We start from the raw sequence: 72,089 nt of genomic DNA, 5'->3' as shown, positions 1-72,089 counted from the left end.
AAACAGTCTTCAGGTACAATGGATGATTTTAATGATAGGTTGCAAATTTTAACTTATGTTCTTATGTTCTCCTGTCCTTCCTTCCCGGTCCTTCCTGAATAGATTGAAGCCTGGTAAAACTATAGCCCAGTCATGCTCCAGATCTCCGTGTCAGACACTGTATCTAATTTAGCTTTTCCCATGACTACCTCTAGATCTGGGACTTTATTCCCCATACTAAGAGCATTACTATGCATAGCTTTTCATATTAAACCCACTGATCAGTGCCTGTGAGAGAGAAATCCACTCTTTTAATCTATGGTGCAGGCATCATTAAGTTTGAATAACTTACCCCTCCTCCAGTAGCCCAGCCACCAATCACCTCCAGACATTTGAAATAGTTTGCATAGCTCTCCTGGCTGTAGCAGTTTTCCACCCCCTGGGTAATATTGGTGATATCTCTGCAGAAGTGGAGTATCATGTGATGAAGGAGCTTCTCATTCCCTGTCTGTATGACTGGTTCAAACTGTAATAAGACACAGGAGAGATGGGGGGAAGGGAAGGAAAGAGAGAGAGAGCATATGAGGAGCCAGAAGGAGGAAGAGAGATAACAGATGCACATTAACCAAAAGGAGCAGGAGAAACTGCGTCTAATCCTGGGGGAAAGAGGAGAAACAGCAGCGAGAGCAGCAGAGTCTGTGGGATCCTGCCCCCGGGCCAGAACCCGGGTCTGAGCAGAGAGAATCCGGACCGGCACCAGAACCAGGATCTGAGCAGAGACAATACGGACCAGCACCAGAACCAGGATCTGAACAGAAACAATCCAGACCAGCACCAGAACCCGGGATCTGAGCAGAGACAATACGGACCAGCACCTGAACCTGGGATCTGAGCAGAGACAATCCAGACCAGCACCAGAACTCGGGATCTGAGCAGAGACAATACGGACCAGCACCAGAACCCGGGATCTGAGCAGAGACAATCCGGACCAGCACCAGAACCCGGGATCTGAGTAGAGACAATCCGGACCAGCACCAGGATCCGGGATCTGAGCAGAGACAATACGGACCAGCAATAGGATCCGGGATCTGAGCAGAGACAAACCGGACCCGCACCAGAACCCGGGATCTCCGCAGAGACAATCCGGACCAGCACCAGAACCCGGAATCCGAGCCGAGACAATCCGGACCAGCACAGAACCTGGGATCCGAGCAGAGACAATCCGGATCAGCATCAGAACCTGGAATCTGAGCAGCAGAGCCAGCTCTAGGCTGACTGGGCCCGACCCCCACCTGTGCAGCAGCTAAAATACAACTATGTTGGTGAGTCCATAACAGGATTCCCATTTCTTTTCCTCCCTGTTCCCCCAAACTCTGCCCTGCTCTCGCTTTTCCCCTGCCTACAGTGTCCAACAGCCCACCCCTCCCCTCCCTCCTTATCTGTCCGGTAGCACATCCATCCCCTCCCTCCTTATCTGTCCAACATCACCCCCCTCCCCTCCCTCCTTATCTGTCCGGTAGCACATCCCTCCCCTCCCTCCTTATCTGTCCAGTAGCACACCCCTCCCCTCCCTCCTTATCTGTCCGGTAGCACACCCCTCCCCTCCCTCCTTATCTGTCCCGTAGCACACCCCTCCCCTCCTTCCTTATCTGTCCAACATCACACCCCTCCCCTCCCTCCTTATCTGTCCAGTAGCACATCCCTCCCCTCCCTCCTTATCTGTCCAACATCACACCCCTCCCCTCCCTCCTTATCTGTCCAGTAGCACACCCCTCCCCTCCCTCCTTATCTGTCCAACATCACACCCCTCCCCTCCCTCCTTATCTGTCCAGTAGCACACCCCTCCCCTCCCTCCTTATCTGTCCCGTAGCACACCCCTCCCCTCCCTCCTTATCTGTCCAGTAGCACACTCCTCCCCTCCCTCCTTATCTGTCCAACATCACACCCCTCCCCTCCCTCCTTATCTGTCCAGTAGCACACCCCTCCCCTCCCTCCTTATCTGTCCAACATCACACCCCTCCCCTTCCTCCTTATCTGTCCCGTAGCACACCCCTCCCCTCCCTCCTTATCTGTCCAGTAGCACACCCCTCCCCTCCCTCCTTATCTGTCCAACATCACACCCCTCCCCTCCCTCCTTATCTGTCCAACATCACACCCCTCCCCTCCCTCCTTATCTGTCCAGTAGCACATCCCTCCCCTCCCTCCTTATCTGTCCAACATCACACCCCTCCCCTCCCTCCTTATCTGTCCAGTAGCACACCCCTCCCCTCCCTCCTTATCTGTCCCGTAGCACACCCCTCCCCTCCCTCCTTATCTGTCCAACATCACACCCCTCCCCTCCCTCCTTATCTGTCCGGTAGCACACCCCTCCCCTCCCTCCTTATCTGTCCGGTAGCACACCCCTCCCCTCCCTCCTTATCTGTCCCGTAGCACACCCCTCCCCTCCCTCCTTATCTGTCCAACATCACACCCCTCCCCTCCCTCCTTATCTGTCCAACATCACACCCCTCCCCTCCCTCCTTATCTGTCCTGTAGCACACCCCTCCCCTCCCTCCTTATCTGTCCGGTAGCACACCCCTCCCCTCCCTCCTTATCTGTCCTGTAGCACACCCCTCCCCTCCCTCCTTATCTGTCCCGTAGCACACTCCTCCCCTCCCTCCTTATCTGTCCGGTAGCACACCCCTCCCCTCCCTCCTTATCTGTCCCGTAGCACACCCCTCCCCTCCCTCCTTATCTGTCCAACATCACACCCCTCCCCTCCCTCCTTATCTGTCCTGTAGCACACCCCTCCCCTCCCTCCTTATCTGTCCGGTAGCACACCCCTCCCCTCCTTCCTTATCTGTCCCGTAGCACACCCCTCCCCTCCCTCCTTATCTGTCCAGTAGCACACCCCTCCCCTCCCTCCTTATCTGTCCAGTAGCACACTCCTCCCCTCCCTCCTTATCTGTCCCGTAGCACACTCCTCCCCTCCCTCCTTATCTGTCCAGTAGCACACCCCTCCCCTCCCTCCTTATCTGTCCAGTAGCACACCCCTCCCCTCCCTCCTTATCTGTCCGGTAGCACACCCCTCCCCTCCCTCCTTATCTGTCCGGTAGCACACTCCTCCCCTCCCTCCTTATCTGTCCGGTAGCACACCCCTCCCCTCCCTCCTTATCTGTCCCGTAGCACACCCCTCCCCTCCCTCCTTATCTGTCCCGTAGCCCACCCCTCCCCTCCCTCCTTATCTGTCCAGTAGCACACCCCTCCCCTCCCTCCTTATCTGTCCCGTAGCACACCCCTCCCTCCTTATCTGTCTGGTAGCACACCCCTCCCTCCTTATCTGTCCAGTAGCACACCCCTCCCCTCCCTCCTTATCTGTCCCGTAGCACACCCCTCCCTCCTTATCTGTCTGGTAGCACACCCCTCCCTCCTTATCTGTCCAGTAGCACACTCCTCCCCTCCCTCCTTATCTGTCCTGAAGCACACCCCTCCCCTCCCTCCTTATCTGTCCTGAAGCACACCCCTCCCCTCCTTCCTTATCTGTCCCGTAGCACACCCCTCCCCTCCCTCCTTATCTTTCCCGTAGCACACTCCCCCCCTCCCTCCTTATCTGTCCTGAAGCACACCCCTCCCCTCCCTCCTTATCTGTCCAGTAGCACACTCCTCCCCTCCCTCCTTATCTGTCCCGTAGCACACTCCTCCCCTCCCTCCTTATCTGTCCTGTAGCACACTCCTCCCCTCCCTCCTTATCTGTCCCGTAGCACACTCCTCCCCTCCCTCCTTATCTGTCCTGAAGCACACCCCTCCCCTCCCTCCTTATCTGTCCAGTAGCACACTCCTCCCCTCCCTCCTTATCTGTCCCGTAGCACACTCCTCCCCTCCCTCCTTATCTGTCCCGTAGCACACCCCTCCCCTCCCTCCTTATCTGTCCAGTAGCACACCCCTCCCCTCCCTCCTTATCTGTCCCGTAGCACACTCCTCCCCTCCCTCCTTATCTGTCCCGTAGCACATCCCTCCCCTCCCTCCTTATCTGTCCAGTAGCACACCCCTCCCCTCCCTCCTTATCTGTCCAGTAGCACACTCCTCCCCTCCCTCCTTATCTGTCCAGTAGCACACCCCTCCCCTCCCTCCTTATCTGTCCAGTAGCACACTCCTCCCCTCCCTCCTTATCTGTCCAACATCACACCCCTCCCCTCCCTCCTTATCTGTCCAACATCACACCCCTCCCCTCCCTCCTTATCTGTCCCGTAGCACACCCCTCCCCTCCCTCCTTATCTGTCCAACATCACACCCCTCCCCTCCCTCCTTATCTGTCCAACATCACACCCCTCCCCTCCCTCCTTATCTGTCCCGTAGCACACCCCTCCCCTCCCTCCTTATCTGTCCAGTAGCCCACCCCTCCCCTCCCTCCTTAACTGTCCAGTACCACACTCCTCCCCTCCCTCCTTATCTGTCTGGTAGCACACCCCTCCCCTCCCTCCTTATCTGTCCGGTAGCACAGTCCTCCCCTCCCTCCTTATCTGTCCCGTAGCACACCCCTCCCCTCCCTCCTTATCTGTCCAACATCACAGCCCTCCCCTCCCTCCTTATCTGTCCAGTACCACACTCCTCCCCTCCCTCTTTATCTGTCCAGTAGCCCACCCCTCCCTCCTTATCTGTCTGGTAGCACACCCCTCCCCTCCCTCCTTATCTGTCCGGTAGCACACCCCTCCCTCCTTATCTGTCCGGTAGCACAGTCCTCCCCTCCCTCCTTATCTGTCCGGTAGCATACCCCTCCCCTCCCTCCTTATCTGTCCCGTAGCACACCCCTCCCCTCCCTCCTTATCTGTCCCGTAGCACACCCCTCCCCTCCCTCCTTATCTGTCCCGTAGCACACTCCTCCCATCCCTCCTTATCTGTCCGGTAGCACACCCCTCCCCTCCCTCCTTATCTGTCCCGTAGCACACCCCTCCCCTCCCTCCTTATCTGTCCCGTAGCACACCCCTCCCCTCCCTCCTTATCTGTCCGGTAGCACACCCCTCCCCTCCCTCCTTATCTGTCCGGTAGCACACCCTTCTCCTTCTGTTCTCCCCTCCTCATCCTATCAGGCTAAGCTTTCACCTACCACCACAGAGAAAGGCCCCCTCCCCTCCTCCTCCTCCTCCTGCACCACCACAGAGAGAGACCCCTCTCCTCCTCCTCCTGCTGCACCACCACAGAGAGAGGCCCCTCCCCTCCTCCTCCTCCTCCTGCACCACCACAGAGAGAGGCCCCTCCCCTCCTCCTCCTCCTCCTGCACCAGCACAGAGAGAGGCCCCCTCCCCTCCTCCTCCTCCTGCACCACCACAGAGAGAGGCCCCTCTCCTCCTCCTCCTGCACCACCACAGAGAGAGGCCCTCTCCTCCTCCACCTGCACCACCACAGAGAGAGGCCCCTCCCCTCCTCCTCCTGCACCACCACAGAGAGAGGCCCCTCCCCTCCTCCCCTCCTGCACCACCACAGAGAGAGGCCCCTCCCCTCCTCCTCCTGCACCACCACAGAGAGAGGCCCCTCCCCTCCTCCCCTCCTGCACCACCACAGAGAGAGGCCCCTCCCCTCCTCCTCCTGCACCACCACAGAGAGAGGCCCCTCCCCTCCTCCTCCTGCACCACCTCAGAGAGAGGCCCCCTCCCCTCCCCTCCTCCTCCTGCACCACCACAGAGAGAGGTCCCCTCCCCTCTTCCTCCTTCTCTTGCACCACCTCAGAGAGAAGCCCCTCCCCTCCTCCTCCACCTCAGAGAGAAGCCCCTCCTCTCCTCCTGTACCACCACAGAGAGAGGTCCCCTCCCCTCTTCCTCCTTCTCTTGCACCACCACAGAGAGAGCCCCCTCCCCTTCCTCCTCCTCCTGCACCACCACAGAGAGAGGTCCCCTCCCCTCCTCCTGTACCACCACAGAGAGAGCCCCCCTCCCCTTCCTCCTCCTCCTGCACCACCTCAGAGAGAAGCCCCTCCCCTCCTCCTCCACCTCAGAGAGAAGCCCCTCCCCTCCTCCTACCATTTCTGCCTGCAAACACAGAAGGTGGAAACTCTCTCTGGGCTTTTTTTCCTGCCCTTTAGAAGTTCGGGATAGATGCTCAGGCCTGGAAAGGTGCGTGAATTTGAATCAGACTGTACCTTGACGACGTGAATTTTGTTTTTGAAGGAAAAGGGACCAACGAACTGGCAGGCGTATGTGGTTTCCTGGGCAGGCATTGTGTACTGTGAAAGAGACAGCGGTGCTGAAGTCAGGAAGGAGAAGCCGGAGCTCTCTGTCTATCTCTCTCATGCTCTCACTTTACCTTCCCTGTCTCTCTGCTCCTTAACTCTCCCTCTCTGTTCTCCCCAGTCCCTCTTTCTCTGTCGCTCACTATTGCCCCCCCCCCCCCCCCGGTATCACTTTCTGTAAATTTGTCTCTTCCTGCCTCTTGGTCTTTGCTTTTCTATCTTCCCTTCCTGCCTATCTCTTGGTCTGCATCCATCCATCCATCCATCTCTCTCCTGTACTGTCTTTCTTTTCCTGTGGCTCTTATCTTTCTCTGTCGTTCTCAGGCTCTGATTCCCCCTTATTTACATCCCTCCACTTCTGTTCATTTTACCAGAACCCACCTTGGGCGATTCTCTCCTCACCCCTCCCCATTTCCCCCGTGCTCACATTTTGCATGAGGATCTTGAAGCTGCCTGACAGGACAGGCTCTGGATCGTTGCTACTTGCACCATCATTTAGCAGAATCGTGTTCTTCTGAAAACGATTTTCCCTGTGATACTTTATGTCGTCATCTCGTCCGAATGCTGCAATCACTGTCATAGTATCTTCCTGAATGAGACAGAGAGACAATCACAAGCTGCAGTGCTAAGCCAGGATTCTAGGGCAACACTGCGGGACCAGATGGTTTCAGGCCCAGGAAAGGATTTGCCCCACTGCATGCAGCGACATGTTCCAAGTTTGTAAGAGAAGAAGGAATTACAAGCAGTGGTGTCACTGCAGAGGGAGAGGCGAGGGGTGCTGGGAAATGCTTTCCCTAAAAAGTGGCTTGCATCTTCTCTTATGCTAGCCTAGTTTCAGTCACCCCATTCCCAACTTCCCTCCTCTATAGTCCAGCAGGAGAATGGCACCGGCGGTCCATCTCTTCTAAGCCACTGCTGCTGCTGCCAGTGTCTCTTCCTTCCGTGGGATTTAAATTGCAATCAGCTGTTTGCGCCATGAATTGCTCCCTAGATGCACCAAACAAACTGCTCTGTATGCGAGGAAGAAGCATTGCTGCTGGCAGTGGCAGCAGGAGAGGCTGGTTAGAAGCAGCGGGCGGCTTGCACGTCTCTCCTGCCTGCCATCCTGTGCCAAGCCATGGATGGAGCCACTTGGCGAGAAGGAGGCAGCTCCAGAAGGGTGGTGAGAGCTTGAGAGATTGTGTAAAAGACCTGGAGAGGCAGTGAAACAGAATGGGGGTGAAAAAGGGGGAATGGGATAAGAGAGGAATTAGATGAGAGCTGGGAAGGGGGTGACTACGGAGGCTAGAAACGGGGGACTAGGCAGTTGGTGAAATATAGAGGAGGAACTGGGGAGCTAGGGAAGGAGCAAGGGCTGTTCAAACAAGCCTTCCAAGAGCTGTTAACTTAAAGATTTCAGACTACTGATTATAGACCAAGGTAATGTATATATTTTTTTATTTTATTATCTCTACTCTTACTTTACTGCCTCTCTAACTGTTTAAATGTTATGATTCTTTAGTTTACTATTTTCTTTTATTTATATTTTGAAACTACGTATTTACTTCCTGTTACTCTTTGGAAATACAAATATCTTTAAATGAATATTTGTTAGCTACTGTAAACCGATCTGATATGTTCTCATGAAAAATCGGAATATAAAAATTACTAAATAAAATAAATAAATAAAGAGATCTAACTAGGAGGAGAAAGAGGATCTGAAAGGGAAAGTTGAGTGCTGAGAGCCGGGGGTGATTAGGGAAGCTTTCTGCAGCCACCGCAGATCTAAGCTTCACCTCTTAGGCAGTCTGTGCTGGGAATTATCTCAGCCTTTCAGATTTACTTTTACTGCTCAGCTCAATAACTTGCATTCTGCCAAGAGAGCTTCCTGTACGGGGGGCACGATTTCAAGGTGCCAGAGGCAGCAGATAGAAGTGGGACGATTTCTGGATCTTTCTGCCTCTCTGGTTGCATCTCTTGCTACCTGAGGATCTTTGCTTTTGGACTTGGCCATAGAAGCAGTCCTGCGCTTTTCCCCTAATGTCTGCCAATCTGTACCCTGCACATTAAGAGTCAGAGCCCCCCGGCATTGGCTGTTGCCTGAATCCAATTCCCCTTTCTTCCCACTCTCCCTGTGGACCTCCCTGGACTTCCGCTTTCCATGTCCTTCCTGGGGGCAAGACCAATCTCCAGTTGCCCCTGCTTCTGCCCCCCTGGTGCCTTTTCATATAATAGTGCCAGTCTACAGAAAATTTGCCATACAGAAAAAATAGTGCCTGGCAGCAGCTTCCTCGCCCCGTGCTCCCTGTGCCTGGCAGCAGCTTCCTCTCCATCTCTTCCTCTCCTCCTGCTCCCTGTGCCTGGCAGCAGCTTCCTCTTCATCTCTTCCTCTCCCCCTCCTCCCTGTGCCTGGCAGCAGCTTCCTCTCCATCTCTTCCTCTCCTCCTGCTCCCTGTGCCTGGCAGCAGCTTCCTCTCCATCTTTTCCTCTCCTCCTGCTCCCTGTGCCTGGCAGCAGCTTCCTCTCCATCTCCTCCTCTCCTCCTGCTCCCTATGCCTGGCAGCAGCTTCCTCTCCCCCTGCTCCCTGTGCCTGGCAGCAGCTTCCTCTTCATCTCTTCCTCTCCTCCTGCTCCCTGTGCCTGGCAGCAGCTTCCTCTTCATCTCTTCCTCTCCCCCTGCTCCCTGTGCCTGGCAGCAGCTTCCTCTCCATCTCTTCCTCTCCTCCTGCTCCCTGTGCCTGGCAGCAGCTTCCTCTTCATCTCTTCCTCTCCCCCTCCTCCCTGTGCCTGGCAGCAGCTTCCTCTCCATCTCTTCCTCTTCTCCTGCTCCCTGTGCCTGGCAGCAGCTTCCTCTCCATCTTTTCCTCTCCTCCTGCTCCCTGTGCCTGGCAGCAGCTTCCTCTCCATCTCTTCCTCTCCTCCTACTCCCTGTGCCTGGCAGCAGCTTCCTCTCCATCTCCTCCTCTCCTCCTGCTCCCTATGCCTGGCAGCAGCTTCCTCTCCTCCTGCTCCCTGTGCCTGGCAGCAGCTTCCTCTCCATCTCTTCCTCTCCCCCTCCTCCCTGTGCCTGGCAGCAGCTTCCTCTTCATCTCTTCCTCTCCCCCTCCTCCCTGTGCCTGGCAGCAGCTTCCTCTCCATCTCTTCCTCTTCTCCTGCTCCCTGTGCCTGGCAGCAGCTTCCTCTCCATCTTTTCCTCTCCTCCTGCTCCCTGTGCCTGGCAGCAGCTTCCTCTCCATCTCTTCCTCTCCTCCTACTCCCTGTGCCTGGCAGCAGCTTCCTCTCCATCTCCTCCTCTCCTCCTGCTCCCTATGCCTGGCAGCAGCTTCCTCTCCTCCTGCTCCCTGTGCCTGGCAGCAGCTTCCTCTCCATCTCTTCCTCTCCCCCTGCTCCCTGTGCCTGGCAGCAGCTTCCTCTCCTCCTGCTCCCTGTGCCTGGCAGCAGCTTCCTCTCCATCTCTTCCTCTCCCCCTCCTCCCTGTGCCTGGCAGCAGCTTCCTCTCCATCTCTTCCTCTCCTCCTGCTCCCTGTGCCTGGCAGTAGCTTCCTCTCCCCCTGCTCCCTGTGCCTATCAGCAGCTTCCTCTCCATCTCTTCCTCTCCTCCTTCTCCCTGTGCCTGGCAGCAGCTTCCTCTCCATCTCTTCCTCTCCCCCTCCTCCCTGTGCCTGGCAGCAGCTTCCTCTCCATCTCTTCCTCTCCCCCTCCTCCCTGTGCCTGGCAGCAGCTTCCTCTCCATCTCTTCCTCTCCCCCTCCTCCCTGTGCCTGGCAGCAGCTTCCTCTCCATCTCTTCCTCTCCTCCTGCTCCCTGTTCCTGGCAGCAGCTTCCTCTCCATCTTTTCCTCTCCTCCTGCTCCCTGTGCCTGGCAGCAGCTTCCTCTCCATCTCTTCCTCTCCTCCTGCTCTCTGTGCCTGGCAGCAGCTTCCTCTCCATCTCTTCCTCTCCCCCTTCTCCCTGTGCCTGGCAGCTTCCTCTCATCTCTTCCTCTCCTCCTGCTCCCTGTGCCTGGCAGCAGCTTCCTCTCCATCTCCTCCTCTCCCCCTGCTCCCTGTGCCTGGCAGCAGGAGGTCTGTGCTAGTTACAGCAGTGACTTGATAATCAAACTTCAAACCCCACTTCTTGTGATTTTGGCCACCCTCCAGTCTTCAGGTACAGCAGATGATTTTAATGATAGGTTATAAATTTTAACTAATAGATCAGAAATTTCATTTTTTAGTTCCTTCAGTTCCCTAGGATGCATACCATCTGGTCCAGGTGATTTGCTACTCTTTAGTTTGTCAATCTGGCCTACTACATCTTCCAGGTTCACAGTGATTTCATTCAGTTCGTCTGAGTCATCACCCCTGAAAACCATCTCCGGAACTCATATCTCCCCAACATCCTCATTAGTAAACACGGAAGCAAAGAATTCATTTAGTCTTTCTGCAATGACCTTATCTTCCCTAAGAGCCCCTTCAACCCCTCTGTCATCTAATGGTCCAACCGACTCCCTCACAGGTTTCTTGCTTTGGATATATTTTTAAAAGTTTTTATTATGAGTTTTTGCCACTATGACCAACTTCATTTCAAATTCTCTCTTCGCCTGCCTTATCAATGTTTTACACTTAACTTGACAATGCCTATGCTTTATCCTATTTTCTTCAGATGGGTCCTTCTTCCAATTTTTGAAGGATGTTTTTTTGGCTAAAATAGCCTCTTTTACCTCACCTTTTAACCACGACGGTAATCGTTTTGCCTTCCTTCTACCTTTCTTAATGCGTGGACTACATATGGACTGCGCCTCTAGGATTGTATTTTTAAACAATGTCCAAGCCTGTTGAACACTTTTAACCTTTGCAGCTGCACCTTTCAGTTTTTTTCTGTTTTCCTCATTTTATCAAAGTTTCCCTTTTGAAAGTTTAGTGTTAGAGCTGCAGATTTACTTATTGTCCCCCTTCCAGTTATTAGTTTAAATTTGATCATGTTATGATCACTGTTGCCAAGTGGCCCCACCACCGTTACCTCTCTCACCAAATCCTGTGCTCCACTAAGAATTAAATCTAAAATAGCTTCCTCTCTTGTTGGTTCCTGAACCAGTTGCTCCATGAAACATTTATTACATCCAGGAACTTTATGTCTCTAGCAAGTCCTGATGTTACATTTACCCAGTCAATATTGGGGTAATTGACATCTCCCACTATTACTGCACTGCCAAATTGGTTTGCTTCCCTGATCTCTCTTAGCATTTCATCATCAATCTGACAATTTTGTACAGGTGGATGGTAGTATACTCCTATCACTATACTCTTACCCAACACACATCAGATTTCTATAGTAATGCATCAGGAGTTTAAAAAGCATGCAAACACAATAATGTGTATAAAAAACGTTTTGCACACATTAAAGCATGCTATATGCACATAAGTCACATTTCCTATGCACAAAATGTTTTCGGCATGCAAAGCATACATTGTGCAGATTAAACCCGAGTACAGGCCCCAGCACCAAAATTCCAGCTTCTGCCAATCAGTCCTGACTAGGAGTAAAGTGTCCAGAGCTAAGAAAACACAAGGTAAGCCAGCACCCTGCTCTGTGCTGGGGGTTTAATAGCAAATGTATTCATTACCATTAATTTTACATTGGGGGTGCATAATTTTTGTGTGCAGAGGTCCTGCCTGTCCTGGCAGTAAAGCTTGCACACCACTGCGGATATTCCTGGGTGCTCTGCCAAGCACGCCTTATTACATCGGCCACTGTTAGCTGCAGGCAAGCCTGGGCCTGGTGGAGCAGGTCAAGGCCCAGAATGTCAAAGCGATGGCATTCTTCTTCCCGAGATCGACCTCCATGAAGGAACATAAGAACATAAGAACATGCCATGCTGGGTCAGACCAAGGGTCCATCAAGCCCAGCATCCTGTTTCCAACAGTGGCCAAACCAGGCCACAAGAACCTGGCAAGTACCCAAACACTAAGAAGATCCCATGCTACTGATGCAATTAGTAGCAGTGGCTATTCCCTAAGTCAACTTGATTAATAGCTGTTAATGGACTTCTCCTCCTAGAACTTATCCAAACCTTTTTTGAACCCAGCTACATTAACTACACTAACCACATCCTCTGGCAACAAATTCCAGAGTTTAATTGTACATTGAGTGAAAAAGAACTTTCTCCGATTAGTCTTAAATGTGCTACTTGCTAACTTCATGGAGTGCCCCCTAGTCCTTCTATTATTCGAAAGTGAAAATAACCGAGTCACATCTACCCGTTCTAGACCTCTCATGAGGACATGGAGTTCTCGCAGCACATTGAAATCTCATGGCTCCCGTCATGAGAAGAGGTTTGATCAGTCTGTATTATAGCGTCTCTTTGAGGGTTAAAACCCAACTCCTTCCCTCCTTGTTCCCCAGAAAGTGTTACCACAGCCTGACACCACCAAAAACCAGTTTTGCCTGTTTGCATTTGCAGTATTTTGAGGTTTGAGGGGGAAGGGGTTCTCCTGTAGCGTGGGGCTCCCCACTAGTGAGGGCTGCCATCCTGCTTGTCCTCGGAGAAGGCGTAGTTACTGACCTAGAACACAGGTTCCCATCAAGGTTTCTCAAGCCAGCAGTCACATAGACAGCAATGTGTTCAGGACACCTCGTCATGGCCCTGACATTAGGACTATGTTTCACCAAACCTTGAAAAGAGCTTCCTTGGCTCCCTGAGTCATTCCAAATTCATTTTTAATTTTTTTTTCTTTATTTTTTACAGCTCTTATTGAGAACGCTTACATTGCTGTGAGCTGACGAGATCTTTCCGCTCCTAACATTGGGGCCAATGCAATAAACTGCGCCCAGCCTAGCGCCCAATGATGTAAAGAGATTAGCGTCTCCAAAATGCGCCAATAGCGCCCATCACATGTAAATTCCATGAGGCTATTACCCCCACGCGATGCAGGAAATCACAGGGCATCCAACCTGCCCTTCTTAATGCAGTAAATTTAACTCCAGCCCCGGAGCGGGCATTAAGTCAATCCGTGAGTCAAGGGCTCAGGAGATATTAAAACAATACTGTCCTCTCTGGTTCCTCCTACTTACTATCGATGTGACACTTAAATCTACTGCTTGCACTGAATAAGAATAAAGGGAGAATGTAATGGCTTAATACTGTCCTCTGTGGTTCCTCCTACTTACTATCAATGTGACACTTAAATCTACTGCTTGCACTGAATAAGAATAAAGGGAGAATGTAATGACTTAATACTGTCCTCTTTGGTTCCTCCTACTTACTATCAATGTGACACTTAAATCTACTGCTTGCACTGAATAAGAATAAAGGGAGAATGTAATGACTTAATACTGTCCTCTGTGGTTCCTCCTACTTACTATCGATGTGACACTTAAATCTACTGCTTGCACTGAATAAGAATAAAGGGAGAATGTAATGACTTAATACTGTCCTCTCTGGTTCCTCCTCCTTACTATCAATGTGACACTTAAATCTACTGCTTGCACTGAATAAGAATAAAGGGAGAATGTAATGACTTAATACTGTCCTCTGTGGTTCCTCCTACTTACTATCGATGTGACACTTAAATCTACTGCTTGCACTGAATAAGAATAAAGGGAGAATGTAATGACTTAATACTGTCCTCTCTGGTTCCTCCTCCTTACTATCAATGTGACACTTAAATCTACTGCTTGCACTGAATAAGAATAAAGGGAGAATGTAATGACTTAATACTGTCCTCTGTGGTTCCTCCTACTTACTATCAATGTGACACTTAAATCTACTGCTTGCACTGAATAAGAATAAAGGGAGAATGTAATGACTTAATACTGTCCTCTGTGGTTCCTCCTACTTACTATCGATGTGACACTTAAATCTACTGCTTGCACTGAATAAGAATAAAGGGAGAATGTAATGACTTAATATTGTCCTCTGTGGTTCCTCCTACTTACTATCGATGTGACACTTAAATCTACTGCTTGCACTGAATAAGAATAAAGGGAGAATGTAATGGCTTAATACTGTCCTCTGTGGTTCCTCCTACTTACTATCGATGTGACACTTAAATCTACTGCTTGCACTGAATAAGAATAAAGGGAGAATGTAATGGCTTAATACTGTCCTCTGTGGTTCCTCCTACTTACTATCAATGTGACACTTAAATCTACTGCTTGCACTGAATAAGAATAAAGGGAGAATGTAATGACTTAATATTGTCCTCTGTGGTTCCTCCTTCTTACTATCGATGTGACACTTAAATCTACTGCTTGCACTGAATAAGAATAAAGGGAGAATGTAATGGCTTAATACTGTCCTCTGTGGTTCCTCCTACTTACTATCGATGTGACACTTAAATCTACTGCTTGCACTGAATAAGAATAAAGGGAGAATGTAATGGCTTAATACTGTCCTCTGTGGTTCCCCCTACTTACTATCGATGTGACACTTAAATCTACTGCTTGCACTGAATAAGAATAAAGGGAGAATGTAATGGCTTAATACTGTCCTCTGTGGTTCCTCCTACTTACTATCGATGTGACACTTAAATCTACTGCTTGCACTGAATAAGAATAAAGGGAGAATGTAATGGCTTAATACTGTCCTCTGTGGTTCCTCCTACTTACTATCGATGTGACACTTAAATCTACTGCTTGCACTGAATAAGAATAAAGGGAGAATGTAATGGCTTAATACTGTCCTCTGTGGTTCCTCCTACTTACTATCGATGTGACACTTAAATCTACTGCTTGCACTGAATAAGAATAAAGGGAGAATGTAATGACTTAATACTGTCCTCTGTGGTTCCCCCTACTTACTATCGATGTGACACTTAAATCTACTGCTTGCACTGAATAAGAATAAAGGGAGAATGTAATGACTTAATACTGTCCTCTGTGGTTCCTCCTACTTACTATCGATGTGACACTTAAATCTACTGCTTGCACTGAATAAGAATAAAGGGAGAATGTAATGACTTAATACTGTCCTCTGTGGTTCCTCCTAATTACTATCGATGTGACACTTAAATCTACTGCTTGCACTGAATAAGAATAAAGGGAGAATGTAATGACTTAATACTGTCCTCTGTGGTTCCTCCTACTTACTATCGATGTGACACTTAAATCTACTGCTTGCACTGAATAAGAATAAAGGGAGAATGTAATGACTTAATACTGTCCTCTGTGGTTCCTCCTACTTACTATCGATGTGACACTTAAATCTACTGCTTGCACTGAATAAGAATAAAGGGAGAATGTAATGACTTAATACTGTCCTCTGTGGTTCCTCCTACTTACTATCGATGTGACACTTAAATCTACTGCTTGCACTGAATAAGAATAAAGGGAGAATGTAATGGCTTAATACTGTCCTCTGTGGTTCCTCCTACTTACTATCGATGTGACACTTAAATCTACTGCTTGCACTGAATAAGAATAAAGGGAGAATGTAATGACTTAATACTGTCCTCTGTGGTTCCCCCTACTTACTATCGATGTGACACTTAAATCTACTGCTTGCACTGAATAAGAATAAAGGGAGAATGTAATGACTTAATACTGTCCTCTGTGGTTCCTCCTACTTACTATCGATGTGACACTTAAATCTACTGCTTGCACTGAATAAGAATAAAGGGAGAATGTAATGACTTAATACTGTCCTCTGTGGTTCCTCCTAATTACTATCGATGTGACACTTAAATCTACTGCTTGCACTGAATAAGAATAAAGGGAGAATGTAATGACTTAATACTGTCCTCTGTGGTTCCTCCTACTTACTATCGATGTGACACTTAAATCTACTGCTTGCACTGAATAAGAATAAAGGGAGAATGTAATGGCTTAATACTGTCCTCTGTGGTTCCTCCTACTTACTATCGATGTGACACTTAAATCTACTGCTTGCACTGAATAAGAATAAAGGGAGAATGTAATGGCTTAATACTGTCCTCTGTGGTTCCTCCTACTTACTATCGATGTGACACTTAAATCTACTGCTTGCACTGAATAAGAATAAAGGGAGAATGTAATGGCTTAATACTGTCCTCTGTGGTTCCTCCTACTTACTATCGATGTGACACTTAAATCTACTGCTTGCACTGAATAAGAATAAAGGGAGAATGTAATGACTTAATACTGTCCTCTGTGGTTCCTCCTACTTACTATCAATGTGACACTTAAATCTACTGCTTGCACTGAATAAGAATAAAGGGAGAATGTAATGACTTAATATTGTCCTCTGTGGTTCCTCCTACTTACTATCGATGTGACACTTAAATCTACTGCTTGCACTGAATAAGAATAAAGGGAGAATGTAATGGCTTCTGGTCACACACTTTACCCACAAAGTATATGTGCACAATAGCAAAGGGGCCTGAAGCGGGATAAAACGGACCCGTTCCCAAAGCAATTTGGTCGCCCAATGCATTTGAGCGCTAGGGATGCCCATTTCTTCCTTTTATACTGCATCAGGCACCCCGGGGATGAGGCTATGTGTGCATTAGGAGCCTGCGCTCAATTCGAGTGCCTGACTTTTAACACGTATCTTATTCCAGCAGCCCCACAGAGCATTGTTGAAAATTCCTCCTCTGGCAAGCCGTAGCCTTGCTGAGCCTTGCAAAATGACTTTTCCCTGTATCAGACCTCAGCTGTAGAATTCTGTGCCTGATGATCTTAAATTGGTCAACATTGTAAAACTTAGCCTGGTGCTAGAGATTTGTCAGACTCTTAGGAACCTCTGTCAGCAGGGCATTTTGTTCAGCCTGGTTAACGTCCTCATGATTAGCTGATTTGACCTTTTATTCTGGACATAAGTGAGTAAGGATTTGGGATTACTTTTCTCCAGCAAGTGGGTAAAGATACCCAGATAAATTTCCTCAGATAAAGACAGCCAGATAGGGTCCAGGTTATCCAGATCAAGCTTCCTGGATAACGTTGGGATGGCTCTGGGTGTCATCCAGCGAAAATACCAGGGCCAATTATCCCCACTCTGTCAGGAAATTCAAGCCCCAAAAGTAGCGGGGTGCAGCACTTTGAATTCTCACCTCTTTGGATTACTTATTTTACTAGCGTTTTTTTTTCTCTCTGCAGTCTATTTTTGGATTATTTGTCTGCTACTCTTATTTATGTTTTATCTGGATTTCTATTTCATGTTTTTGCTCCTGTGTTCTTAAATCCATTTTCTAAATTTGTTTCCTGTTCTGTACACTGCTTTGAGCCTTGTTGGACTGGCAATGAATACGTTTGAATAAGTACAGTAAATAAAATAAGAATATTATCACTGCTGTGGGCAGCCAGGGTAGTTGATCAGAAAGATTGCAGAGTTTCGGAGTGGCTTGCGGGGGAAGGAAGTTAGGAAGTGATTGTAACTCACGGTGATGTCCAGGTCATTCTCATCACAAGTGCGTAAGGCACGGGTGAAGCGTATGGAGGTGCAGTTTTCATTCTCCGTTATCGAGAGCAGATGGTAATTCTGCAGTGTGTCCGGCAAGGGCTTACTGAAGCCTATTGCATGATAATCCTGAGAAGGGACAAATACAGAAATGAGCTGAGGTAGGAATCTACTGCTCAGACAGCATCAGCCTTACACTGACTTACTAAAGACCCCAGTGTCCCTATTCTGCTGGAGCCCCAAAGCTCTTACATGGTCATTCAGAGACTGAAAATACCAGGACAGCAGCAGAATGCAGAGAGCACAGGGGCTGAAAATACCAGAGGAGGCTCCAGCAGAATGCAGAGAGCGCAGGGGCTGAGAATACCAGAGGAGACTCCAGCAAAATGCAGAGAGCGCAGGGGCTGAAAATACCAGAGAGAGACTCCAGCAAAATGCAGAGAGCGCAGGGGCTGAAAATACCAGAGGAGACTCCAGCAAAATGCAGAGAATGCAGGGGCTGAAAATACCAGAGGAGACCAGCAAAATGCAGAGAGCGCAGGGGCTGAAAATACCAGAGGAGACTCCAGCAAAATGCAGAGAGCGCAGGGGCTGAAAATACCAGGGAAAACTCCACAAAATGCAGAGAGAGCAGGGACTGAGAATACCAAGTGAGACCAGCAAAATGCAGAGAGCGCAGGGGCTGAGAATACCAGGGGAAACGCCAGCAAAATGCAGAGAGCGTAGGGACTGAAAATACCAAGCGAGACCAGCAAAATGCAGAGAGCGCAGGGGCTGAAAATACCAAGGGAGACTCCAGCAAAATGCAGAGAGCGCAGGGGCTGAGAATACCAGGGGAGACTGCAGCAAAATGCAGAGAGCGCAGGGGCTGAAAATATCAGGGGAGACTCCAGCAAAATGCAGAGAGCGCAGGGGCTGAGAATACCAGGGGAGACTGCAGCAAAATGCAGAGAGCGCAGGGGCTGAAAATACCAGGGGAGACTCCAGCAAAATGCAGAGAGCGCAGGGGCTGAGAATACCAGGGGAGACTGCAGCAAAATGCAGAGAACGCAGGGGCTGAAAATACCAGGGGAGACTCCAGCAAAATGCAGAGAGCGCAGGGGCTGAGAATACCAGGGGAGACTGCAGCAAAATGCAGAGAGCGCAGGGGCTGAAAATACCAGGGGAGACTCCAGCAAAATGCAGAGAACGCAGGGGCTGAGAATACCAGGGGAGACTCCAGCAAAATGCAGAGAGCGCAGGGGCTGAGAATACCAGGGGAGACTCCAGCAAAATGCAGAGAGCGTAGGGGCTGAAAATACCAGGGGAGACTCCAGCAAAATGCAGAGAGCGCAGGGGCTGAGAATACCAGGGGAGACTCCAGCAAAATGCAGAGAGCGCAGGGGCTGAGAATACCAGGGGAGACTCCAGCAAAATGCAGAGAGCGCAGGGGCTGAGAATACCAGGGGAGACTCCAGCAAAATGCAAAGAGCGCAGGGGCTGAGAATACCAGGGGAGACTCCAGCAAAATGCAAAGAGCGCAGGGGCTGAGAATACCAGAGGAGACTCCAGCAAAATGCAGAGAGCGCAGGGGCTGAGAATACCAGGGGAGACTCCAGCAAAATGCAGAGAGCGCAGGGGATTACTTACCATAAAATATTTGGTTTGGTTGGGGAACGTCCCTCCAATGATTAAGTCGGCCCCGGTCATCCCTCCATTTGGACTGAAGCCACAGCCCACCCACCCTGTAGTGTTTGCACTTATTTCAATGGTTATATTGCTGCCATCACTCGCCCATTTAATTCTGACTTTCCCTTCGTTGTCCACATTTTCAGAGAACCTCAGATCCTCAGCAGCCATCAGAGCCAGCAGGAAGGGGCCGAGCAGCAGCGGCAGCAGCAGAGATTGCATGGTCTGTGGAAGAGAAAACCTCAGGAGATTATTAATGTGTGAGCAGGGATAAGCTCAGGTCTGGTGACAGCTGCCGGTGGGTTCCCCTTTATACTGCCACTGCCCGCCTGCAGGAGGAGGAATAGAGCCAAGGGCACCCCCTCTTCCCATGGTTTCATAATCCAATAAACAAAAATAAATAACAAAGAGATTTAATTGTATCATCTGCTTTTTCTTAGATTGCATTGTTCCTGAGCTGGTGCAGACCTGCCATGGCCTCAGGCTGGGATCAACATGTGCAGCGTTAAAGGAGACCTGCCATGGCCTCAGGCTGGGATCAACATGTGCAGCGTTAAAGGAGACCTGCCATGGCCTCAGGCTGGGATCAACATGTGCAGCGTTAAAGGAGACCTGCCCTGCTCCCAGGTTCTGCTCATTATGAGGGCCGTATTCAGTCAATGGCCATTTGTCCGGCTAACTTTGAAGAAATATTCACTGCTGCAGCTGGGTAACTTCTTTGAATATTGCTGTTACTTCTCTGGCTAAGTTAACTACTCCCAGAAATGTCTCCAGAGCACCTCTATATTATACAATTAATTTTTTTTTTAATCTGACAATTTTTATTGTGCGCACCAGCACGACAATAACACTTATCCCATGGCTGTCAGTTTATCAAACTGATATTGCCCCATGTGAAGCTGCAGAGCCTCACGGGACGCCTCCTGCAGTAATTTCACGCAGCCGAGTCAGCCGCCGGGTCCCCCTCGCGTGGGTCCCCCTGAGGACAACAGCTCATCCCTTCCCAGAAGCAGGCAGTCCTGGCGCAAGTCCACCAGATGTGGTAGAAGGTCCCCGTGTCTGCCTCCCACAGCTTAGTGACTGTGGCTGTGGCTGGAAACGTGGTCCGTGTGCTGCTTTCTGGTGCCAGGTTTCCATCTCAGAAGGACCTTCTTCCCATTCTCTGGTAACTTCTACTTAAAGTATCCCTTTCAAAATCTGGCAGGACCACTCCCAAGCTTACGTCTTTCAGTTTCTCCACCAATTCCTGATTAAGTAGAAGATATATTTGGAGATAGACCCCCCCTCCATCCTTTATCTGCGGGGTCACAGTGCACTAACATATCTTCCACTGATTCAGGAAGTGTCTGCTTTGTAGACAGAAATATCCGTTGGAAGTGGACGCGTCATAGGTGGCCATAAGATGCTCAAACGACATAACCTCACCTCCAGCCGAAAAACTGCTCCAATCTGCGCATTCCCAAACTCTCCCATTTATCAGTTGTGCCCACTTCCAAGCCTGGTGGAAAATCCTGCTTGTAATCTGTAAAAGAAATCTCTCTTACCCACCACCCAACTCCTCTGCTGCGCCAAACTTGCAGAGTATTCAGCGTCCAAGGACCGGATGGTATACACCTGGGTTCTGAAGGAACTCAAAAATGAAATTTCAGACCTATTAGTAAAAATTTGTAGCCTATCATTAACATCATCCATTGTACCTGAAGACTGGAGGGTGGCTAATGTAACCCCAATATTTAAAAAGGGCTCCAGGGGCGATCCGGGAAACTACAGACCGGTTAGCCTGATTTCAGTGCCAGGAAAAATAGTGGAAAGTGTTCTAAACATCAAAATCACAGAACATATAGAAAGACATGGTTTAATGGAACAAAGTCAGCTTGGCTTTACCCAGGGCAAGTCTTGCCTCACAAATCTGCTTCACTTTTTTGAAGGAGTTAATAAACATGTGGATAAAGGTGAACCGGTAGATGTAGTATACTTGGATTTTCAGAAGGCGTTTGACAAAGTTCCTCATGAGAGGCTTCTAGGAAAAGTAAAAAGTCATGGGATAGGTGGCGATGTCCTTTCATGGATTGCAAACTGGCTAAAAGACAGGAAACAGAGAGTAGGATTAAATGGACAATTTTCTCAGTGGAAGGGAGTGGACAGTGGAGTGCCTCAGGGATCTGTATTGGGACCCTTACTTTTCAATATATATATAAATGATCTGGAAAGAAATATGACGAGTGAGATAATCAAATTTGCAGATGATACAAAATTGTTCAGAGTAGTTAAATCACAAGCAGATTGTGATAAATTGCAGGAAGACCTTGTGAGACTGGAAAATTGGGCATCCAAATGGCAGATGAAATTTAATGTGGATAAGTGCAAGGTGATGCATATAGGGAAAAATAACCCATGCTATAATTACACAATGTTGGGTTCCATATTAGGTGCTACAACCCAAGAAAGAGATCTAGGCGTCATAGTGGATAACACATTGAAATCTTCGGTTCAGTGTGCTGCGGCAGTCAAAAAAGCAAACAGAATGTTGGGAATTATTAGAAAAGGAATGGTAAATAAAACGGAAAATGTCATAATGCCTCTGTATCGCTCCATGGTGAGACCGCACCTTGAATACTGTGTACAATTCTGGTCGCCGCATCTCAAAAAAGATATAATTGCGATGGAGAAGGTACAGAGAAGGGCAACCAAAATGATAAGGGGAATGGAACAGCTCCCCTATGAGGAAAGACTAAAGAGGATAGGACTTTTCAGCTTGGAGAAGAGACGGCTGAGGGGGGGATATGATAGAGGTGTTTAAAATCATGAGAGGTCTAGAACGGGTAGATGTGAATTGGTTATTTACTCTTTCGGATAATAGAAGGACTAGGGGGCATTCCATGAAGTTAGCAAGTAGCACATTTAAGACTAATCGGAGAAAGTTCTTTTTCACTCAACACACAATTAAACTCTGGAATTTGTTGCCAGAGGATGTGGTTAGTGCAGTTAGTGTAGCTGGGTTTAAAAAAGGATTGGATAAGTTCTTGGAGGAGAAGTCCATTACCTGCTATTAAGTTCACTTAGAGAATAGCCACTGCCATTAGCAATGGTTACATGGAATAGACTTAGTTTTTGGGTACTTGCCAGGTTCTTATGGCCTGGATTGGCCACTGTTGGAAACAGGATGCTGGGCTTGATGGACCCTTGGTCTGACCCAGTATGGCATGTTCTTATGTTCCTGTATAGGCCTCTGTGTTTGCTTAGGTTACAAGTTAAAGCCCACAGTGCCTTCCTCCCTCTGAAGTTTTGTTCCAGAGTTATCCACTGTTTTCTCCCTCTGCTAGTGCCAATCTATAACTGGGAATCCGCATAATATACGACTAAACTTTAGGCTGGATAAGTGCCCAAAATCTTCAGAAGCTGACATTTAGCAGATATTGATAACATGTGTTCTGCAGGTAAGTGCTCTCTGTGTGCAGGGTTAAAGACTTAAGTGCTCTTGCGCCAGTCTGGAATGAACAGAGAAAGAAGAGGCCCTGCCCATTCCTCAGTGCTGCTTCCCTGTCCTTATGCTGGGATTAGTGAGGGCAGAGTTAAAGGAGACCTGCCCTGTCCTTATGCTGGGATTAGTGAGGGCATACTTAAAGGAGACCTGCCCTGTCCTTATGCTGGGATTAGTGAGTGCATACTTAAAGGAGACCTGCCCTGTCCTTATGCTGGGATTAGTGAGTGCATACTTAAAGGAGAACTGCCCTGTCCTTATGCTGGGATTAGTGAGTTCATACTTAAAGGAGACCTGCCCTGTCCTTATGCTGGGATTAGTGAGTGCATACTTAAAGGAGTCCTGCCCTGTCCTTATGCTGGGATTAGTGAGGGCAGAGTTAAAGGAGACCTGCCCTGTCCTTATGCTGGGATTAGTGAGTGCATACTTAAAGGAGTCCTGCCCTGTCCTTATGCTGGGATTAGTGAGTGCATACTTAAAGGAGACCTGCCCTGTCCTTATGCTGGGATTAGTGAATGCATACTTAAAGGAGACCTGCCCTGTCCTTATGCTGGGATTAGTGAGGGCAGAGTTAAAGGAGACCTGCCCTGTCCTTATGCTGGGATTAGTGAGTGCATTCTTAAAGGAGACCTGCCCTGTCCTTATGCTGGGATTAGTGAGTTCATACTTAAAGGAGACCTGCCCTGTCCTTATGCTGGGATTAGTGAGTTCATACTTAAAGGAGACCTGCCCTGTCCTTATGCTGGGATTAGTGAGTGCATTCTTAAAGGAGACCTGCCCTGTCCTTATGCTGGGATTAGTGAGTTCATACTTAAAGGAAACCTGCCCTGTCCTTATGCTGGGATTAGTGAGTTCATACTTAAAGGAGACCTGCCCTGTCCTTATGCTGGGATTAGTGAGTTCATACTTAAAGGAGACCTGCCCTGTCCTTATGCTGGGATTAGTGAGTGCATTCTTAAAGGAGACCTGCCCTGTCCTTATGCTGGGATTAGTGAGGGCAGAGTTAAAGGAGTCCTGCCCTGTCCTTATGCTGGGATTAGTGAGGGCAGAGTTAAAGGAGACCTGCCCTGTCCTTATGCTGGGATTAGTGAGGGCAGAGTTAAAGGAGACCTGCCCTGTCCTTATGCTGGGATTAGTGAGTGCATACTTAAAGGAGTCCTGCCCTGTCCTTATGCTGGGATTAGTGAGTGCATACTTAAAGGAGACCTGCCCTGTCCTTATGCTGGGATTAGTGAGGGCAGAGTTAAAGGAGACCTGCCCTGCCCTTATGCTGGGATTAGTGAGGGCAGAGTTAAAGGAGACCTGCCCTGTCCAGAGTTAGCCAGATCTCAATATTGAAGTTAGCTCCAGACCATCCCTATGTCATTTGGCTGCATTTTATATGGGTAAGTGCCAAAAGTATTGAAAAGTGGGCATTCAGCGGATAACTTGTGAGTTAGCAGCTAAAGGCCCTGAATATTGTCTTCTTACAGTACAGTTGCAGTTTTGGTTCAGGAAGGCCGATAGTACAAAGTCACTTTTGGTCTTTCATAGATTCTCCTATCCTGGTTCACCTAGACATTTCAGCAGTCTTCATAAGGTAGCTGAATGACTCCAATTAGTTGGTGATTCACTCCATTTCTATGATATGACAAGCAACAGATCCGGTTAGGAGAAAAGGGCTCTTTTTGGAAACTTGTGAAGCCTGGCGTGCTCTGACATTTGTTTTATTTAATTTCTACCTGTAGCCCCTGGGCAAGGTCCTAGCATCCATGGGAGTGTTTTCAAGTATTTATCCAGATACGATTCAGTTTTTCATCCCTTTCAAGGCTGCTGGTAGCCCTCCAATTGAAAAGCTGGGCCCTCATGGAGATGGAAGTGGGACATACTGGGACTCCCCGTCAGCTGCCATGTTCTGACCTGGAGATGTGCGGCATCACTGCCACGGCACAGGAGAGGGAAGCCCAAGGTTGTCATCACTAGCGCATGAGCAGGAGAGGCAGCAGAGATGGCAGGCACTGTGGGGGGACAGGGAAGGGCCTTCCTCTCCTTGGCCCGTATCATAGGGGCTGGGTAGGAAGAAGAGGAGGCAGCTCTGGGCTGAAGAGATGCAATCTTATCACTGCAGTGCCTGCTCTAGTCCTGTGGCTGATGGCTTCTCCTGACTCCCACCTCTCGCAGGCTTGCTGGGCTTGTTCCGTTGCTCTCCTCCAGTTTCTATGCGAGAGAGGCCAAGACTGGGAAGATGGAAAGCTGAGAGATGTGGGACTGGACAGATCAAGACTGGGAAGATGGAAAACTGAGGGATGTGGGACTGGAAGATCAAGACTGAGAAGATAGAAAGCTGAGAGATGTGGGACTGGAGAGATCAAGACTGGGAAGATGGAAAACTGAGGATGTGGGACTGGAGAGATCAAGACTGGGAAGATGGAAAACTGAGGGATGTGGGACTGGAAGATCAAGACTGAGAAGATAGAAAGCTGAGAGATGTGGGACTGGACAGATCAAGACTGAGAAGAGGGAAAGCTGAGGGATGTGGGACTGGAAGATCAAGACTGAGAAGATGGAAAGCTGAGGGATGTGGGATGGGAGAGATCAAGACTTGGAAGATGGAAAGCTGAGGGATGTGGGACTGGAGAGATCAAGACTGGCAAGATGGAAAGCTGAGAGATGTGGGAATGGAGAGATCAAGACTGGCAAGATGGAAAGCTGAGAGATGTGGGACTGGAGAGATCAAGACTGGGAAGATGGAAAGCTGAGAGATGTGGGACTGGAGAGATCAAGACTGGGAAGATGGAAAGCTGAGAGATGTGGGACTGGAGAGATCAAGACTGGGAAGATGGAAAGCTGAGAGATGTGGGACTGGAGAGATCAAGACTGGGAAGATGGAAAGCTGAGAGATGTGGGACTGGAGAGATCAAGACTGGGAAGATGGAAAGCTGAGAGATGTGGGACTGGAAGATCAAGACTGGGAAGATGGAAAGCTGAGGGATATGGGGACTGCAGTTGAGAATCAGATGGGTAGAGAGATCAAGAGAGGAAATGTGGAAGGCCGGTTGCGGGAAGATAATTCAGGGAGGTGAAAGACTCACAGGTAGGGGGAAGTGGAGAGGGGGGAGGGGGCTGGGATGCTCCTCTATTGGTCAGAAACTGTGGATAGCTCTGAGAACTCTTCTGCTGCCGTTCCCTTAACTTCACTGATAACTGGGAGAAGGGAAACCCCCTTTTGCACCCGGAGACCTTGACCTCCACAGCTGCACAGTCCCCTGTATTACCTTCTTCTCCTCCATTCCATTTATATGATTAATAGGATAATCATATGTTTTATACTGTCCTTCTCTTAAATTAATACTTAATTATGATAAAAAAAATAATAAGGTGAGCAATTACGCTTTTAGGTGAGTTTCAGCCGTGTGCAGGTGTTCTTACTCTCGACCTCACTGTGAAAAGCTTTTTTGAAGAACCATGTTTTTAAACTTTTTTTTAAAGAGTTTTAAATCTTTCCTTAATCTTAGTTTGAGTGGCTAAGGACAGTGCTCTCTCTCTCTCAGTTGGGTCAGTTTTGCTATCTTTACAGAGGGAATGGTCAGTAGAGCTTTATTGGCTGATCTGAGATTTCTCTGGGGGACGTGTAGTCGTAGTGCAGTGTTTAGCCAATCAGCATTTTCATAATTGATTAGTTTGTGAATTGCGCATAGGGTTTTATATTGCACTCTTTGTTCTATTGGCAGCCAGTGTAATTCGGCGAGTGTTTGAGTGATGTGATCCCCTGCAGAGTTCTGTAAGATTTGTAGTGCTCTTAATGTTGTATATGGTAATCCTAGGAAAAGCGTGTTACAGTAGTCTGTGCTCGCGAATATAAATGCTTGCAGAACTGTTCGAAAGTGTGCATGAGTTAATAAGGGTTTTAGTCTCCTAAGGACCATTAATTTGGCGAAGCCTTCTCTAACTTTCAGTGATATGTGTTGCTTAAGGCTGAGTTTCGTGTCGATTATTACTCCTAGGTTTCGAGCTTTCTCAGTTAGCTCCACTGTTTTGCCATTTTTAAGTTTGATGGGATTCTGAATTATTTATAGTTTAGTTTATTTGGTTTTATATACCGTTACATCAGTCATTTGACCATCACAACGGTGTACATTGACATAATTCAATACATACAGTTAACTATATAATAAATTAAATACGTCATTTTAGTTAGTTTCCTAAATTCAATGACAACTTAAAATCTTAAAAGCCTTAAAATAATAAAACTTAAAAACTTAACTACTATACTATCAAAGAACAATAAAATTAAATAATATACTAAACTTAACTATGTAATAAAACATCGGTATAAAACAATAATAAATCTTAACATATTATAGTATCATGTTCAAGGTGTATAAATTCTGTTTTTTCAATATTAATTAATAGTTCCATTTGGTTTAGTAGTTGTTTAATTATATCTTGGTACAACATTGGAAAGTTTCATGTTTTTTTCAATTGTTTCCTCTACTGGTAGAATTAGCTGAATGTCGTCGGCATATACCCTGTTTCCCCGAAAATAAGACAGTGTCTTATATTAATTTTTGCTACCAAAGATGCACTAGGCCTTATTTTCAGGGGATGTCTTATTTTTCCATGAAGAAGAATTCACATATATTGTTGAACAAAAAAATGAACATTTATTATATTCTGAGTAGTTGTCTGGTTATGCTGGTTTGTGATGACAACCAACTGTGAATCCTGCAGGGTAAAAAGAATCACAGCTGCATGCTCTGGTGTTCTGTGCGACGGGCATGCTCCCAAATAAAAACTTTGCTAGGTCTTACTTTCGGGGGAGGTCTTATATTTAGCAATTCAGCAAAACCTCTACTAGGTCTTATTTTCGGGGGATGTCTTATTTTCGGGGGAAACAGGGTATGTAATGTATGATACCAAGTCCTGCCAGCAGGTGGCAGACGGGCAACATGTAAATGTTAAATAGAGTCGCCGAAAGTGCTGAACCCTGGGGGACCCCAGTCTTTAGTTTGATTTTGTCTGACATTGTATTTTTTACCTGTACCTGAAAAAATCTATGGTTTAGGTAGGATGGGAACCATTCAATTGTTTTGTTTTGTAGTCCTATTTCTTCTAGCTTTTTTAGCACTATGTTATGGTTTACTGTGTCAAATGCTGCTGACAGGTCTAGTAATATCATAAGGTATGTATGTATGTATGTATGTATTTATTTATTTATTTATTTATTTATTTATTTAACTCTTTTCTAAACCAACATTCATGATACAAATCAAATCATATATCGGTTCACAAAAAACAGAGGGGTGGAAACAATAATATTGAAGAGGAAGAAAAGTTACAATAAAACAAGGTTATGAGAACTTGGAAACAGAAATGTGCCAGAGACAGAGGAATAAGGTTGTAAACTTAACAAGGCTACACTGGAAGAGCATTGAGTCGGAAATAAGGCACTCTAAATATATATATATATATATATATATATATATATATATATAAAACTTATATACAATCATGAAACTGGCTAACAATGCGGGGCTGAGACAGTACTGGGGGGAGGATTAGCAGGGGTGAGGGGGGACTTTCTAGGATCAAGGAGTTAGGAGGGGGGAAGAGGATTAGCAGGGGGTGAGGGATAATGTAGTGTTTTCCGTAGTCGAAGCCGCATAGTACGTTATCTGTTAGAGAGATTAGTAATGTTTCGGAACTATAGTGCTGGGAGAGCTGTGCTGTGGGTTAGAGGCTGTGGAGGGGAGCACAGGCAGTGGGGGGAGCTGTGCTGTGGGTTAGAGGCTGTGGAGAGGAGCACAGGCCCTGGGGAGAGCTGTGCTGTGAGTTACAGGCTGTGGAGGGGAGCACAGGCAGCGGGGGGAGCTGTGCTGTGGGTTAGAGGCTGTGGAGGGGAGCACAGACCCTGGGGAGAGCTGTGCTGTGGATTAGAGGCTGTGGAGGGGAGCACAGGCAGCGGGGAGAGCTGTGCTGTGGGTTAGAGGCTGTGGAGGGGAGCACAGGCAGCGGGGAGAGCTGTGCTGTGGCTTAGAGGCTGTGGAGGGGAGCACAGGCCCTGGGGAGAGCTGTGCTGTGGGTTAGAGGCTGTGGAGGGGAGCAGAGGCAGTGGGGAGAGCTGTGCTGTGGGTTAGAGGCTGTGGAGGGGAGCACAGGCAGCGGGGAGAGCTGTGCTGTGGGTTAGAGGCTGTGGAGGGGAGCACAGGCAGCGGGGAGAGCTGTGCTGTGGGTTAGAGGCTGTGGAGGGGAGCAGAGGCAGTGGAGAGAGCTGTGCTGTGGGTTAGAGGCTGTGGAGGGGCGCACAGGCAGTGGGGAGAGCTGTGCTGTGGGTTAGAGGCTGTGCAGGGGAGAGCTGTGCTGTGGGTTAGAGGCTGTGGAGGGGAGCACAGGCCCTGGGGAGAGCTGTGCTGTGGGTTAGAGGCTGTGGAGAGGAGCACAGGCCCTGGGGAGAGCTGTGCTGTGGGTTAGAGGCTGTGGAGGGGAGCACAGGCAGCGGGGAGAGCTGTGCTGCGGGTTAGAGGCTGTGGAGGGGAGCACAGGCAGCGGGGAGAGCTGTGCTGTGGGTTAGAGGCTGTGGAGAGGAGCACAGGCCCTGGGGAGAGCTGTGCTGTGGGTTAGAAGCTGTGGAGGGGAGCACAGGCAGCGGGGAGAGCTGTGCTGTGGGTTAGAGGCTGTGGAGGGGAGCACAGGCCCTGGGGAGAGCTGTGCTGTGGGTTAGAGGCTGTGGAGGGGAGCACAGGCCCTGGGGAGAGCTGTGCTGTGGGTTAGAGGCTGTGGAGGGGAGCACAGGCAGCGGGGAGAGCTGTGCTGTGGGTTAGAGGCTGTGGAGGGGAGCACAGGCCCTGGGGAGAGCTGTGCTGTGGGTTAGAGGCTGTGGAGGGGAGCACAGGCAGTGGGGAGAGCTGTGCTGTGGGTTAGAGGCTGTGGAGGGGAGCACAGGCAGTGGGGAGAGCTGTGCTGTGGGTTAGAGGCTGTGGAGGGGAGCACAGGCAGTGGGGAGAGCTGTGCTGTGGGTTAGAGCCTAGTGCCACAAAACTGTGACTTGTTCTGGTTTTGAATGAATGCTTTTTGACTCCCCCAGTTCCTGTAGAGAATTGCGGGTTAGCTCAGGGCAGGGTTAGTTCGTTATGTGAGAAACAGTTTATCACTGTTATAGAGGAAGCTACTGTTAGCCAAGGCATGTCCTGGGGTCAGAAGTAAACTCCTCTGGAAGGGACTTGGAGGAAGCCTTCCTCATTCACAGTAATTTCCTTACTCCTCGGGGGTGTTTTATTAATTGTGTTTTGTTTTGAGAAGCGCTCTGCTCAGCTCTGACACTGTTTATTCTGGAAGGTCTGGGCAATATATCAAATTAGAGAAAGCAATAAATATTTTCTGTTATTGTGCATTGTACGGATCAAGCGGGCATGTGTCTTCCTCACAAAGCCAGCTACCTTCTATCAGACCAACAGAAAATGCATCCAGAGCCCCAGAGACCACCTGGTTCCCTTCCTCAGATGAGGTTGGATGTGAACTTTCCCCTCCAGACAGTTGCCTTGTTGAGACCATGTTGTGCATGAGAATGCCAGATTGCACCCATTGAATTAAATGCCAGAGCTGGGGTGAGGAGACACCGAGAGATAAAGGGATACTCCTAAGATCACACACAGTCAGTGACAGAGCCGGGGATTAGAGTTCATGCACAGGGGAATAAAGTGTCTCCACTAAATCAGTGTCACAGCTGCTGCTAGTTGTGAGCATGGACCCTTGGACCAAGGTGGAGTTGGCGCAACCCTCACTGTCAGCAGGAGGATTTGGAAGAGGCAGAGCCCCACCTGCAACTTCACTATACCAGCCCGCATGCCCCTCTTGTTGAGCCTTTGGGGGCTGGGACCAGTAGATCTTAGGTGGGGCCTTGGCTGATGGTCAGAAGATCCATAGAGGACGCCAAGTCATATAGGCAAATCTGAAGGCAGGCTGGGGCCAGTGGTAGGCTGCATTCAAGGCTGACCAGGAGGCAGGCAGTGCTCAGTGGCAGGCAGAGGTCAAGGAGATCCAGAAACAAGCTAAGGTCAGTACTGGGTATTTGTCCAAGGGAAAACGGGATGGATAGGGAGGGAGGGAGGCAAGGAGCAGAACAGGCATGCAGATGAGGAGACAAGGAACACAGAAGAACTGAAGAGCAAGGACAATAAGGAGTACTGGAACTGAAGACAGAGACCAGGAACTGAAGACAGAGACAAACACCAGGAGCTGAAGATGAAGACCACTGGAACTGAAGACAGAAACGAAAACCAGGAACTGAAGACGAAGACTACTGGAACTGAAGACAGAAACGAAGACCAGGAACTCAAGAAGATGAAGACCACTGGAACTGAAGACAGAAACGAAGACCAGGAACTGAAGATGAAGAATACTGGAACTGAAGACAGAAACGAAGACCAGGAACTGAAGACAGAGACAAACACCAGGAACTGAAGATGAAGACCACTGGTACTGAAGACAGAAACGAAGACCAGGAACTGAAGACGAAGACCACTGGAACTGAAGACAGAAACGAAGACCAGGAACTGAAGACAGAGACAAACACCAGGAACTGAAGATGAAGACCACTGGAACTGAAGACAGAGACAAACACCAGGAACTGAAGACGAAGACCACTGGAACTGAAGACAGAAACGATGACCAGGAACTGAAGATGAAGACCACTGGAACTGAAGACAAAAACAAAGATCAGGAACTGAAGATGAAGACCACTGGAACTGAAGGCAGAGACAAACACCAGGAACTGAAGATGAAGACCAGGAACTGAAGATGAAGACCACTGGAACTGAAGACAGAGACGAAGACCAGGAACTGAAGACGAAGACCACTGGAACTGAAGACAGAGACGAAGACCAGGAACTTAGGAATGCTGTGGCAACTTGCACTACAAGGACTGTAGGGAGACTTGTTGCTGAGTCGAGGACTGCAGGAAGAAAGGGCCTTTTATAGGCCAAGGCTTGTGATGTCATCCAAGGGTGCCACAGGGGATTTCCCACCGCAGGTCCTTTAAATTTAGTTATGTCTGGCAAGCACGCACCTAAGGGCAGCCATGTGAGGAGCCAGCAGCATCCTGCCATGCGTCATGTTTGGCCCATCTGAATGCGGCGGCCTGCCACATGGCTGCCCAGTAAATCTTTGATGGCGTCAAGGACCAGCGACGGTAGCTCGGGGCCAGAGGTCAGAGCGGCGGTTCGTGGGAGAGAACCGCAGACCACCAAACGCAACACTGTTTAACCCAACATTACCTGCATGGGAACCTGAACATCAACCCATGAAAACATTGCGAAGCTCATCAGATGGAAAAGTACTGAGGAGTCCCATGACCTGGCTCAGAAGAAGATCCTTCTCACAAACTGAAAACCTTCTCCCGGATGCAATGGAGCAGGCCAACGAGTTTATTCTCACGTGGCCTCCAGCAGGGACAGATGTCTCTAACCCATCCCACTGGAAACACTAACCAGATTCTCCACAGGTAATTGTGGACAAGATCTGGGCTCCAGGCCTGGGAGATGAAGAGGTGGATTGTTCTTCTCATTGGAAAACATGGAGGACTGTGACCTTAAAGAGGTTTTGGTAACAAAGCTGTCCTTGTCCCAGAAAATATGGAAAACCATTTTTAAGAATTTATAATCTTTGATGTTTGTTTCTCACTGCCCTCTGAGACATTTATATCCATTGTAAGCTTTAACTGGTGAATGCTGGTGCTAAATCTTCCTGCAATAAATTCAGTCACAGATCCTTTGGTGTAGAAAAGGTTCCCAATTAATTTACAAACACACCTTTTATATATTAATTTCCTTTGGCCAAGAAAAGATATTCAGTTAAGTTTTTCAGTTACAGAATAAAATTCCCCATTGTTCTCTGACACAGATTCACACCTGGCCAGGTACAGTTTGGGATGTGGGCCCTGCTCAGGCCTCTCACCTGCTCGGGCCTTCTCGGCTGCTAAGAACCTCCGACCTGCCCGGCGCTAAAACAAAGCTGGAGCTGAGCCCCCTTCACACATTTTATGACCATTCGGTGTATGCCTGGCCCCCTCCCATTACCTGAAGAGCAGTACTATTTATTTTATAATATATTTCAGCCTTTTTGTTCATCGATGTCCAGCCTGCTGCAGCAGTGGGCAGGAAGGACCCTGACAGCAGTGCACGGAAGGAGGAGCTGAGTGTGCCAGGGGGTTATTTCTGTCGCTCCTAGGCATACACAAGAACCACATCTGTTCCACTACAGCTTCCCTTGACTTTAAGGAATCCAAGGAACAAAACATTACACCAAGTAGCAGATTCAGGCTCACACCTGTAGGCCCCAATGACACGGAGGCTGGTGGCACCTTTATAGACCAATAGAGGCATCAGAAGAAGTGAACTTGTGCCTCAATAAATCAGCTGTTCCAGAGGGCATCACCAGCCTCTATTCCAGACTGGCAGAAGGCTTCCTGAAGCTTGATGTGTAGTCACACTCTGAAGGGGAAGTGTGCAGCAAACATCCTGTATCTGACCAGAGGTTCAGCCTTTAGCTGGCAGGATGAGCTGCAGTCTACCTTATCTGCCCAGCATCCTCCCTAATTAAGGAGTCACTGCATCTGGCCATTGGCCTGGGCCTAACTAGGAATCTTTTTACCAGATTGGTTTTTGGTGTTAGGGAAATGCCTACAGTACTTGTATGTAATTCACTTTGAAGTATCTGAAAGGTGGAAGATTTATAAAATTAAAATAAAAAAAACTGAGAATAACCAGTTACTCCTCTAGAAAAAAACAAAAAACCAAAGTCAGGGGAACACACATTATCTTTATTTTTAGCTAGAATTTCCAGTTTCACATCAGGTGTGCGGTGAGCGAGGGAAATTAACATCTGAGATAAAGACGATCTTTTCAGATGAGAGCAGTCGGGTCCCTTTTGATGTAATTAAAGATTAGGGAGACAGGTGCAGCCTCATGCATCCGGAGATGAAGACATAGACGTGACTTCACCTGAACCAAAGTCTCCTCCTCTGGACCTGCAGTTCATGCCCCTGAAGTGTAAAACTGTGAGCCCACCAACACAATATACAATGCACACTACCACAGTCTATTCTGATCAGAATCTAGACTAATACTTTATATTGCAGAGCTCTGACAATTATTTCTAAATTTAAAATTAGAAAAGTCACTAAAAGTAAAACGTTACATATATAGCGAAGTAGAAGAAGTGGAATAAAATCTGTTCACTTTACCAATCTGTGATCTTTGTGTGTCAAGAGCTAACAGTGTTCGTAGTGATGATTTATTGTCATTTAGTACAAATTTTCTTAGAACAAGATGAATACACAATTTTTGTTTTATTAATTTTATTTACATCTCTGCTCTTCCTTCCAATCTCTGACTAAACCCTGTCCATGTAGGTGTTCCCCCATTTATTTAAAGTACCTGATTAAAAAAGATGAGATGCTTAATGTAAACCCCTAAGCGGTCAATAGGGACTCAAACATCCTAGAAGCCCCCAACACCAGTCTCCATATGCAGGAGTTACTTGTCCCTTAGGTGGGTTACAACAGCACAGACAGCTGAAGAGCAGAGCTCCATCAGAGCCCCATGCAGGCATCACACTGATACACGTAAAGCATGAACACAGCACAGACAGCTGAAGAGCAGATCCTCATCAGAGCCCCATGCAGGTATCACACTGATACACGTAAAGCATGAATACAGCACAGACAGCTGAAGAGCAGAGCTCCATCAGAGCCCCATGCAGGCATCACACTGATACACGTAAAGCATGAATACAGCACAGACAGCTGAAGAGCAGATCTCCATCAGAGCCCCATAAAGCATGACTACAGCACAGACAGCTGAAAAGTGGATCTCCATTGAATGCCCTTGCAGGAGTCACACTGATATAAGTAAAGTGTGAATTCAGCACTGCTAATTTCAACTGCTAATTGAAAAGATGTGTGACAATTCCTTGATGAGAGCTGGATGGGAATAGTGTGTGGTGAGAAGCTATGAGAGCCAGAGAGGTCATGCTTGATGAGTTCCAGATGAGAGCCTTCAGTGTTGACATGGGGAGGTGGGAGGGGTGGGTTACATATTGGTCCCCAGTGCTGCCTGGAGGAAGAGGAGAGAGAGGCCCAGGAGTGCCGTGAGGCATTGCAAGGTGCCAGACCTGGCACTGTTAAACAGTGGCACTGAACTGGCATCGTTAGTCCCTGGTGCTGACGTCGCCGCAGGCAGGTCGAACGTGGCATTGTTGCATGTGGCACTGGCTGGTTCTGTGATGTTAGAAAGGCTTCCGCTGTCCGACACAGATTGCTGAAAGTATATTTGAAGCCAATTAAATTATTTTGTCCAGTACTGAGTTACAGAGAGAGCAGATCGTGGCTACATCAAGGTGCACTTTATTTTTCTCCATTCCTTTCCTTTCAATCTCACCATCTACACCCCCCCCCCCCCCCCCCGTTTCAGATGGCATGTTGAGATGGCTGTGAGGACCCTTGCTGGCCTGAGGCCTGGCAGGGGCTCCTGCGCTGACCTGAAACCTCTGTGCCACTCCTGGACTGGCCGAGGATGTCACCGAGTTAGCAGTGAGCTCATTCGGGGTGCGCTCTCCCCCTCGTCCTGCTGCAGGAGTACAGATGTGCACACGGGCGCTGCACTCCCTCAGGAGAGCGTCCTGCTGCAGGAGTACAGATGTGCACATGGGAGCTGCACTCCCTCAGGAGAGCGTCCTGCTGCAGGAGTACAGATGTGCACACGGGCGCTGCACTCCCTCAGGAGAGCGTCCTGCTGCAGGAGTACAGATGTGCACACGGGCGCTGCACTCCCTCAGGAGAGCGTCCTGCTGCAGGAGTACAGATGTGCACACGGGCGCTGCACTCCCTCAGGAGAGCGTCCTGCTGCAGGAGTACAGATGTGCACACGGGCGCTGCACTCCCTCAGGAGAGCGTCCTGCTGCAGGAGTACAGCTGTGCACAAGGGCGCTGCACTCCCTCAGGAGAGCGTCCTGCTGCAGGAGTACAGATGTGCACACGGGCGCTGCACTCCCTCAGGAGAACGTCCTGCTGCAGGAGTACAGATGTGCACACGGGAGCTGCACTCCCGCAGGTAACTCCTCACCTGATTGCTGTAGATCTCGATACTCTGATTTGCCATCCGGATGGTCCTTTGTGCCAGATCGATAGTGTCCTTGCTCCACTGGATGGAATTAATGTCCGAGGGGGAGCTGCACAGGAAGGAAGAGGGAGGAGGCACCGAGTCACAGAAGGCAGATGAGGGCGAGCACCTTAACCCCGGATCCCAGCCCAGCAGGCTTAGAAATCTTCAGCAGCGGGATTCCTCTCCTCCGACTCGGCTTGCTTTGCTCTTCTCGACTTTCTCCTCTCTCCTTTGTTTTCTTTCCTCCATGCATCTGTCTCTCCACATCTTCTTTCACCTCCTCTGGTCCTTTACCCTCCTGTCTCTTCCTTCCCTCACCCCTCCATCGGGCCGATACAGTGCAGTGCACTCTGGAGCGCACTGTTAACCCTCTATTGGACGCGCATGCGTTACCCCTTATTCAGTAAGGGGCGGAAAATGCGCATCCAACCCGCCGAACCTAATAGCGCCCTCAACATGCAAATGCATGTTGATGGCCCTATTAGGTATGCGCGCGGGATACAGAAAGTAAAATGTGCAGCCAAGCCGCACATTTTACTTTCAGAAATTAGCGCCGACCCAAAGGTAGGCGTTATTTTCTCTGGGCACCAGGAAAGTGCACAGAAAAGCAGTAAAAACTGCTTTTCTGTGCACCCTCCGACTTAGTATCAGGGCGATATTAAGTCGGAGGTACCGAAGGGTAAAAATAGTAAAATAAATAAATAAATAAAATTTGAAGTCGGCCCGCAGCTGTCGGGTCAAAAACCGGACGCTCAATTTTGCCGGCGTCCGGTTTCCGAGTCCGTGGCTGTCAGCGGGCTTGAGAACCAACGCCGGCAAAATTGAGCATCTGCTGTCAAACCCGCTGACAGCTGCCGCTCCGGGCCAAAAGGAGGCGCTAGGGACGCGCTAGTTTCTACCACCGGGCCTCATTTAAGTACTGAATCGCATGCACAGGCGAGTGGCCTGTGCGTGTGCCGGGAGAGTGGGCGTTTGCCCACTCTCCCGCGGACTTTACTGAATCGGCCCGCATGTTTCTTCCCTCTCACCTTCCCTATCAGCAGCCTCTCCTCCCAGCCCCCAGCTCTTCTTCTCATAAGCCCATATCCCCTTGGTCAGCTCCTTTCCCCACCCTCCCTGATAATTGCCTCTCTCTCTCTCTCTCTCACTCTCTCTCTCTCTCTTTCTCACTCACTCTCTCTCTCTCTCCTTCTCTCCCAATCCCTCATAGCAGTATCCCCAGCCCCTCTCCCAGGGTCTCTTCCTGGGATCATTCACTGCCTTATTCCCCTGCGATGGAACCAAAAGCCGCTGACATAGGAGATAAAATACAGAACAGTAAGACATGCAAAGTAATGAAAACAGTCCCAAGCACAGCCCTGCCCATCCCCGATGCTCACAACTGCACAATAACAAAAGAGTAAAAAGCATTATTAAGCATGGGTGGGTTATTACAGGGAGTGAGGTGGGATGGGTAGGGAGGGGGGAGGGAGAAAGGAGAGGAGGGTGGGGGAGGGGGAGGGATGGGCAAGGAGGAGCTATGTACAGGGGAGGGTGGAAGAAGAGCAAGCTAGGGGGAGGGAGGGAAAAGAGGGCACAGGGCACAGCAGGGTGGAAGAGAAGGGCACAGATAGAGGAGGGGAGAGGCACTGAGGAGCTGCAGAGTGCATGCACTGGGAGGTGAGCAGCAGCCCCTGCAGTGACTGCAGAGGAGAGGCCACATTACAGGAAGAGAAGGGCACAGATAGAGGAGGGGGAGAGGCACTGAGGAGCTGCAGAGTGCATGCACTGGGAGGTGAGCAGCAGCCCCTGCAGTGACTGCAGAGGAGGAGCCACATTACAGGAACAGAAGGGCACAGATAGAGGAGGGGGAGAGGCACTGAGGAGCTGCAGAGTGCATGCACTGGGAGGTGAGCAGCAGCCCCTGCAGTGACTGCAGAGGAGGAGCCACATTACAGGAAGAGAAGGGCACAGATAGAGGAGGGGGAGAGGCACTGAGGAGCTGCAGAGTGCATGCACTGGGAGGTGAGCAGCAGCCCCTGCAGTGACTGCAGAGGAGGAGCCACATTACAGGAACAGAAGGGCACAGATAGAGGAGGGGAGAGGCACTGAGGAGCTGCAGAGTGCATGCACTGGGAGGTGAGCAGCAGCCCCTGCAGTGACTGCAGAGGAGGAGCCACATTACAGGAAGAGAAGGGCACAGATAGAGGAGGGGGAGAGGCACTGAGGAGCTGCAGAGTGCATGCACTGGGAGGTGAGCAGCAGCCCCTGCAGTGACTGCAGAGGAGAGGCCACATTACAGGAAGAGAAGGGCACAGATAGAGGAGGGGGAGAGGCACTGAGGAGCTGCAGAGTGCATGAACTGGGAGGGTGAGCAGCAGCCCCTGCAGTGACTGCAGAGGAGGAGCCACATTACAGGAAGAGAAGGGCACAGATAGAGGAGGGGGAGAGGCACTGAGGAGCTGCAGAGTGCATGCACTGGGAGGTGAGCAGCAGCCCCTGCAGTGACTGCAGAGGAGAGGCCACATTACAGGAAGAGAAGGGCACAGATAGAGGAGGGGGAGAGGCACTGAGGAGCTGCAGAGTGCATGCACTGGGAGGTGAGCAGCAGCCCCTGCAGTGACTGCAGAGGAGAGGCCACATTACAGGAAGAGAAGGGCACAGATAGAGGAGGGGGAGAGGCACTGAGGAGCTGCAGAGTGCATGAACTGGGAGGTGAGCAGCAGCCCCTGCAGTGACTGCAGAGGAGGAGCCACATTACAGGAAGAGAAGGGCACAGATAGAGGAGGGGGAGAGGCACTGAGGAGCTGCAGAGTGCATGCACTGGGAGGTGAGCAGCAGCCCCTGCAGTGACTGCAGAGGAGAGGCCACATTACAGGAAGAGAAGGGCACAGATAGAGGAGGGGGAGAGGCACTGAGGAGCTGCAGAGTGCATGCACTGGGAGGTGAGCAGCAGCCCCTGCAGTGACTGCAGAGGAGGAGCCACATTACAGGAAGAGAAGCTGAGCAGCTGAATTTTGAATAGATTGTAAGGGAGACGTGTGAAAACTCCTCCCCCCTTCTCCCACTCTCACAAGCCCTTTCTAACCTCCTCTCTTCCCTCTCCGCCCTCCCCACCCCCCTCCACCCCCATTGGCATCACAGGGCAGACCAAAGGCAGGAAGGGGTCACTCCTGCTGCCCTCCCCTGACCTCCTCACAGCCTGGTCAGCCTGTCCTAGGGACCTGCTGCCACCTGACTCACCTCAAGTGAAGGCAGCTCAGGCCAGAAAGGACTCACCTGAGGTTCAGAGCTTGATTTGTGTAGGTTAAGTTGGGGGAACTCAGACAGTTGCTGATGTTATTTCTGGGATAGAAGTAGAGGAAACCCAGACACATCTCCTGCATGGTGCCCAAACCCCCCTGGCGGAAGCAGAGAAAAATGAAAAATTAGCCAGGCCTGCAGGAGGAAAGAGGGGAGAGGGGGCCATGAGGAATGAGAGCTCTGTTACTGAGTGCTGAGACCCGCATGCCCTGTTTGTACAGAGCGCCATGTGACGCTGGGTCTGCTGCCCCCCTCAAGCTGAGTGCAGGATAGCAGGAGGGGAGAGGGATGAGGAATGAGAGCTCTGTTACTGAGTGCTGAGCCCCGCATGCCCTGTTTGTACAGAGCGCCATGTGACGCTGGGTCTGCTGCCCCCCTCAGGCTGAGTGCAGGATAGCAGGAGGGGAGAGGGATGAGGAATGAGAGCTCTGTTACTGAGTGCTGAGACCCGCATGCCCTGTTTGTACAGAGCGCCATGTGACGCTGGGTCTGCTGCCCCCCTCAGGCTGAGTGCAGGATAGCAGGAGGGGAGAGGGATGAGGAATGAGAGCTCTGTTACTGAGTGCTGAGACCCGCATGCCCTGTTTGTACAGAGCACCATGCGACGCTGGGTCCAGTGCCCCCCTCAGGCTGAGTGCAGGATAGCAGGAGGGGAGAGGGATGAGGAATGAGAGCTCTGTTACTGAGTGCTGAGCCCCGCATGCCCTGTTTGTACAGAGCACCATGTGACATTGGCTCTGCTGCCCCCCTCAGGCTGAGTGCAGGATAGCAGGAGGGCAGAGGGAGATCTGTCTCCTCTGCTCATTTTGAGTATCATTACTTACCACGGTGACACTGGTCCGGTCCATAGTGTTGTACGTGCAATCCACCTGGATGGTATCGCCCTATGAAGAAAGCATAATGAAGACCAGGAATCTGCTAGGAGGCTGTGTGACAGGATGGGCTTCTCCAACACCCTATGATCCCACCCTCACTCCCCCGATTCCCAGGGCCAAGGTGCCCAGTGCCACATATCCCTGTTTTGCATCTGAGTTCAGATTTTGCTCCCACAGACCCCTGCTCCCTCTACGGCTCCTCACCTAGCTTTTGCCATCCCCATGCCCTTATCCTCACGGTCTCACTCTGACCCCCTCCTTCCCCTCTCTTGGCCTCTGGAACTGAAACATGGAACATAAAAAATTAACTCTTTCTCCCAATTCCATCTCAACCATCCATCATCCTTGCGTGTAACCCTTAATTATAACCCAACCCTAACCTCTCACCCTTAACCCTAACCCTAATCCATGCTTCCAAATCCATCCTGATCTTCTATCGCCCCTGAGTATAACCCTAACCCCTAATTATAACCCAACCCTAACCTCTCACCCTTAACCCTAACCCTAATCCATGCTTCCAAATCCATCCTGATCTTCTATCGCCCCTGAGTATAACCCTAACCCCTAATTATAACCCAAACCGTAACCTCTCACCCTTAACCCTAACCCTAATCCATGCTTCCAAATCCATCCTGATCTTCTATCGCCCCTGAGTATAACCCTAACCCCTAATTATAACCCAAACCGTAACCTCTCAACCTTAACCCTAACCCTAATCCAAGCTTCCAAATCCTTCCTGATCTTCTATCGCCCCTGAGTATAACCCTAACCCCTAATTATAAACCAACCCTAACCTCTCACCCTTAACCCTAATCCATGCTTGCAAATCCTTCCTGATCCTCTATCTACCTTATTTTCATCTGCCTCCCCCTCTTGAGATAAGGCCAGACCTTAATTATCAGACCTGTCCCCATCCCACTGTGTACCCGCTCCCTGAGTCGCTCTCGGGCGCACAGGAAGCAGAGATTCCCCTTCTCTCTTTTCCCCACCCCGCCATGTGGCCGTTCTCACCATTCTGACAGTGGTGATGTTCTCCATGTACCGTGACTCCTGAAGGTTGAAGTCAAAGGTCATGTCTCGTCCCAGAAATCCTATCTGGGATCCATTCCTGGGAGGGAATGCAGAAGGAGGAGGAGGGGGGAGGGATAGGAGAGAAAAAGGAAAAGACAGGCAGAGAGAAAACATACAAATACAGGAAATCAGCAGGCAAAATATATTCTGCGAGAGCCGTCAGTGTGCTTGGATACGCCAGGGCTGCAGGCTGCATAAAACATTTCTAACATTGGTTGATGTGACAAGTAAATGCCGCATGTTACTAAGACAAATCAGCACTGGAAGGCCTTCATGTTATTTGATGAGCAACAGATAAGGGCTGTCCTCTTAATTTATCTAGGTTAATATCCCCCCGAGGAAGCAACACAAGGGGCCCCGGTAGGGGAACATCAAATGGGTCTTAGTGGATGTGGGCTAATCAGTGAGAATATTATTAGTAAAGATAGCGGGTGTGTGAGTTCTGGATATGTGGGCCTGAGTCTGAGACCAACATGGAGACTGTGACTCACCCAGAATCCTCTGCTGCCTTGACCTGCTTGCAGTTCTGGCCATGGGAACCTTAAATGCCCGATTGACCCTAATTTGGAGAAATTACAGGAGACATCTGGACAGCAGCTGGAGCTGTCTAAAACTTGTGATGGAGGGTCATGGGGTCGAAACTGTGTAAGTGATACTCCCATAGGTTCATGCAATTTAGGGATTATTGTATGTTTTACCCCTAAAAAGCAGCACTTACTGACATACAAAGAGAGGCAGAGGCTAGTGCTTTGCATAAGCTGAAATCTGGCCATCTGTACCTCCCAAGGGTACCTATATTGCTTAAGGATATGCAATAAAAAAATGAATATTTGATTCTACAAATTTGGAATTGTATCCTCGTGTCCGTGGAGAAGAGCCTTAAGCGTCTTTGGCGCTTAACAGTTCTTTGTGCTGCGGAGTAGTTGACGCAGCCTCAAGGTTGAACCCATGAGGCCTACGCCAGCAGCTGGTGAACGCACCCTGTAGCGGGAATGTCTGGAGCTTGTCTTTACCAACCACCTCCCCCATAGGTTGAGCTCTTGGGTTCTGGTGGCTGGCAGGCGGGTCCCTAGGTTGCTAAAGATAAAGCAAACCAGGGTCAGGGTAGGCAGCAGACTAATAGAGTCAGTCACAGGCAGCTAGCAAGAATGGTCAGGTCCAAGCAGTGGTCATGATCTGGGGGGTCAGGCCAAGGTTGGACAAAGATACACTAAAGACACTGGACAAGATGGATAAGATAAAGCTGGACAAGGTGGGCTAGACAAGGCAGGAAGGTGAGGCTGGATGAGACAAGGCAGGAAGGTGAGGCTGGACAAGGCAAGGCAGGAAAGTGAGGCTGGACAAGGCAAGGCTGGATGAGACAAGGCAGGAAGGTGAGGTTGGACAAGGCAGGAAGGTGAGGCTAGACAAGGCAGGAAGGTGAGGCTGGATGAGACAAGGCAGGAAGGTGAGGCTGGACAAGGCAAGGCAGGAAGGTGAGGCTGGACAAGGCAAGGCTGGATGAGACAAGGCAGGAAGGTGAGGTTGGACAAGGCAGGAAGGTGAGGCTGGATGAGACAAGGCAGGAAGGTGAGGCTGGACAAGGCAAGGCAGGAAAGTGAGGCTGGACAAGGCAAGGCTGGATGAGACAAGGCAGGAAGGTGAGGCTGGATGAGACAAGGCAGGAAGGTGAGGCTGGACAAGGCAAGGCAGGAAAGTGAGGCTGGACAAGGCAAGGCTGGATGAGACAAGGCAGGAAGTTGAGGTTGGACAAGGTAGGAAGGTGAGGTTGGACAAGGTAGGAAGGTGAGGCTGGATGAGACAAGGCAAGGCTGTATGAGACAAGGCAGGAAGGTGAGGTTGGACAAGGTAGGAAGGTGAGGCTGGATGAGACAAGGCAGGAAGGTGAGGCTGGATGAGACAAGGTGGGAAGGTGAGGTTGGACAAGGTAGGAAGGAGAGGCTGGATGAGGCAAGGTAGGAAGGTGAGGCTGGACTAGGCAAGGCTGGATGAGGCAGAACTGGATGAGACAAGGCAGGAAGGTGAGGCTGGATGAGACAAGGTAGGAAGGTGAGGCTTGATGAGACGGCAGGAAGATGAGGCTGGACTAGGCAAGGTAGAAAGGTGAGGCTGGATGAGACAAGGCAGGAAGGTGAGGCTGGACTAGGTAAGGCTGGATGAGGCACAGGAATCAGGAACTCTAGGCAACACGCACTGCAAGGCGAGGTAATGCTGCGAGATGGCTTAAATAAGCCAGTCGGGCTGACATCATTGGACGGCACTGCTCAGCGTTTCCTGCCATGGGGCCCATACAATGTACACATACGTGCGTGCCTAAGGAGGTTCTGGGAGAATTGTAACCAGGAAGAGGAGCGTGTTAATGGCGACTTCCCACGAACCATGTTCCTATCAATTATATTTGGCTGATAAATAGGTCTTCGTGAATTTAGGATTTATTTAAGTTGGCTAATTGGGCATTTTATATTGGTTGAGAAATAGGTTTTGTGAATCTCACCTCCTGACTTTATACTTCTGTTGCTAAATTGCTTTGAGAAATGTTTTTTTGTTTTAAGCTCATACAAATCTCTTTCTTGAGGTTTGAGTTTTTTTGAAGAGTGTTTTTTTCTTGGTATGTAATGATGACCTAAAGTTATACCACATTTTTATTTCCCTATGACATGGTCAGAGGAGTTAATGACAGCAGGCTATAAACATGGGGATACCACCCTCCCAGATAATTATAGGGGATTCTGTGCCCTTCCTAAGCCTGCAGAGACGTCAGATCGAGTTCATAAGAACATAAGAACATGTCATACTGGGTCAAACCAAGGGTCCATCAAGCCCAGCATCCTGTTTCCAACAGAGGCCAATCCAGGCCACTGTTCCTCCCCATACAGCGAACACAGACCTCATCTTTACCCTGCAGTCACTCATTAACAACAAACGCGTGAAAACCACACCCTCGGGCACAGCTCTGAATGTTTTATTGACTTTACATCCATCTGGCATCCTGGCAGCAACTTCCAGATACGGTAAAAAGGGATCTGAGGGAAAGCCTGGGATATAATAACATCCACGCTGCCTTCATCCTCCCCTGCAAGGTAAAGATGCAGGAGCTGCAAGCGGACGCCTCAGGCAGGAGCCAGCAGAGAGGCCATGGGGACAGATTTGCTGCGGGCCCACGAGAAGGAAAGAGTAGGTGAGACAAGCCTGACCCCACAAGAAAGAGACTGTGGACAGATTTGCTGTTGAAATTTAAACTTCTGTCTTAGAATTGTGTTGGAGCCGTCTCTGTCAGACTTTCTCCTGCATAACATTGCCATCCAGGAAGGAATCGCTCAGGGAGACTCCCTGCCACCACTCTTGTCTTGCACTGACCAACAGAAGAAGCTCTACAGCTTCTCATTCTCACAAATAATAGCAAAAAGACTGATTTGTCAGCAGCCTGGCATAGCCCAAAGTATGGGATCGTACTGCACTTATTATGGCTGTGATACGTGGCGGGGAATCTCAGTGCTGAAAACCGGGTGATCTGCTGATTGTCACAGGGAACAGCGCTGTATAAAACCTCTAACTATAATAATTAAACGTGCTCTATAACCCCATCACTGACTCAAGAAGAGAGTATTAGCTCTCGAAAGCAGGTCAAGAAATGGATTAAAGTAGTGAAATAAAAAGCAGCAGCTTGTGCGGCTCAGCTTCTCAGGAAGGCTCAGCTGGCCCTGAGGCAGCCCCAGGATCCAGCAGTAGCAGCCATGGGAGTATCCAGCCTGATTCCTCTGGGCTCTCCTTCCTGAGTTCCCAGCGCCCCCTGGAGGCTGGGCCTTGGGGAACGTTACCCTGTTTGCTCACCTGAAATGTGCGATCTCCACGGCTCTGCCTGCCAGGTGCGTGTGCAGGAAATATGCAAACACCTGCATGTCCGCCACGTCCTGTCCATTCACCTGCCACACAAAGAGGAAACAATGCATTGGCTCAGTTTTCTGTGAGGGCTGCTGCTCCTGCAGGCACCGCTCTTTCCTGAATAAGGCTACTCACGTCTCTAAATTTATCTGTCTTGCACAGTCCGTAGAGATGGTAGGATTGGGCCTGGGGTGGGATAAAGACATACGGATCTACAACATGAGCTCCAACCTCCAGCACTCCAGCATCAAACTGCCTCAGATTGTTTGTGTAATAGAGTCGAACCCCAGAGCTGTCTGTGAATGTGCCATCTGTAAGGTAACACACAGGGAGGATTAAGTGGCAATAGAAAACCAGCTTCTCTCACTGTCCCCCGTACAACATGCAACTTTATACCAAGGAAACATTGAAATCGTCGGCTCAGTGTGCTGCGGCAGCCAAAAAAGCAAACAGAATGTTGGGAATTATTAGGAAAGGAAGGGTTAATAAAACAGAAAATGTCATAATGCCTCTGTATCGCTCCATGGTAAGACTGCACCTTGAATACTGTGTACAATTCTGGTCGCCGCATCTCAAAAAAGATATAATTGCAATGGAGAAGGTACAGAGAAGGGCAACCAAAATGATAAGGGGAATGGAACAACTCCCCTATGAGGAAAGACTAAAGAGGTTAGGACTTTTCAGCTTGGAGAAGAGACGACTGAGGGGGGATATGATAGAGGTGTTTAAAATCATGAGAGGTCTAGAACGGGTAGATGTGACTCGGTTATTTACTCTTTCGGATAATAGAAAGACTAGGGGGCACTCCATGAAGTTAGCATGGGGCACATTTAAAACTAATCGGAGAAAGTTCTTTTTTACTCAACGCACAATTAAACTCTGGAATTTGTTGCCAGAGGATGTGGTTAGTGCAGTTAGTATAGCTGTGTTTAAAAAAGGATTGGATAAGTTCTTGGAGGAGAAGTCCATTACCTGCTATTAAGTTCACTTAGAGAATAGCCACTGCCATTAGCAATGGTTACATGGAATAGACTTAGGGGTAGATTTTAAAAGGTTGTGTGTGCACATGTATGCGGGGGCGGGGTCAGGCTCCTGGCACAGTGGCCATATTTTCCGCTTGGCAGGCGTGCACATGTTATAAAATCTGGGTCGGCACGCGCAAGGGGGTGCACTGCCGCACTGCCTTTCCCCGTTCCCCTCTCAGGCCCACTCTGAAATTGGAGCGGCCTCGGAGGGAACCTCCCTACCCCCCTACGCCCCCACCCCAAATTCCCCTACCTCCCCTGCCCTTTCCCCCCTACCTTTTTTTTTTTCCTTAGTTTTGTTCCAAAACTTCAGCCCTGGGGCTGAAGCAGGTTGCATGTGCTGGCCGAGCGGAAAATATGGCCAATGTGCTGGGAGTCTGACCCCGCCCCCACCCCCGTCCTGCCCCACCCTGCCCTGCCCCCTCCCTGCCCCTTTTTGCAAGCTCCAGGACTTACACGTGTCCCGGGGCTTTGCACGTGACACAAGGCCTATTTAAAATAGGCCCGGCGCGCATAACCCTTTTAAAATCCTGCCCTTAGTTTTTGGGTACTTGCCAGGTTCTTGTGGCCTGGATTGGCCACTGTTGGAAACAGGATGCTGGGCTTGATGGACCCTTGGTCTGACCCAGTATGGCATTTTCTTATGCTCTTAAGGATAAAATTCCCACTCCTCTCACTGTCCCCCATACACGAGTTATACCATATATCTTTATACTCAGCTACTTCCCTTGCTGCCCCATAAACGAGCTATCCCATAAAACACTTCATATTTGCCGACGACGTCCAGATTGTGATCCCTATCAAAGAATCCATCACTAAAGCGCTAGAACTTTGGGAAAATTGCTTTCAAGAAATTAACGAGCTCTTATCCAGCTTAAATCTAATCCTAAACCAATCAAAAAGTGAATTCATTCTAATCTCTCCAGATAATTGCAAAATCACTACAAATCCACCAACCAACTTGCAAACCTCAAAAGTAAGAGATTTAGGAGTCTCCATAGACAACAGGCTAAATTTGAAATCGTTTATCAACCAAACAACCAAAGACTGCTTCCACAAACTGCACGTATTAAAAAGAATAAAACCCCTATTTCACTTCCATGATTATAGAACAGTGCTCCAAGCAATAATATTTGCGAAAATTGATTACTGCAACTCCATCCTACTAGGCATCCCATCATCACATACTAAACCGCTCCAAATGATACAGAACACCGCAGCAAGAATTCTAACAAACAAAAGAAGAAGAGATCACATTACACCAGTCCTTAAAGACCTACACTGGTTACCAATCCACTACAGAATAATTCATAAATCCCTCACCACAATCTATAAGAATATTCATGGACTGGCTCCACTCCATCTACAAATAGCTCTTAAAAAACACTCCTCCAACAGACCCATCAGAGAAGCATATAGAGAATTTCTACAGGTACCACACAACAATACCACCCAACATATAACATTGAGAGATCGGGCCTTCTCCACAGCAGGTCCCCCACTGTGGAACTCCATCCCCCTAGAACTAAGACAGGAACCATGTCTTCAAACCTTCAGGAAAAGACTGAAAACATGGCTGTTCATGAAAGCATTTCCGGACCCTTAAAGATTCACTACCATCAAATGCAGTATTACTGAACATTTCCCATTAAACTGAAACAGTCTCTATCTACCAATCATTACAATGTTTTACTTCTCGTTAAACTTTTTATCTTTCCTCTAACTCTAATCCCAGTTAGAATGACCCCCGTTTTATTGTAACTTTTTTCTTCCATGCACTTGTTTTACTTTTTAATGTATACTCTTATGTTATTAGTTATTTACGTTATAATGTATTTCTCACCCCTTGTTTTATGTAAACCGACATGATACGAACTCCGTGAATGCCGGTATAGAAAAATACAAATAAATAAATAAATAAAAATAAAATATAACTCTATATTAAGTATAAAATGCTCACTCCCTCACTGAACCCCTTACATGAGTAATACTAAACAGCTTTACATTATAGATAAAATGTCTGCTCTTCTCGCTGTCCCCCCCATATACACGTTGCACCATATAACTTTATACTAAGAATAAATCACCCGCTCCCGGCACTGCCACATATTCATAAATTATGCTGCTAACAAATTCTGTGTAAATTAGATTGAACTGATGGTGAAACAGGTCAAGTCTATAGAAATCCATAGGAGAAACCTGTTGGTTTTTCCTTACAAATCAAAAGCAAGGAGGAGCATTTAACTAAGAAATCAATCATTCAGACATCACCATTGTAATATATTTAGGACACAGCTGAAGAAATGCTGCGATGGATCGTCGTAACATAGAAACATAGAAATGACGGCAGAAGAAGACCAAATGGCCCATCCAGTCTGCCCAGCAAGCTTCACACATTTTTTCTCTCATACTTATCTGTTTCTCTTAGCTCTTGGTTCTATTTCCCTTCCACCCCCACCATTAATGTAGAGAGCAGTGATGGAGCTGCATCCAAGTGAAATATCTAGCTTGATTAGTTAGGGGTAGTAGGGGTAGTAACCACCGCAATAAGCAAGCTACATCCATGCTTATTTGTTTTACCCAGACTATGTTATTCAGCCCTTATTGGTTGTGTTTCTTCTCCCCTGCCGTTGAAGCAGAGAGCTATGCTGGATATGCATGAAGTATCAGTCTTTCTCCCCTGCCATTGAAGCAGGGAGCTATGCTGGATATGCATCGAAAGTGAAGTATCAGGCACATTTGGTTTGGGGTAGTAACCGCCGTAACAAGCCAGCTACTCCCCGCTTTGTAACGCCCATAAACCGCGTAGTCACAAGCGATTAAACGTGGGTCGTATTTAATCATAGGCCCATGGTAAAGTCTGCTCGTTTTTTAGTAATTTCAGTTTTGTAAATAAAAAATTAGAAGGTTACTTCCCTTTCACAGACATCAAGCAGGCAACCCCGTGACGAGTAAAATCACTGCTGACACCACGTCATGTTTCAAAGGGGACTCTGGGTAACCTTCCAAAACTGAAAATACTAAAAAACGAGCAGACCCTGGACCATGGACCATGACTACATATGACCCACGTTTAATCGCTTGTGACCACGCGGTTTATGGGCGTTATGACGATCCATCGCAGCATTTCTTCGGCTGTGTCCTAAATATATTACAATGGTGATGTCTGAATGATTGATTGCGCGCTCCTTGCTTCTGAGTTCTGTGCTCTTTGCACCCAACTATTACGACCTCTCCTCTCTGCATGATTTTCCTTACCAGTGTCAGATAATTTAGAGAAAAACACAAGTAGCTCTGTGTGGATTGGAGGATGGAGAGGATGCACTGTGGGGTTTTCCAGCAATTGATCGTAACGCCTGCAGTTTGCTTACGCAGCCATCTCTTTCCTTCTCCCCTTCCTAGCTCTTTTGCCCCATCCTTGGTCACTTACTGGGGTTGTTGTAGTGCACCTCGAGCTTGCCATAGACGGCATCACCGGGAGCTCCGAGGGACAGGCCCGTGTTGTCCGGAAACTGGAGCCCCTTAATCGCAGGAGAGGGGGAAGAGGTGAGAGGCATTAGTCATCATCCCTAAGTGCAAGTACTCACTTTTGCCACCAACCCAACCCCATGGAGAGACGTCACAAACCATTTGAATTTGTGAAGCTTTATTGGTATAGCTTTCTGATAAATGGACAGGATTAGAAGATCCAGGTGATGTTGTGTTGCACTGCAGCCGCTCACCTACTTCTCATCCTTCAAGTACCTATAGTGGTAATAGACACAATGCACGCACTATCTGTCTGTCTTTCCATTATCTCTCATCCGTTCATGATCCAGTCTCTCCCGCCAGCTCTCATCTCTCCCTAATCTACCCAGCTCTTTATGAGGGATAATGGAGGAAACAGGTGAGAGAGGGATCATGGAACGGATGAGGAATCATGAATTCATCATAGTAAAACAGTAAATGTCAGCAGAAAAAGCCCTGCGTGGTCCATCCAGTCTGACCAGCAAGTTGTTTGATTTATTTATTTACTTATCTTAGGGTACTATCTGCCGCTCGGTGCAGGTTACCCCAGTTGACATAGGTTGCACCTTTTCCTCGTGGACAATGAAGGATAGGGGACTCCTGGATAGTGAGGGACGACGGCAGCACCATGAGTAGGTGAGAGTCGGAGCGGCTTTTACCTGCCCCTCCTGTTACCTGGATACACAGGGCATGGTTTTGATGCTTCTACTGTCCAGTGCCCGAACTCTCAGACAGCAGAGAGGAGCCCTCTCCTTCCTGCCCAATCCGTCCCCTCCCAGGCAGCCTGCCAGGAACAGGAGAGGAGGGGGCGAGCCTGGAGCAGAGAGAGCTCCCAAATTCAGGAGCAGAAACTGCAAGTCTGCCCCCTACTCTGCTCCTGTTCACCCACTCCACACTCGTCTGCAGGGAGGGGGGTGGGGGAACTGGAACGGGAAGCAGAGCAAAGAAGAATCCAGTTTTATTCTGCGCATTTCTCTTTCTAGGTTCTGTATTTGTTTCTTTGATTTCTATTCTCTTGCTCTGTATTTTTACAGGGTTGTTCTGGGAGGGGTTTGTGCTGGCATCATAACGATGGTTGAGTTTAATTATTGAAATCTCGGGAGGGGGCTGCTATGTGCCTGAAAGTTACTTGGGGTTTGGGGGGGGGGTCTCAGACCTGTCCAGTCGGAGGTTTTAGGATATGCGCATTGAATATGCATGAGATACATTTTCAGGTGATGCAAGCAGTGCATGGACATTCGTTGTGCATATCCCAAAGAGCTGACTGGCTGCGGCTCCCCCAGGCCAGGAATGGTGCCCGATACGTTTGCTTTCATTCTGCTCACAGTGCAAGGCCCTGACCAGCTCTCTTACACAGCCCTGCGTTTGTACCTCTGTCTGTGCTGTGCAGGGTGGCACCGCTCGCAGCAGCTGTTTCTTCCTATAGTTCTATGTTTATTCTATACCTGCAGTACCCAAATGCAATGCGCTTGGAAGAGTCTGGAAGGTGGAATACAAATCAAATAAATAAATAAAATGTCAACCTCACTTTCTTTAGGGGGTGGCACTGACAACTCACCTTCCCGCCTATGGCCCAGGCAGCCAGAATCTGCCAGCACTGAAAGAAGGCAGAATTTGGGATGTAACACTCGCCTGGAGCCGAAGAGAGACTGACATCACTGGGGCAGGCATAGAGCAGGATGTGATGAACCAACATCTCATTGCCAGCTTGTATGACTGGCTCAAACTGTAACGAGAAAGAGCGAGAGACAGGGAGCACAAATCAGTCAGGGCGCTGCTGCATCCCAGTGAGAAACACGACGGAAGGGGGACACGTGAAGTACATAGAACAGCAGCTCATCCACCACTCCCAGCCCGAGAACAGGGCAGGGCTCCTTTCACACTGCATCCACCACTCCCAGCCTGAGAACAGGGCAGGTCTCCTTTCACACTGCATCCACCACTCCCAGCCTGAGAACAGGGCAGGGCTCCTTTCACACTGCATCCACCACTCCCAGCCTGAGAACAGGGCAGGTCTCCTTTCACACTGCATCCACCATTTCCAGCCCGAGAACAGGGCAGGTCTCCTTTCACACTGCATCGCCACTACCCAGCCTGAGAACAGGGCAGGTCTCCTTTAACACTGCATCCACCACTCCCAGCCCGAGAACAGGGCAGGTCTCCTTTCACACTGCATCCACCACTCCCAGCCCGAGAACAGGGCAGGTCTCCTTTAATACTGCATCCATGACTCCCAGCCTGAGAACAGGGCAGGTCTCCTTTAACACTGCATCCACCACTCCCAGCCCCGAGAACAGGGCAGGTCTCCTTTCACACTGCATTCCGCCACTCCCAGCCCGAGAACAGGGCAGGTCTCCTTTCACACTGCATCCACCACTCCCAGCCCGAGAACAGGGCAGGTCTCCTTTCACACTGCATCCGCCACTCCCAGCCCGAGAACAGGGCAGGTCTCCTTTCACACTGCATCCGCCACTCCCAGCCCGAGAACAGGGCAGGTCTCCTTTCACACTGCATCCGCCACTCCCAGCCCGAGAACAGGGCAAGACTCCTTTCACACTGCATCCACCACTCCCAGCCCGAGAACAGGGCAGGTCTCCTTTCACACTGCATCCGCCACTCCCAGCCCGAGAACAGGGCAGGTCTCCTTACACACTGCATCCACCACTCCCAGCCTGAGAACAGGGCAGGTCTCCTTACACACTGCATCCACCACTCCCAGCCTGAGAACAGGGCAGGTCTCCTTTCACACTGCATCCACCACTCCCAGCCCGAGAACAGGGCAAGACTCCTTTCACACTGCATCCGCCACTCCCAGCCCGAGAACAGGGCAGGTCTCCTTTCACACTGCATCCGCCACTCCCAGCCTGAGAACAGGGCAGGTCTCCTTTCACACTGCATCCGCCACTCCCAGCCTGAGAACAGGGCTGGTCTCCTTTCATACTGCATCCGCCACTCCCAGCCTGAGAACAGGGCAGGTCTCCTTTCACACTTCATCTGCCACTCCCAGCCTGAGAACAGGGCAGGTCTCCTGTAAAGAGATAACGAGGCCAGTGCTGGTGTGGCAAGGTAAATCACACCCATTTCTTTCCCATCAGGTACCTCTGGCAGTGCCGTCATAGCATAAAGGCAGGTTACCTTGTAGATATGATGTTTCTCAGTCACATTTGGCAGACGGAGGAATGCGCAGCCATACGTGGTGCCTACCTTGTTAACCGTAAACTATGAAAAGCAAAAGAAAGAGGCACAATAAGTGGAGGATGGAGATCTCGGTGTTACTGATTGCCTGGATATATGTTTGGTAAGTAAGCAATTGCCAATGAGAGGGGGGAGCACAGTAAAGGATTTTGATACTTCCCTCCCCACCCTCCAACCACTGAGTCTTAGTAAGTTACTCAGATCTCACTCCTGATACCAACTCTATCTGTGACTTTCAGCATGGAGTAACTCAGAGCTCTGAAAACTTCAGACCCAGCTCCCAGTCCTACCACTGCCACCATCTCTCACTGTGTAACCTTCAGCATGAAGTCACTCATCACAGCTGTGACAATTGCAGAAGCAACTTCCAATCCCACTTCTGACAACCAACGCTCATTGTGTGACCTTCAGCATGAAGTCACTCATCACAGCTGTGACAATTGCAGAGCAACTTCCAATCCCACTTCTGACACCAACTCTCATTGTGTGGACCTTCAGCATGAAGTCACTCATCACAGCTGTGACAATTGCAGAAGCAACTTCCAATCCCACTTCTGACACCACGCTCATTGTGGGTGACCTTCAGCATGGATAGAAATAAAGGTTAACAAAAAAAATATCAGGTGCCACCTTTTTATTGGGCTAACAATACAATTCTTGTTTAGATTTTGAGAGCTAAAGCTTTCTTCTTCAGGTCAGAATTTGAATGAGCAAAAGATGGGACACAGTACTGTGGGTCTACAGACCCTCTTGGTCCTCTTAGATCAGAGAATAAATGTTACTGGAAGTACCATCTATAAAGGTGGCTCATCTGGAGATTAGGAAAGATTGAGCTTTTCCCTTCCCTGGGCCTCTGTTTGGAACTCGTTGTCGGACCAAACCAAGATCATTGATTGTCACAGTTCCTTCAAAAAGGAAGGAACTGAGACTTATCTATTTAATAATCAGGCCTTGAGCCAAGAGCTGAAGACCTAGTACTTTTTAGATTTCTGACAATGCAGAGCAGAGTGATTTAGTTTTCTCCCAGACCTGTTGCCATCATCTTGCATCGTTGCAGGCTTTTGTCAGTTTGTGTTTGTATATTTCTTTTTTACTTCTTATGTTTTTTATTTTATATTGTAATCCGCCTCAAACTATTTGTTATTGTGATGAAGTTGAAAACAAATTTTAATAAATTCAAATTCAAAATGACCTCCAGCAAAGAGTAACTCGGAGCTATGAGACCTGCAGACTCCTCTTCCAATCTCACGACTGCCATCTGACTGTGTGACCTTCTGCACTCAGAGCCGTAACACCTGCAAACCCAGCTCCCAGTCCCACCACTCCCACCAACTGAGTCACTCAGAGCATGTAACCACTCAGAGCTCTTAAACCTGCAGACCCAGCTCCCAGTCCCACGGCTTCCACCAACTGAGTCACTCAGAGCATGTAACCACTCAGAGCTCTGAAACCTGCAGACCCAGCTCCCAGTCCCACCGCTCCCACCAACTGAGTCACTCAGAGCATGTAACCACTCAGAGCTCTTAAACCTGCAAACCCAGCTCCCAATCCCACCGCTCCCACCAACTGAGTCACTCAGAGCATGTAACCACTCAGAGCTCTTAAACCTGCAGACCCAGCTCCCAGTCCCACGGCTTCCACCAACTGAGTCACTCAGAGCATGTAACCACTCAGAGCTCTTAAACCTGCAGACCCAGCTCCCAGTCCCACCGCTCCCACCAACTGAGTCACTCAGAGCATGTAACCACTCAGAGCTCTTAAACCTGCAAACCCAGCTCCCAATCCCCCACCGCTCCCACCAACTGAGTCACTCAGAGCATGTAACCACTCAGAGCTCTTAAACCTGCAGACCCAGCTCCCAGTCCCACGGCTTCCACCAACTGAGTCACTCAGAGCATGTAACCACTCAGAGCTCTTAAACCTGCAACCCAGCTCCCAATCCCACCGCTCCCACCAACTGAGTCACTCAGAGCATGTAACCACTCAGAGCTCTTAAACCTGGAGACCCAGCTCCACCGCTCCACCAACTGAGTCACTCAGAGCATGTAACCACTCAGAGCTCTTAAACCTGCAAACCCAGCTCCCAATCCCACCGCTCCCACCAACTGAGTCACTCAGAGCATGTAACCACTCAGAGCTCTTAAACCTGCAGACCCAGCTCCCAGTCCCACGGCTTCCACCAACTGAGTCACTCAGAGCATGTAACCACTCAGAGCTCTTAAACCTGCAAACCCAGCTCCCAATCCCACCGCTCCCACCAACTGAGTCACTCAGAGCATGTAACCACTCAGAGCTCTTAAACCTGGAGACCCAGCTCCCAGTCCCACCGCTCCCACCAACTGAGTCACTCAGAGCATGTAACCACTCAGAGCTCTTAAACCTGCAGACCCAGCTCCCAGTCCCACCGCTCCCACCAACTGAGTCACTCAGAGCATGTAACCACTCAGAGCTCTTAAACCTGCAGACCCAGCTCCCAGTCCCACGGCTTCCACCAAATGAGTCACTCAGAGCATGTAACCACTCAGAGCTCTTAAACCTGCAGACCCAGCTCCCAATCCCACCGCTCCCACCAACTGAGTCACTCAGAGCATGTAACCACTCAGAGCTCTTAAACCTGCAAACCCAGCTCCCAATCCCACCGCTCCCACCAACTGAGTCACTCAGAGCATGTAACCACTCAGAGCTCTTAAACCTGCAGACCCAGCTTCCAGTCCCACCGCTCCCACCAACTGAGTCACTCAGAGCATGTAACCACTCAGAGCTCTTAAACCTGGAGACCCAGCTCCCAGTCCCACCGCTCCCACCAACTGAGTCACTCAGAGCATGTAACCACTCAGAGCTCTTAAACCTGCAGACCCAGCTCCAGTCCCACCGCTCCCACCAACTGAGTCACTCAGAGCATGTAACCACTCAGAGCTCTTAAACCTGCAGACCCAGCTCCCAGTCCCACCGCTTCCACCAACTGAGTCACTCAGAGCATGTAACCACTCAGAGCTCTTAAACCTGCAGACCCAGCTCCCAGTCCCACCGCTCCCACCAACTGAGTCACTCAGAGCATGTAACCACTCAGAGCTCTTAAACCTGCAGACCCAGCTTCCAGTCCCACCGCTCCCACCAACTGAGTCACTCAGAGCATGTAACCACTCAGAGCTCTTAAACCTGGAGACCCAGCTCCCAGTCCCAGCGCTCCCACCAACTGAGTCACTCAGAGCATGTAACCACTCAGAGCTCTTAAACCTGCAGACCCAGCTCCCAGTCCCACCGCTCCCACCAACTGAGTCACTCAGAGCATGTAACCATTCAGAGCTCTTAAAACCTGCAGACCCAGCTCCCAGTCCCACCGCTCCCACCAACTGAGTCACTCAGAGCATGTAACCACTCAGAGCTCTTAAACCTGCAGACCCAGCTCCCAGTCCCACCGCTCCCACCAACTGAGTCACTCAGAGCAGTAACCACTCAGAGCTCTTAAACCTGCAGACCCAGCTTCCAGTCCCACCGCTCCCACCAACTGAGTCACTCAGAGCATGTAACCACTCAGCTCTTAAACCTGCAGACCCAGCTCCCAATACCATGCCTACCACCTGTGTGACTTTCAGTGTAAAGCCACTTTTGGCTGTGACACCTGCAGACCTATCTCCCAATCCCACCACTCCCACCATCTCACTGTCACCATATGTGAATCACTTGACCTCACAGCTCTCTGTATGGAGCAATCCAGAGGAAGGTGAAAAAGCCCTGTGCATATTTAGCCAATTCTGCAACAGTGAAAATAATTCCTACCTGATCCTCAGACATCCCCTGGGTATGAGGAGAATCTGGAATTGGGCGCTGATGAGTATGAGGAGGGATCTTTTTTTGGGGAAGGGGGGATTTAGTGCTATAGGAGATGTCAGTGCAGGGATACCTACCTCTTTAAGTTTCTAAGCCTACACATGTTCCCGCAGCCAGGAACGTGCATTAGTGTCATGGGTAATGTCTGCCATTAGGAACATGAAAATGCAGATTTATTAAAATTTGGTGCTCACATACCTTAATTTAGTACATCCTCTGGAAAATAGCTTTGCTTCACCATTTTACAATGGATTGAAAAATAGGCCCCTAATCTTATAGCCCATAATTTCACCCCCACTCCCCATGTTTCCACGTAATGTTAGGGGATCCTAACATGCAGGACTCACATTGTTCATTTTCACATCGGAAGACGTGGAATAATTGGGGTAGACAAACCAGATGAAGGGATTTCTTGCAGAAGGTTGATGGATTGGGTGAAATCGTTATCCCCAGATACTGAATAGTGTCATCTAACCCATACGCAGCAATGACCCGGAACGTCCCCACCTGAGGGAAGAAAGACACGTTGAGTGAGAAACGTAAACTTCTTGGGATCAGTTGCTCGTCACTTTTATAGCTCAACAAACGTTTAGCAGGGATGTCAGGGAGTCAGGTCCGAAAGTGGCATTAGTTTAAGAAAAGTAAAATGCCTCGGCAGATTCTTATAAACAGATGTTCAGGGTTTATAAACTGTCAAAAGATTCTGTAAAAAGTTTACACACTTTTCTCCCAAAATGTTGTGCTTTTTGAGAAATCAAAAGAAGTGGTTAAATTCATCAAAACCCTATCCCTGTAAAGCCTCACTTATCATCCAGCTCTAGCATAGCCAACACCTAATAATCAATAATAATCTATCCCTCCATCACCATCATCATACCCAGCTATCACTTCCCAACACATATTCCTTCATCCATCAGATTCATCTAGTCCCAATTCATCAAAGCCATCAACCTCTCCACCCACTGATGCCTCATCCATGGTATCCAAAATTCCTCTAATCCTCAGTCATACCCTTCCATCCATCCTATCCACTCATTCATCATTTCCATCAGTCAGTCCACTCATTAATCATCCATCATAACCACTCATTCCATCTTCATTGTATCCATCTATTCATTATATCAATCCATTATCTATCAATCCATCCATCCATCATACTACCCCATTCCCATCATATCTATTACTTCTTTCATCCTATCCATTCATTCCTCATCCAATGTATCCATCAATGTGTCCTCAGTCATACCCTTCCATCCATCCTATCCACTCATTCATCATTTCCATCAGTCAGTCCACTCATTAATCATCCATCATAAGCACTCATCCCATCTTCATTATTTCCATCTATTCATTATATCAATCCATTATCTATCAATCCATCAGACTACCCATTCTCCTCATATCTATTACTTCTTTCATTCTATCCATTCATTCCTCACCCAATGTATCCATCAATCCCTCTAGTCCTCAGTCATACCCTACCATCCATCCTATCCACTCATTCTTCATTCATCATATCCATCCATCCATCCATCATACTACCCATTCTACATTCATCATATCTATCAATACCTCTATCCATCACTCATTTGTATTTCTCCATCCATCCATCATAACCAATCAATCCCCATTAATCGTATTCATCAATCCATCCATTTTTCATACCAGCACCTCATTCATCTGTCCTTTCTATCCATTATTTATCTATCCATACATCCATCCATCTATTTTCCATGCATTGCATCCATTAATCCATTCATTCATCACTCATACTCACAAATCATCCAACCATCATATGTCTATTATTTATCCTCTCATTCTTCGCTCATTATTCACCAATCCATCTGTCCACTATATCAATCCATTATCTATGCGTCCGTCCATAATATCCATCCATTCCCCATTCAACGTATCCATCTGCAGTATCATTAATAAACCTTGCAGCCATCCACTTACTGTGATGTTCATGTCGTTGGGGTCACAGATTGCGAAGGCCCGGCTGAACCCCATGGTGGTGAAGGTTCCATTCTCTGTCAGCGACAGTAGCTGGTAGTTCTGCAGGGTGTCTCTGACGGGAGCTGAATTCCCTATCCCATGATAGTCCTGAAAATAGATGCGAGCCCATAATTCTTCCTTACCTTCTCTCTCTCGTTCTCTGTCCCCATAGCAGTGATGATAAGTCACATCCTGTGCTTCTCTTGAGAAACTGCAGAGTACACCCAACTGAGGAAGACTAGGGCCTTTCTTACCTTGCTTTTCCCATTATTATTTTTGTGCATGGTGGGTTTTACATTTTCTTTACCTTGTCATTTATGTGATGTTTTATACGCTGTGTTATTCTCTTTCATTTTAGCTGAATTTAAGGAACAGTGCAATATAAATGGTTTAAAAGAATGAATAAATGTCAGGATTCCAGCCAGAGGACTGAACGTTTCTCACTGCCAGTCGAGGACATGTGAAGGATGGGAACAGAGCTTGATTGTCCTCAGGACATTGTACATTGTACAAATCAACTCCTCTTTTACCTTCCATCGTTCCAAACGACAGAAAAGCTTCACTGATGTCTACTTTACTGTTCGTACCTCTGACTTGTGTATGTAAAACGCCCCCCTCCCCAGTGCCCCCTCTTACAGTGGAATAAATAGCAAAGATTCATATTGGTCTCTACGGGAGCAGGGAAATTATCCATGACCTCTTTTTTATCGCGGGCACTGTTTTTGCTACAGCTTTCTGATGAATGATTGACACTGAAACAGCGTGGCATGGGGGGATCTGCACAGGAGGCTGAAAGGCGGCTGAAAAGAGCGATACAGTCGGTCTAATCTGCCCTACAGACTGTAAGGAGCACCCCCTGTGAGGCTCCTGCCTGCATCAGATCAGAGCCTGAACTTATCCTGGCTTAGGAGTGAGGTTCATTCCTGTCAAGCAGGCACCCCGAACAACTCCCCAGAGTCCTCGTTATGGGATAACCAGGACGGAAAAGATTGCCGTTTTACGCAGATCAGCGGTGGCCTCAGGTGATTCTTCTGGAAAGGGAGACAGACACCCCCAACCCCCAAGCTCCTGCTAGGTGCCTTGTATTTCATGCCCTAGAAGGGAGGACAACCCAGGAGTAAATACCAAGGGACACATCCACAGAAGAGTGGATTTGAACTTTGTTTTGATCATGTTCTTCAAGTGAGGGAGATGTGCTTGCTGCCAGCTGATACCATCGACACAACATCACACTCATTGCTTTCTTATGGGATAATATCCACTCCGAGTGTCCCATCTGAGAAAGACTCAAGAACCGAGATTACAGCCGCAGAGACCTTTCAGCTGACACCTGGGGCCTCGGAGGTTCATCCTCCCCCTGACCCCATCACATGGAGGATAACTTTCAAACACTGCTCATGTGATAATAGGGGCGCGGAACCAGAATGCTTGCGTATGTAAAAGCCACAAGCCGCGCAAGCTCGGATTTATCTGCATGAATGCCGATTTCTCCGGCTACGTAGCAGCTCATAACTGGATAAGTACAAAAAGTGCTACTTAGACGGACAAGTAGTGCTTTTCAGGCGCTGCTACGTAGCTGGATAAATGGGAATTTAGGCAGATAATTGCCACAGCTTATCCGGAAAACTTCAGATTTGTCTTTCTAAGTAGCAGGAGAGGTGCTACTTAGCCAGATAAGTGTGCGCAAGTGATATACCTGCGTATTTATATGTTGATTTTGAAAGGATATGCAAGAACATTTTAGTCGTGTTAAATTTGGTGCTTTTACCTCCCGTAAGTTGGCTTTTACACGCATAAGCCGGGAATTTTGCAGCATGAGCGTGGCAGTAAAATAACCACTTACCAAGGAGCCTACCAGTTTGCCCAGTCCATCTGCAGCTCGTGAAGACGGCATCCCCACTGCCGCAGACCCCCCACCACCCGTTTCTACACTTTTACGGTGCTTACGATCACGCACAGCAGAGGAAATCTACTCCAGTAAAAGACTTCTGCGCACCACTTTGGTAGGATTTAGAATAGCAACACCAGAGGACGCCGCGTTTCCACACAATCAAAGCTACACGCAGACCCCAATTTTCACGCGTGTCTTGTGGTTTTCAAAATAGCAGCGTTGGAAAACTCCTGTAAGGGTCGATCTGGATGAAGTGCCAGGGCTATCCCCCCCCCCCCCCCCCCCATCTTCAAGAGGAGCAGAGAGGAGCACATCGGCAACACCGTCCCAGTCTGATGGACCCGGTGCCGATGCAAAATGGATCTGTTGGGAGAACTGCGGATTATTGTCTGTTAGGGATGTGCAGACAAAAACTTTATGTTCATAAGTCCATAAGTCGAAAGGGGGGGGTCAATTTCAGTCAATATGGACATATGGAGAATCCCATAAGTTGAGGGTCTGTCCATACGTTCACCAGTTCCCTAAATAAAAATTTAAACCCCTCACCCTCCTTAATCCCCCCCAAGACTTACCAAAACTCCCTGGTGGTCCAGCGGGGAGTCAGGACGCCATTTCTGAACTCCTTTGCGAGGAGCACGTGACGTCGGTGTCACGTGATTCCCCGCGGGTTCGCTCCGGGACCCTCGTTGGACTCAACCGGAACTTTTGGCCCCCCCCCAAGCTGGGACCCTCGTTGGACACAACGAGGGTCCCGGAGCGAACGCGCGGGGAATCACGTGACGTCGGCGTCACTCCAACGTGACGCCGACGTCACGTGCTCCTCGCAAAGGAATACAGGAATGGCGTCCTGACTCCCCGGGAGTTTTGGTAAGTCTTGGGGGGGGGGGGATTAAGGAGGGTGAGGAGTTTAAATTTTTATTTAGGATCAACGATCGCGATTTACAACTTATTCAACATAGCTATGTTGAATAAGTTGGAAATCCGATCGTTTTCGCCTCATCACTTTTTTAAGTTAAAAAAAAAAAAAAGTTGCGTTTTACATATGCGGTCAAAACGAATGCACACCCCTATTGTCTGTTAACAGGGTTTCTCCTCCTTTTCCCATTCTTTTAGTGAATTTTAATTTTAGTGAAAGCTCCAGGTTGTAAGCGGTTACACAGGGAAATGTGTGGAGGAAGATTCTCCCCCATCGCCAAGAATCCTCTGACCATCCCAGGCTTTACCCCTCACTCCCCCAGCTCTGAGGATCCTCTGTGCTTATCCCAGGCTTTACCCCTCACTCCCTCACAGCTAAGGATCCTCTGTGCTTATCCCAGGCTTTACCCCTCACTCCCCCACCTCTGAGGATCCTCCGTGCTTATCCCAGGCTTTACCCCCCCCCCCCCCCCCTCTGAGGATCCTCCGTGCTTATCCCAGGCTTTACCCCTCACTCCCCCACCTCTGAGGATCCTCCGTGCTTATCCCAGGCTTTACCCCTCACTCCCCCACCTCTGAGGATCCTCCGTGCTTATCCCAGGCTTTACCCCTCACTCCCCCACCTCTGAGGATCCTCCGTGCTTATCCCAGGCTTTACCCCTCCCCCCCCACCTCTGAGGATCCTCCGTGCTTATCCCAGGCTTTACCCCTCACTCCCCCACCTCTGAGGATCCTCCGTGCTTATCCCAGGCTTTTCCCCTCACTCCCCCACCTCTGAGGATCTTCTGTGCTTATCCCAGGCTTTACCCCTCACTCCCCCACCTCTGAGGATCCTCCGTGCTTATCCCAGGCTTTACCCCTCACTCCCCCACCTCTGAGGATCCTCCGTGCTTCCGGCTTTACCCTCACTCCCCACCTCTGAGGATCCTCTGTGCTTATCCCAGGCTTTACCCTCACTCCCCCACCTCTGAGGATCCTCTTGCTTATCCCAGGCTTTACCCCTCACTCCCCACCTCTGAGGATCCTCCGTGCTTATCCCAGGCTTTTCCCCTCACTCCCCCACCTCTGAGGATCTCTGTGCTTATCCCAGGCTTTACCCCTCACTCCCCCACCTCTGAGGATCCTCTGCTTATCCCAGGCTTTACCCCTCACTCCCCACCTCTGAGGATCCTCTGTGCTTATCCCAGGCTTTACCCCTCACTCCCCCACCTCTGAGGATCCTCTGTGCTTATCCCAGGCTTTACCCCTCACTCCCCCACCTCTGAGGATCCTCTGTGCCCATCCCAGGCTTTACCCCTCACTCCCCCCCTCTGAGGATCCTCTGTGCTTATCCCAGGCTTTACCCCTCACTCCTCCACCTCTGAGGATCCTCTGTGCTTATCCCAGGCTTTACCCCTCACTCCCCCACCTCTGAGGATCCTCCGTGCTTGTCCCAGGCTTTACCCCTCACTCCCCACCTCTGAGGATCCTCTGTGCTTATCCCAGGCTTTACCCCTCACTCTCCCACCTCTGAAGACCCTCTGTGCCTGTCCCAGGCTTTATCCCTGACTCCCCCACCTCTGAGGATCCTCTGTGCTTATCCCAGGCTTTACCCCTCACTCCCCCACCTCTGAGGATCCTCTGTGCTTATCCCAAGCTTTACCCCTCACTCCCTCACCTCTGAGGATCCTCTGTGCTTATCCCAGGCTTTACCCCCTCACTCCCCCACCTCTGAGGATCCTCTGTGCTTATCCCAGGCTTTACCCCTCACTCCTCCACCTCTGAGGATCCTCTGTGCCTGTATTAAGCTTTTTTTTTTTCATTCAAGTCTCATTTTTGCCTCCAACCTCCCCTGGGAGTTTTGATTTATGTAGTCACCACACTATCAGTGTTAATTGTGGCTCGCAGGAAGGCCCCCATGAGCCACGGGACTCACCCCATAGCCAGGAACACACTCCTGTGGCTGGGATGCCCTGCTCTCTCCAGTGCCACTGAGCGTGGTGAGGCAGGACCCCCTGCTCCAGTGCCACTCCTCCTAGTTGTGCCACATATTGAGGGGCCCATGGCGGGAAGGTTGCTTTTGTGCTCCCCAATGACATCATCACCATAAAAGGGTCCCTCTGAGGAGCAAAAGACGCCTCAGGAAAGGGTCTCCTGTGTCCTGCAGTGTGTGCTACTTCTCCTCAGTGTCTGCTTCCTGCTTCCTCGTTTTATCCTTCACCATTTCCTCTTCTGGATCTTGAGCTCTTGCCTGAACTGACTCCGATTGCCTGTCACCTGCACCTGAACCCTTGCTTAGACCTGACTATCCTTGCTCGCTGCCTGCCCCATCTTTGGTTGTCATCTGACTCTGTCTCTGGTGTGTCTCTGGATGCTGACTACCACCTCTACCACAGGGACCCCGCCAAGTCCTGCCAGCTGCCAGAACCCAAGAGCTCAACGTGCAGAGGAGATGGGTGGTAAAGATGAAGCTCCAGACTGTCCCGCTAGAGGGCGCATTCGTCAGCTGCCAGCGTAGACCTTGGGGGCTCAACCTCAAGGCTGTGTCAACTATGCCACAGTGCTAAGGGCTCACACACTCCCTGTGTGAGCCTTGCAATCAGGAAAGAAATATTACTTGTTTTAAATTTCTCAGCAACTCCTTGCAACTGAAAAACCTTTTTTTGTGGAGGAGAGAGGGATGGGTGAGGAGCAGATAAGAGGTTGGGGATGAAGAGGAAAGAGGATTCTCCACTATAAAAGTTTGACGTACCAAATGATTGCTCACAAGCCGCTACTTCTACTTACCGCAAAATAGTAGCTTTGGTTGGGGAAGACCCCTCCGATGACAATGTCTGCCCCTGTCATCCCTCCGTCAGGGCTCAGGCCAAAACCGACCCAACCTGTGGTTTTGACCTGCAGTTGAAAACGTATTTGCTCTGTGGTCTTATCAAATCCCCAGCTCAGTAGCACATTTCCATTCGTGTCCAGTGCTTCGGAGAAGCGCAGCTCAATCTGTTGGCCATGGACCACCACAGAAAGAAGGGAGAAGGTAAAAACTAGCAGAAGAGCCATGTTCTGGAGAAGAAGCAGTGCGAGGTCCTTCCTGGGTTCACCCACTGACTTACTGTCAGATAATGAATATAGAAGCAGTGCGAGGTCCTTCCTGGGTGCACCCACTGACTTACTGTCAGATAATGAATATAGAAGCAGTGCGAGGTCCTTCCTGGGTGCACCCACTGACTTACTGTCAGATAATGTATATGGAAACCTCGTGAGGGGCGGGGAGGATGCTATGGAATGCAGATCATCCACTCTACTCGTTTTTCAACAGGATTAGGTAGCGGCATCTAAATACTTTTCAGATAAAAATGTAGTCTTTTCTAGAGATGTTCACACCCTTCTACACCTCCTTCCTATGTTTCTGTGTTTCTTTATTTACGCCATTAGCTCTGGTGAATACTTGGGACCTTGAGGCCATCTCTGGAAGGTTCAGATGTTGGGTAGAAAGGAAGTGGGAAATTGTGGCTGGGAATTTTGTTTCAGGAAAATCATAGGTAAGAACTTGTTATCACTTAGCAATACTGTCACCTCCCACATGTCACTCCCCTCCACAGACTTTAATAGCATCTCCCTCCTCACCATGTCACTCCCCCCCACAGACTTCAATAGCATCTCCCTCCTCACCATGTCACTCCCCTCCACTGACTTCAATAGCATCTCCCCTCCTCCTCACTCTCCTCCCCTCCAGAGTCTTCAATAGCATCTACCTCCTCACCATGTCACTCCCCTCCAAAGACTTCAATAACATCTCCCTCCTCACCCTGTCACTCCCCTCCAGAGTCTTCAATAGCATCTACCCTCCTCACCATGTCACTCCCCTCCAAAGACTTCAATAACATCTCCCTCCTCACCTTGTCACTCCCCTCCACAGTCTTCAATAGCATCTCCCTCCTCACCATGTCACTCCCCTCCACAGACTTCAATAGCATCTCCCTCCTCACCATGTCACTCCCCTCCACATACTTCAACCGCAACTCCCTCCTCACCACGTCACTCCCCTTCACATACTTCAATAGCATCTCCCTCCTCACCATGTCACTCCCCTCCACAGACTTCAATAGCATCTCCCTCCTCACCATGTCACTCCCCTCCACAGACTTCAACCGCATCTCCCTCCTCACCACATCATTCACCTCCATAGACTTCAATCATATCCCCCCTCCTAATCACATCATTCCCCTCCATAGACTTCAATGGTATCTCCCTCCTAACCACGTCATTCACCTACATAGACTTCAATGGTATCTCCCTCCTAACCACATCATTCACCTCCATAGACTTCAATGGTATCTCCCTCCTAACCACGTCATTCACCTCCATAGACTTCAATGGTATCACCCTCCTAATCACATCATTCACCTCCATAGACTTCAATGGTATCACCCTCCTAACCACATCATTCACCTCCATAGACTTCAATGGTATCTCCCTCCTAACCACATCATTCACCTCCAAAGACTTCAATGTATCTCCCTCCTAACCACGTCATTCACCTCCATAGACTTCAATCATATCCCCCTCCTAACCTAAAAACCTAGTTATTTAAGAAGGCCTATCAAAGAGTAGGTGAATAGTGAAGCCGGTAAAGTGCGAGATAGGAACAAACGCAAGACACGTGTAGCTGTATTTTTTTATTTTTATTACTTTGTCTGATCATCCATCACTAGAAGGCAAAGTGACACTGATAAAATTAGCATTGCTTTTAACTCCGAAAAACCAAAAACTGTACAGTATCTTATCACACTACATTTATCTTATGTTAAAAACTATGTACCGGACCGATATGGCACTTGTGTAAAGTAACGTTTCAGCATCATTATTTGTTTGTGCCTATTTGTAAACCGTTGTGACGGAAACTACTAAACGACGGTATAGAAAAGACTTAAATAAATAAATAAATAAATATCATTCACCTCCATAGACTTCAATGGTATCTCCCTCCTAATCACATCATTCCCCTCCGTAGACTTCAATGGTATCATCCTCCTAACCACATCATTCACCTCCATAGACCTCAATGGTATCTCCCTCCTAACCACATCATTCCCCTTCATAGACTTCAATGGTATCTCCCTCCTAACCACATCATTCCCCTTCATAGACTTCAATGGTATCTCCCTCCTAACCACATCATTCCCCTTCATAGACTTCAATGGTATCTCCCTCCTAACCACATCATTCACCTCCATAGACTTTAATGGTATCTCCCTCCTAACCACATCATTCACCTCCATAGACTTCAATGGTATCACCCTCCTAACCACATCATTCACCCCCATAGACTTCAATGGTATCACCATCCTAACCACATCATTCACCTCCATAGACTTCAATGGTATCTCCCTCCTAACCACATCATTCCCCTTCATAGACTTCAATGGTATCTCCCTCCTAACCACATCATTCACCTCCATAGACTTTAATGGTATCTCCCTCCTAACCACATCATTCACCTCCATAGACTTCAATGGTATCACCCTCCTAACCACATCATTCACCCCCATAGACTTCAATGGTATCACCATCCTAACCACATCATTCACCTCCATAGACTTCAATGGTATCTCCCTCCTAACCACATCATTCCCCTCCATAGACGTCAGTGGTATCTCCCTCCTAACCACATCATTCCCCTCCATAGACTTCAATGGTATCTCCCTCCTAATCACATCATCATTCACCTCCATAGACTTCAATGGTATCTCCTCCTACTAACCACATCATTCACCTCCATAGACTTCAATGGTATCTCCCTCCTAACCACAACCTTCTCCTCCATAGACTTCAATGGTATCTCCCTCCTAATCACATCATTCTCCTCCATAGACTTCAATGGTATCTCCCTCCTAACCACATCATTCACCTCCATAGACTTCAATGGTATCTCCCTCCTAATCACATCATTCTCCTCCATAGACTTCAATGGTATCTCCCTCCTAATCACATCATTCTCCTCCATAGACTTCAATGGTTTCTCCCTCCTAATCACATCATTAACCCCCATAGACTTCAATGGTATCACCATCCTAACCACATCATTCTCCTCCATAGACTTCAATGGTATCTCTCTCCTAACCACATCATTCCCCTCCATAGACTTCAATGGTATCCCCTCCTATCCACATCATTAACCTCCATAGACTCAATGGTATCTCTCTCCTCCTAACCATATTATTCACCTCCATAGACTTCAATGATATCTCCCTCCTAACCACATCATTCACCTCCATAGACTTCAATGGTATCACCCTCCTAACCACATCATTCACCTCCATAGACTTCAATGGTATCACTCTCCTAACCACATCATTCACCTCCATAGACTTCAATGGTATCACCCTCCTAACCACATCTTTACCTCCATAGACTTCAATGGTATCCCCCTCCTATCCACATCATTAACCTCCATAGACGTCAATGGTATCTCCTCCTAACCATATTATTCACCTCCATAGACTTCAATGATATCTCCCTCCTAACCACATCATTCACCTCCATAGTCTTCAATGGTATCACTCTCCTAACCACATCATTCACCTCCATAGACTTCAATGGTATCACCCTCCTAACCACATCATTCACCTCCATAGACTTCAATGGTATCTCCCTCCTAACCACATCATTCACCTCCATAGACTTCAATGGTATCACCCTCCTAACACTCATTCTCCTCCATAGACTCAATGGTATCTCCCTCCTAACCATATTATTCACCTCCATAGACTTCAATGGTATCTCCCTCCTAACCACATCATTCACCTCCATAGACTTCAATGGTATCACCCTCCTAATCACTTCATTCTCCTCCATAGACCTCAATGGTATCTCCCTCCTAACCACATCATTCACCTCCATAGACTTCAATGGTATCTCCCTCCTAACCACATCATTCACCTCCATAGACTTCAATGGTATCACCCTCCTAATCACTTCATTCTCCTCCATAGACCTCAATGGTATCACCCTCCTAACCACATCATTCACCTCCGTAGACTTCAATGGTATCTCGCTCACTCATAAGCAGCTTACCAGGTTGTGGTAGAAAAGTAAATCAGATGCTGTTAATAAGCTTAGATGATCAGTGCATTTGCTATGACAGCATAAGAGCAATTTGTCCTTCTTTGGAGATAGAGGATGAGAGGGGGCGGCCTTGTCACACATTATTGCAAAGCTCTGAGACAGGGTGGAAAGCCTCCTTATTTGGATTTGGTTTTGGTTTTTAAGATATAGAAGCAGCTGGCCTGTTTTACCTGCTTTTCTCAGGTCCTGAACACCCTCTCTGCTGAATGCTCTGCTCAGGAATGCACTGCAGCACTTCACGGGGGCAAAGGAACCAGGAAATGTCAAACGATTCCTCTTTTTGTGCTAAAAAAGAGTCACGAGAACAATCTGCACTCAAAATCTTCCTCCTCTGAAGTGAGAACTGCCATCCTGGGACAGGTGAAAAGTGCATCAGGCCTGGATCCTGACCTTCACCGTGGTCAATCCAGGTCACAAGTATCTGGCAGGATCCCTGCTCAAAACCAGAGATAAGCGTGGGCTTTCCCAAGTCTACCTGGTTAATAGTGCCCCAGAGAGAGGAACAGGCCACCCGCCGCAGCCACCGGTACCGGGAAGGAGCGCAAGGAGACAACCGAAGGCGCTGCCCCCCCACCGCCACCACCACCGCAGAGAAAGGAATTCGCGCAGGTGGGTGCTGGCACCAGTCCTTCGGACCCTCCCTCTGCCTGCCCACCGCCTAGCGCATGTCCACCACCACCGCCAACAGCCCGAAGAGAGCGGCTGCCAAGCCAAGGGCGTGTGTGTCATCAGGCATGCGACAAAGGAGCCCGCCCCGTCGTGCGCCCCTGAAGTGGCACCTAAAGCGTACAAATTCTGAATGAAGCCCAATCCAAGCACCTCACGCAGTGGAGCCAGTGCTCCTTATTGAAGCAGTCACTGCACAAGGAAACCATAGATTTTACCAGATCTATCCCAAGGTAAGTAACAATTCCTCCAGCCTAATATTCACTCTCCCATCACTAAATGCACAATTGCTATAAAACTAATCCTACTGATAAACGACCTACTAGAGGAGCTACATCCCACTGTATTCCGCATTACTCAATGTGGGCAGTTGAAAGGCTACGTCTATCCTCTTACATACCCCCCCCCCCCCCCCCCCGATTACAAAGGCTCACGCAGCTTAACATGCGATAAGTTTTATTGAATTGATAAATAAATGGCAGCAGCCCATATAAATACAATAACAGTCAATAAATACAATACAGCAACAAGCAACAATAGCACCATAATACAACTTTGTATAACTTCATTAGCTTAACTACTGAATTAGCTCTTGGTGACCAGCGCTTCCCCCTGCAACCCAGTGCTAAGCTCATAATTCCACTGAGGCTTGTGCACCGCCCCCCCCCCCCCCCCCCGCCGCAGAAGCCGGGCAGCTACCTCTGGACCACCTGGCCATGGAAGCCACAGAGTCATTGCTGATGACCCGACCGTAAAAGTTCAGGTCGTTTGGTCTAGCACTTCAGTGCTCCCTCACCCTCTTGGCTGTCGAAGTGCTGGGGGTCTGTGTCGGACCTGTTGGGCTGCTGGCCCAGTCAGGGCCACCTGCTTCAGTGCTCCGGGGGGCCGCTGTCCCCCCAGGCCATGCCCTACGTAACCTATATGCGGGGATGTCACTTGGCTGGTCACCACGCCGCGGTTCCTGGGTAGCGAAACTGCTTACCGGGAAACCCCCCACCCACGTATTAGGCTGCGGTCATTAGCAGTAAGATATTAGCAGTAAGATAGCCTCAAGTCCATCTTGTATAACCGAATTGAAAATATACCACCCTATATCAGAGAGGTCTGTTACCATACTGCCTGAATAAACCTGAGTTTTCATCCAGTAACTCATGCTTAATACATAAACCATTAGTAGTGGGCAAGAATTGTGCAATCCATTTATTAATTTTTTCTTCTAACTTTCTCGATAGTATGATGTGAATGCTCAGCTCTCCAGATCCTACGGGGAGTAACGTAGGACCAGACGAGTACCCGACTGAGGGGAACATATTGAAAAGTGTCACACCAAATCTCTCTGTATTTTTTGGGCGAGTTCGATGCTCTTAGTGATGGGAGGGTCATTACCCCCCCAGATGTATGATTATAGCTGATGGGGGGGGGTAGACTTTTATTAGTTCCATGACCGTCGGCATCAACTGGTCCCACCTCATCCCCGAGATACCTTTCCACAGCAATGATACCCGATGCGCCGCCATGCCAAGGTGTTCTCCCTTCGGCCGATCGAGGGCCCTCCTATGTGCCCAACGCACATAAGAGTGCCCTATAATCCATGCGACGCGCATTCGCAGTCCCTGATCTATCGACAGATAAAAGGCAGGTAAAATGAGTTATGCTATATACAGTCGGTAAACTACTCGAGTGGTCTTATGTAACGGCTAAACCTTCCCGAGTGCCATCTGCCTACTGCCATTATCTCCTTGTCCTTCAATCCTAGGCTTGCCGCTGTGATTGTGGCCCCTATATGGAAGGAGTGAGATGAGTAACCTGCTACTCCAACTCCCGCTGATTGCAGAGCCTTGTGGAGAACCCAAATAAACTGATATCAGGTTAATGAGCGACCTCCTGCGTGTACTAGTAATTGGCCTCCGCCAGGTGGGCGATGCATCAAATAGATCCTGGTGCATCGCTTGACCTACCAGAGGAGCTAAATCCCACTATATTCTGCATAAACTTGGCTGAAAGTCGGAGATAATGTCATCCTAAACCAAATTCATATCCCAACCTATGACATCTCTCACTTCCCCAGACACAATTGGAAAGGTGTTTGTGAGGGGGGGGGGGTGTCGTAATAATTTGCAAAAAAGAACTTAATCTTAAACTCTATACAGTAGAAATAAACCCACCCAATGAGATTGCTATACTAAAATCTCCACTCCTAAATATTGGTTTGATCTATATCCCACCAGGAATGCTCCAAAAAGACTGCTCAGATCTAATCAAAATCTTCACTAAATCATTTCCGGCTCCAGAATCAACTCTAATCGTAGAAGACGTCAACCTACATGTAGCAGCAAACCTAAATCTGAGGCCTGCAAAATCTTTCTAGACACTATGGAAGCCATGGGTTGCTCTGAATTTGTATCCAACCCCACCCATAAAGCAGGGCACATCCTGACCTAATTTTCGCCAGTCAAAATAACTGCGTAATAAATTCTTCTCACAAAATATTGCCCTGGTCTGATCACCAGCTAATAAAGGCAGAAGTAACTCTCCTCACCACCCAACAACAGACTCACATAACACTCAATCCTTTACTTACAGGAAAAAGATAGAACCGGAAACACTTAACGAAACTATTCAAAATAAAATAACTGAGTTCGATCACGATAATGCCTCCTCGTGTTTTGACTCCTGGGATAAAATCATCAATGAAATAGCAGATACCCTACGCCCAATCCAGACTAAAACATTCCAAAATGAAGACAACCCAAGCAAACAAAAGAAACCATGGTATACTGAAGAACTAAGACCCACCAAACAGACCCTGAGAGAATCCGAAAAGCAATGGAGGAAACGCCAATCTTCGGAATTCCCAGAAAAATACAAATCCCTAGCAACAAAATCCTGTGAACAAATGAATAAAGCAAAAAAAGATAAAGATTACTGCACAAAACAGATTCATGGAGTAATACTTAATTCAAAACTACTCTTTGAAACTGAAAAACCTAATCAACATCCTTCTCCATCTCAAATACAACAACTTTACAAAAAACTCATGCAATGAATATGCTAATTCA

At 48.9% G+C, this 72,089-nt stretch overlaps 1 protein-coding gene across 1 annotated transcript; it reads right to left on the bottom strand.

Moving 5' to 3' along the window:
- Nucleotides 1-34,381: 34,381 nt before the first annotated feature.
- Nucleotides 34,382-51,757, bottom strand: LOC115078388 (DBH-like monooxygenase protein 2). The gene is made up of 10 exons (XM_029581297.1): nucleotides 51,608-51,757; nucleotides 50,995-51,162; nucleotides 49,360-49,450; nucleotides 45,040-45,215; nucleotides 44,854-44,945; nucleotides 40,963-41,059; nucleotides 39,901-39,960; nucleotides 39,053-39,174; nucleotides 35,756-35,861; nucleotides 34,382-34,951 (listed from the first exon to the last, which is right to left on the bottom strand). Exons 1-10 carry the CDS (start codon nucleotides 51,755-51,757, stop codon nucleotides 34,724-34,726), a joined length of 1,290 nt encoding a protein of 429 aa, XP_029437157.1. The 3' UTR covers nucleotides 34,382-34,723.
- Nucleotides 51,758-72,089: the final 20,332 nt, after the last annotated feature.

Source organism: Rhinatrema bivittatum, chromosome 16 (assembly GCF_901001135.1).
Source record: "Rhinatrema bivittatum chromosome 16, aRhiBiv1.1, whole genome shotgun sequence".
Classification (NCBI taxonomy): domain Eukaryota; kingdom Metazoa; phylum Chordata; class Amphibia; order Gymnophiona; family Rhinatrematidae; genus Rhinatrema; species Rhinatrema bivittatum.
Note: the sequence above shows the minus strand (reverse complement) of the source record. Positions and strands in the feature narration are given on the sequence as shown.

Bases quoted from the DNA above. Each gene is read 5' to 3' on its own strand.
- LOC115078388 (XM_029581297.1), bottom strand. From the start codon at position 51,757: ATGCAGTGTGAAAGGAGACCTGCCCTGTTCTCGGGGCTGGGAGTGGTG. The intron at 39,961-40,962 runs GTGAGAACGGCC...CTTTCTTCATAG, and splicing joins ACATCACCACTGTCAGAATG to GGCGATACCATCCAGGTGGA. The intron at 39,175-39,900 runs GTAAGTAATGAT...TGCTTCCGCCAG, and splicing joins ACCGGACCAGTGTCACCGTG to GGGGGTTTGGGCACCATGCA.